Genomic DNA, 67,432 nt, shown 5'->3' with positions numbered 1-67,432 from the left:
TCCGGCTAGCTTTAACAGTTAGCTAATGTTCTTGTACATTAAGACCAGTATGGCGTAATTACCATAACATGCATAAAGCATAATATGCATTATAACTCATTTAGACGGGTTTGAAAATCACCACAGCTCTTTGAAAACACACAAGGGAATGGTTCTCGTCAACTCACCCACTGCAGTGCATGTTTACTGGGATCTAGTCAACGCTTGTGCATGAGTCCGCCGCTGGCTGCGGGCCCGGGTAACATTTCCAACTGTTTTGATTTTTTCCTCATGAACGGCGATACTTTTTCACCTACCAGAGCCACCTACACTCTACATACATCCGCCCGTAACGTGTCCAATCGCTTAATTCTTGCCGAGAAGTCAGGTAGCGACTGGTTTAGCGCACTGTTTTGATAGCAGTGGCTGACTGACACAACTGACAGAATGATGTTTCCCAGCAGCCATTGCTGCCCGACGCCCCGCCTCTTTCATGAGCATCTTTGCCTGTTCTCCCAGCGTTGCTTAGTTACGCAGTTGTCTCATGGACCATCAGGTACAAAGGTCCTTTGATGATCTGTCTCTAGTTCAGCCTTCTGCACCAAAGCTACTTAGAAGTTTGATAGTCTCATTCATTAGCACATCTAAAACCATAGTGCTTTAGAAGACACACACTACAGTAGGCCTACATGCACACAAAGATTGGCTACACACCAGACCCAGACTGGGGGGGGGGGGGGCTTTAAGCCTAATTTAGCTCAATCAGTCACAGATTAAGCATGTCAGATGTCACCTGGGAGAATATCCCAAAGTCTTGGTGCAATGATAGAAAAGACAATGGGATAGTCATAAGTAATTGTCAGTGCATTGCACTGATGGATGTGCAGTTCCACGTCATGCCGACATCCCAGTAAATAATTGGAGAAAGTGATGAAATGACATTCAGGGATGAGATGACAGGTTGATGGCAGTTGCTGCCTTACCTCAATTCAGGAATAGATCTGAGCAAGGACAGGGTCTTGAGCTTGTAGGCCTATAGACTACACGACTTCAACTGTCATTAGATCGCTACACTGTTAAAATTATACAACTTGCTGCCTTGTGATCAGGAGTTTTAATGTCATTGTGTGCATGCATGCTCATCACAGCTCGGCACAGGAATGGGTGACAGATATTTTGCTTATTAAGCCCTCTAGTGGTTTGTTATTGCAAGTACATGGAGAGGCACAGATGAACAATGGCACTGCACTTAACAAAATGAAACATAAGCCTACTCTTTGTGAAAGAGGGGGTTTGCGTAAAGTAGTTGAAAACAAACTTTTTACAAATCAGACGGTTTGGCAGTTTTGTGCTGGATAGATATGCACTTACGATGAACTATCTATATGCACTTACCACACGTTTCCTTTTCTTCCCTATTTAAACTTCCTTCTACCTCCTTCTACCTCTATCTCCTACTTAAACTTCTGCACTGTCATCCTCTGGTAGTAGTATTTATTGTAGTGGTATTTATTGTTACCTAACATCTCCTTTGCGATGTAGCTTGTAATTTAGCAGAGGCTTTTGTCCAAAGCGACTTACAAATATAACAATACTGTAGTTAAAATGAACAGTAAACAGTTATATAAAGTTGGTAAGGCTACATTAGGGATAGTAATGATAATAATAATGTCAATACAATATCAAAGATCAATAATGAACATAAACAAAACTATAAACCATAACTCATAAGAGCCACTTTTATCTGTATATTCTGATGAGATCTGGACAGACCAAACAAAAGCATGACGAAGTTAGTTCCCAAATGAGTCTTTTCCCTCCTAATTTGAAATGGCAAGGTGTGTATCCTATGGTAAATGCTGAAAATTCATTCCTAATCAAGCTAAATCCTTATCAACGGAGGAATGTTGCATAGCAAATACACAGAATCTTCAAAATATAAAATATACAATAATAATAATAAATTAAACATGATGAAATTAGTATCTACCTCACTTGGGACTGATATGCAGATCATTGTTCATCTGTACCCTCTTCAATGTTTAACTTTACACATTACACAGTGAATGTTGTTTTAATTGGAATAAACACAATGCAGGCAACCCTGTCTGAGACCGGAAACAATTTGTGGGCTCGTCTGGGTTTGACACAACGTTGTTAATGAGTTACTTTAAGAAGTAGGTCCATGCCATTTTGACATGTACATTCAATGGGGCCATTTTTTACATGTCAAAGCATGTAATTGTGTAATTGGTAGTTGGTATGGAAGAATTTGTGGTATGTGTTGATACCCACATCAAAGGCTTGCAGTTTGACCAGATATGTTGCTGATCGATCGTAAATGGTCACAGCAACAAAGAGGAATGACTGAAGAATTTTTATTTGTTGCCATTTGTGTGCCCGCGTCAAAGACTTGCAGTTTGTCTGTTTATGTTGCTGATCAGATTATAAATGGCCACAGTAAAGAGGAATGACAAAATAATTTCCTGGTACTTGTTGGTACAGTACTTGTTAGTGCCCTCATCAAGGGTTTGCGTTTTGTTTGCGTTTTGTTTGTTTGCTGGTCAAATTGTAAACAGCCTCATCAACAAAGGATTGACAGAAAAGTTTGTTGGTATTTTTGGGTGCCCACATCAAGGGCTTGTGGTTTGTCTGGTTATGTTGTTGATCTGATCATAAACGACATCTGGAGGTGTTGTGGGCCTAATTCAATGAAACACCGATAAAGGAAGGCATCCCCCCAACCCCCAGTCAAATGCTCTCCAAGGCTGCTCTGTTGGTGATCTTTTTTGCCCACAAAAGTTGTGAAAATTTCACTCTCATCATTTACTTCATGTCCTGACTCTACATCATCTTGCTGGGTTTAAACATGGTTGTAATTGCTCAAAGTGTGAATACTTTTTACACACTGAAAGAGTGTTGCTGCTCCAACCGCTGTGACATACTGCAATAATAAGGTGATTGGTAGATTTTTCCCACAAGAGGGCGATATTGTCTTTTTATTCTGCACACTGACTGAATATAAAGGAACTACCGACTTTAGATTGTGTTATGTACAGTGCTGTGTAGTGAAAACATGTGGTCATCAGTATTGCATGGTTATTGTGCACATGAAATTATGTTCTACACCTCCAAAGTATTTACATAATATTACAGGGCTGTTTTGTGAATGGGTGCTATATAGAGCTTCTGTTTTATAAAGCTTATATAAAGGTTTTGCTCTTTGCAAACAGACAAGGTTACATTTCCTTAAGTCTTACTGAGTATGTGCAGTATGTACTCCCCAGTCCTATGTGTTATGGCCTGCTAGCACAGACTTGTGCAGCTTTATTATTCACAATGAAGTTCGAAGAAATCTAAGAAAAAAGAAGGCCGGGGGCATGATATGAAGAGGTTGTTCTGCAATCATGCTCTGAGATTAAACCAGCGGGACCCAAAGCGTGGGTCTCCTTTGTCAAAGTTGATCCTGGATCATGCAAACTCTGGGAACCAGAGGGTTAAATGTAACCAATGTGACGAAAAAAAGAAAAAGAATGTTGTTGTTTTGAATGGTGTGTCCAATGTGTATGCACATATATGGGCTGGCACTCAGGTTCATCTGAAACTGTTACATGCTAAAAGGGTGTGTTTACAGTTCCTCTATCTGTTTCTGTGTCCTCTTAAAGTTAAACTTCAAGTTCCTCTTGTTCTCTTATCACCTTTTCAATTTCTAAATGATTGTATATAACTTCAAAGAAAGTTATATATTTTTTTCAATAAATATTTTGACACTTTCTCAGGACTGTGATACCAAATGCCTGAGCTTCATAGATGTGATGAGACTTTCTCACTGAGAAGAAACTGACCTCACAATACTCTTGATAATTCTAAAAAGACATGCATCACAACATGCATTAGCCTGCTGTTTTTTTTTTTAAATCCAGACTTCCTTATTTTTACCCATGTCCAATTCAAACAAGTTTCCGCTTTTCCACATGACTGCTTTGTTCCTCAGTACTTATACTTTAGTGGCACATTTAAAACAAAGGTAACTTCTCAACTACAGTATGTGCCACACACACCCCATCCAAATGCAAATGGTCAGTTCTACATATAGTATTAACTGATTGGTTCACTTACAAATACCCAAGTGAGTGACACAACCGTCACAACAGACTAGTGAATCTTTTTAAACTGACTTTAAAATTACCCAGAGCTGCTACAACTAGGTGCTGTCAACCACTTACTCAGTATTACTGCCTGTGTAGATCTCTGTTTTTAAATTGGAGCCTGTGAGTGTCCAAATATATGTGTTCATTAGCAAGATCAAATTAGCCTTTCCTGTGAAAGAAAGTCTTCACACTCTGCCCACATGATGTGAGGTATAGTACCACACAAAAATGGGTTGAATAATGCATGCATGTTTGGTCTCTGTCAAGCTGACTGCAGTCGGAAAAAAAATGCTTGTGAATGTTGTCATCAAGTCTTGTGATATGTTATGCTTAGTTGTCTGAACTCTGTCTATTTTTCCTGTTCAGCTGATATGTCTTGTTGGAAGTTTTTATAACATCCTCAAAGTCATTCTACAGTGACCTCAACCAATTCAACACAACGCAATGTATACCTCAGCCCAGCTTTGTGTGGGGAAGAACTTGATCTCTGAACATAGGTTGAGTGTGTAAGTGTTTTATTGAAGGTTGTGGGTTTAAGCAGAGTGTTAAGCATGTTGACATGTAATGTATTAATGGCAATGGTATGTGCATAGAATGTGAATGAAGAAATAGATACTGGGTTGACCTTAGAACTCATTCCCTTGAGTACCTAATCAGTTCATGTAGCCTTTATAGTGATATGATCAATGCAAAACCCTCAAGCTGGTAACATCATGCAAACACTTAATTGTATGTGGGAGCTCATGTGATCTTGACCTTTGACCCCATGAGCTTGAGAACCCAACCATTCCTTCTAGTCTATGTAGTGACTAACTGTGTAAGGGTTGATGAAGACCTCTCAAGCCACTTGCGAGATATCACACAAACATTGCATTAGATGTAGGACCCCCATGTGACCTTGACTTTTGACCCCATAACCTTAAGTATCTAGTCAGTCCATCTAGCTTTTGCAGTTATTAACTGTGCAGAGTTTCATGAACATCCTTCAACTCCCCTTGGGAGATATTAACAATGCTAGGACATACCAAACACACAGAAATCCATAAGGATGACTGGAGACCAGTGTGCCTGCCTTTCTTGTGCTGTCTAGAGATCAGTTGCTACAGTAATTTCCTGTGTATTAGACGCATTGTGAATAAACCGCAGGACAGTGTTTTATGCAAGTTAGAAAAAACAAAACCATATTAATGCCATATTAATTGACTCCATGTATTAACCTCATAGCTGAAGAATTTTAGCAAAATAAATAAGCCTCGGCTAAAAGTTAGAAAATTACAGTATAGGCACTGAGGGAGTGAGAAGCTAATTCACATAATGTCTTAGTGACACATATTGCACAACAGAGCCACTATGTGACACATAGTGTGACACAAGACACATTAGAACAACCATAAGTACAGACAATTTATTTAGACATGCTTAGCAAGTTTAACACAACCATGAATTTAAATTGCATTAGTAATTCAATTAGTAAATCAATTTTGATCAGTATAAGGAAAAAATATACAACGCAACACTGAACAGTGATGCATGTTAAACCGTGAGGGGCTATCAGTTGGCTATTAGACATTTCAATTTTAACACTCCCTCTTTAAATTTACTAAACCTATTTACTGTGACCTAAGACAGGGGGATATGTGAGAGGATTAATAACTTAAATATTAAGCATTTTAGTCAATTTTATTATTTACACTTTTATGTTCAAAAGAAACAATTCACATATTTGAATGTTTTAACCTATGTCAAAACCATAGGATCTAGGCCAACCAGGATTCACAGGAATGTAGAGAATGTTACTGGTTGCCATGTAAACACTGATCGGAGGCAATCATGTTTTAAATAACAATTTACCAGATATGCCTACATTTAACATGCATGCTCACATGCTGACTGTGAACGCAACAGTCACCACTCATACATGAAGGTACCACATTTTAAAATCGAAATTCATCTCTATAAAATAAAAACACATGACATTAGCTGGGCATAATCTAACACTCTTCTACAAGACATTAAAATTTTGCCTTGCACTGTACAAACAAAGCAAAACAAAACAGCAATGAATTTGATCTCAGTGTTAATGGAGGAAGTATAGAGGGCAGCTTTGAATGCTGCTATTCTGTCAGTGAATCACTGATTACACGAGGATTACTGTATTGCACAACAGAGCCAAACAAACGTTGCCTTTCACACATCACCCCTGTGCAAGTACATGTAATGCTGCAGGGTAAAGTGCTCAGGAAGTAGCAAGTTCCTGTGCACTAATTTTAAATCTTGTATGCTGGTGTGATGACAACCACAACATAGAGAGATGAGCATTGAGGGACATACCAAGGAAACCGAGGTAAACCTACAAGGTTTCTTCCCAAGTGCTGCCTCGCACAAGAGCAGAAAATAGAAGTATCTATTGAACAATATGCAGACATGGGCACTGTTTAAAAATGACATATGCCATGTAGTCTCCATCTCATGGAGTACAGAGAACAGATGTATAAGCAGAGAATAAGCTTTGAATTATGGGCAACATTATGTCAACAATAATTGGTCATTTACAATGTGTAAAAATGGGAAATGATCAAACTGTAATGTATATCCAAGAAACATATTTCGGGTACATTCCAGGTTTTACATGTAATCTCTACCTTCTGCGTTAGCAATCCACTATCCACTACTACTAGGAACAATTCTGCAACATCTCATCAGACTGTATCATTATAATTATAAAGTAAATTCAACTATCATTGCAAAGAGGTGCCTTATATGCTCTCAATTTTGCCAGTATTCAAATTCTCATTTCGTAGAGTTCAACTATTTATTTATGCGGACATTGTTAAGTGCTATTCTAATAGTGTAAGTGCCATTGGATAAAAGTCTCTGCCAAATACCACTGTTAGGGGCCCAGGGGACACACAGGAGAGATATTGTGTGGAATTACTGAGTGTGTGACTAATTTAGCTGCTGACGCAGTAGATTGAGATTATATTATCTAAACCTGAAATGTTCCTTCCTTCAAAGGTTTAACTGAAACTGTTGGACAGATAAGTAATTTGATATCAGTATATGTTACAAACATTAAATAATATAAAAGGTTTTGTTTTCAAGCCATTACCCTTAGTACAAAGATAGAAATACTAGCGTAGACTAGCGCATTTGTAGAAGAGATGGACTTAAAAATTGCACTTAATCACAAGCAAAAACTTGCATAAAATTCAACACTAAGCAAGAACAGCCACAAGCCGAACAGCAGTTAAGAAACATCACCAGCTCATTCTCTTGCTCTCTGAGGACTTTCTCTCTTTGAAACTCTTGGCCACACTTAAAATCTCTTCAGCTTTCCTGAGCTTCTCCATGGCTGTGGTTAGCAGCACCTCTGGTGTTAGTTCACCCTGATTCTCACCTTCTGCTCTCTGTGTATCTGATACTATATGCAGAAGATCTCCTGTGTTCTTAATCTCTAGAGTCATTTTACTCTCCAAATCCTTCATGTCACGCTCCGCAGATTTGGCAGATTCTTTGCGCTCTGCCTGTTGCTTTTGCTCAGGAGGCTCTGCCAGAAGGTCACCCACAGAAGCAGACCTCACCTTCGCATTGGGTTTAAGGGGTAGAAGAGGGCGTGGGGACAAAATTTGAGGCTTGCTTCGCACACTGGGAGGCAGGGTGGGAGAGTCACGTCCACAGGATTCCTTTTGAGGGACACTGGGATTCTCGGCACTGGTGGATGGACCTTGACTGGTGCTCTCTGACTGTGCGTTTGATGGCTCGGTCTCATCTGCCTCGCTGCTGTCCGCGTCGAGTTTCGCCTGACTGCCCAGCAGAGGAGCGGTGGACGTTGTGGTGGTGTCTCCGTTCTCCGACTCCTCCGCCGAGTGCTGACCACTATCTACAGACTTCTCTTCCTCCTGTTCAACCTTTCCAACAGATACATCACAAGGCTCAACCTTCTCCTCTGAAACACTCGCAGGCGGAACTACCTCACTCTCGGTCGAGGGCTCAGGGGATTTTGAGAGAGTATTCGTTTCAGACTGGGCCTCTGACAAAGTCTCTGCTGACTCAGAGATGAGCTCAGATGAAGAACCTTCTTCACCTTTGTCCTTCTTGGCGTCACTCGGCTGTTCGTTGTCTTCCGACTTGACAGGGCATTTAACAGGTTTCTTCTTAGGTGGGGCAGGTGGACCTGTGGTCTTTTTCAAAGGCTCCGGAGTGGACTGTGTTTCTTTAGACACGTCTGCCTGTTCTGACTCTGAGAATGTCTCCGTGAGAGGTGTGTCCCACATGACAACTGAGGGCTTCAGCACATTTTTCGGAGGGAGATAGTCCATATCTGTAGGCTTGTCCTGTTCGTTGTCTTGAGCAGCCTCGGTTGTTTCCTCGGTTTTCTCTTCAGTCTCCTCCTTATCTTTAACCTCCGATTCTGCCTCTGGGGTCTCTTTGGCCTCCTTCTCATCCGCCAGAGTGGGCTTCTTCTCTTTCGATGGAGGTTTCGGGGGTTTCGGGTCTTTGTCGACTGAGGATAAATCGGAGGACAAATCGTCCTGAGAGCTGCTGGGTTTGCTGGGAGTGGGTGGTGCACCTGTGTCGACCCCACTGTCCGAAGTTGTCTCGCCATGGGTGTCTTCTTCCGATACTGATACAGGTTTGTTCTGCTTGGATGGAGGCATTGGTGGCTTCAGAATCTTCTTCTGGGGGGTGGGCTCATCCTTAGGGCCGTCACTGGTGGTTGTTGTTACCCCGTCGGGTTGGGTGCCTTCCTCAGTGTTGACATGGTAAGTTCCGTTAGCCGTACTGTCAGTAACATCTAAATCCAGTCTCAGAATTCCATCAGATGATACATTAGCGACCTGTGTTAAATGGAGAATGCCACAGTAAGGTTACATAACACTTTTGCCATGGCAGAGGAACAATAACAAGAGAAAATATCGTAACACCCCCAATTATCACCACTTTTGTTCAGAAATTCTAAAACAACAATGTTTTTTAACACTTCAAAATAACATTTGCTAAACCTTACATTTTTCATTAGCCATAGGTGTGTAGATTTGAACAAAATCTGGTTTGTTTGTTAACGGGAGCATTTACTGCCTGAAATATCCGATTTTGTTTACCACGCTCGGAGTTATAGTGCTAGCCTGATGGGTCGCCTATTTACACCGTTTCAACGGCACATGAACGGTTAGACCGAGAATTCTCGTCGTGAAATTAAAATTCCACTGGAGCTCCAAGCGGTTGTGTACACGCAGCCTTACAACACTGTTTACAGCTCTTTGAGTCACGGTAAAATGTCATTTTTGGTACATAGCTAATTTAGATACACCTATGGTGTGGGTGGTTGCGTTTCTTTAGGAGTCCGCTGTCTTGGTTTGTATAGAAATGGATATTAAGTGACACATACACGCAAGACGGTGGAAATACGGGACCGACGGTAATAGGGGGAGTTCCGACTAGAAGATTATGTCATAAGGAAGGGAACATGGTTGCTTTTGTCCTGTATCACAAGATATTTTTTTTATCCATACTGTAAAGTCAAAATAGCCTGGTACTACCAGTTACACATTCATTGCATTTTACTGTGTTCAGTGACATCTGGAAATACATTCATAGGGATGCTTCCAGCAATGGCATTAGTAATAGGTATTTATCTGGATTAAAATATAAATATATACAGTATTTCAGCTTTTCACCAAGCCTCACTCCAGTGCTGCCCCTCCTGAAACTGCACTAATAAACACTTAGCTTCGCATTGCAATGATTGCAATTGCAATCATTTCAGGTTATGTTTGGATAAGGTTTCTCACATGTGTTTGTTGCATCTCAACATTCCTGGAGTACAAAAAGAAGATGTTTCTCAGAACTACTGTAAGCAATATTGTCAGAAGAGCCTTCTGTAAAGTATGGCAAGTAAAGGACTGTAACCCATTTGTTGAGAACTCTACATCTACTAACTTCTTTCATGTGTATCCTCGTTGGGGGTCTTCTCCCGCGGTTTCCTTTGGGTCGGGTGCGTGTCACGTGCTCTAAAGGATTTCCTTCATCAACCTTCACCTTTTTAAACATTAAAAAACACATTTCACAGTCAGTCAGTACATTTTAATTTAGTGTTAGTGGGTTATATGAAGCAGGTCTATGGGTAGAGTTTTACCTCATCAAAGATTTTATTTTTTGCTCGGTTGATGCCATCACTAAGGGCCTTGATCCAGGCCTCCTTGTCCTCCTGGCTTTGGGCCTGCAATTTCACATCATGGACCTGGGAACAAGGAAACGGTCAGTTGTGGAGAATGGTTCCTGCTGAGTATCACAAGGACGCTTTTAGTTGAATCTTGAAATTTAATTTTACAAAACTGCATTTATTTGATTGTTATGTACTGCATACACACCAAAGAAGTTGCGCTAAGACACTGCCTGACTCTATAATGTTGCCCAAATGATGCCGGCTAAGTGTTCTAGGGAAAGCGTGAATGGTGGGTTACAGCTCATGCACTCTGGCTTCTGACTGCAACGCTGTCTTTAGAAAAATAAACCAACACCATGGAGTGCTTTGCAATACAAAAACAAAACAAAAACTCAGGCCGGAAAATCCAGCACAAAAAATAATAAACGAGAACATCCTGTAATAGTTTATCCAAGATGCACGTATTTGGGTCCTGTCCAATAATGGCGCCGCATATTTAAGCAAAGAAATGGCCCATGTGATACTGATGATGTACAGAGAAAGTGTGTCCTGGAAGTGAATGGACCCAAATGAATGAACCCTTTCACCTCTATTATCCACTCCACCGCTCAGAGCCGTTCTGATTTCTTTATATATTTGGCACACATGACAGGACAGTGACAGGAAGCGAGTGAGAAAGAGATGGGGTGGGATCGGGCAATGACCCGGGCCGTACTCGACCCGCGGACACGAACATGGCACGAGCACTGTAACCAGTTGCGCCACATCACCCCCCCGCCCCATTCTATGATTTCTGACACCAATGCCAACAATGAGAAGATTATTATTCTGAAATACTACATGCATGTGGCACCATGTACTGTAACCCATTTTTCCAAAACAAAAAGAGAGTTTGGGAATTATGGCCCTTTCCAAAAAATAAAAAAATACTGTCGGCAGCGGAGTCTGACTCATTCTCCTGGCCGGTCACTGGATTAAGGAGAAGGGGAAAAAGTGACAGGCAGGGAGGAGCCTTTAACACACAGGCTCACTAACATCTGCTTGGGTCTGTGGACCGCGCCAGAGATATAATTTCATCATCTGTTCACAATACGCAATAGTTCACCACTTTGGCATCTCCCAGTTTTTGCTATTCTCAATAATCTTCTAGCACCCCCCCCACCCCGAATGTGAATCTGGCGGCCGTGTGCTTAGTTCTGTTATAATATTTTGAGATATTCCTTACATTACACACTTGTGTGTACTTGTGTGATTGAAAATCCAGCAATAAGCTAATCATGTAGTTTGAGATAACATTTATTTCAAACCATAAATTGCTCCAGAAATTCCTGTTTGTGTTAAATGTACAATTTCACAGATGGAAAATGTATGTTACTGCTGCTAGCGAGAGAGACGCTCCTTTCCCATAAAAGTGAGTGATACTGTTAAAGGATTTTGTCCATTCCAGTTCCCCTTTTTAGGGCCCTTTTGCAGAAACAATGTGTTTACAACGTTCCTCATTAAGTGGAAATACAAACCACCCCTTAACACAACGAACTTGGCATAGCAATAGAGAGCAAAAGTCACCGATAGTGATTTCCCTCCACTAAACATAAATGACTGCAGTTTGACAGGTCTTATCTCCCACAACAAAATGAAAGCTTAACCAAGATTTATATTTCACCACAGTGAAGGAAGTTAAGATAGAACCTTACCTTATTTACACATTTCGGGGCTTTGATCAATATCAGTCTGTTTTTCTTCTTGAATGCACCTCGTAACTCATGGCATTTTTCATAGTTTTCAAGGTCCAACCTCTCTAGACAATTCTTCAAATCCTGTATAAAAAAACACCATAGGTCAGGTGTTATAATGCATACTACTTTCTCAGATAATGCAAACTAGAAATATTTGCAAACACATTTATTTAACATGAATCTACTGATTTATTTCCAAGTGATAATTATTTGTGTTATTCATTATTTATTAACTGGCATTATTTCCTCAATTATCCTCAGTAGAAATATCACAATACTCTTGTTTATGCTTCCTCACCTCACTTTCGTACACTCCGATCTCTGTGTGTTCCAGCTGCAGGTATCGGTCTTTGTACGACCCAAAAAACCCCCCAGATGATTTCTTCAACCAGCCGGCTTTGCCTGTGAACTTGACCTCTTTAGGCTTGGCTGACCCTCCCTATACCGTGGAGAAACAGTGGGGAAAAAGGGAGAATAATCAATGTTACACCAGGGACAGATGCTTCATTTTAAGATAATGAGGGGGAGATGTTTTAATACTAATTCCATGATACAGTCTGAAGTTACTACACAAGTTCAACTCTTTCACTAGACTAGAGTGTTAAACTGTTGCAAGGCCTGTTGAGAGTTTCTGTGCTACCTACAAATCTAGTCTAAAAATACCCCAGACGCTTCAAACTCATGTTCTGGAAGTGTCACTTCACCTAAGCAACTTGGCCATGACTTCCTGTTAAAGTAGCTGTAAGAAATGTTGGTCTAAAGGTCACACTAGAAACCTTGCAAACACCAACAACAGCTATCACTAATAAGCTAATAAAACCATGCTAGCATGCTAACCGGTGTCTCTTGTCTATGTGTTTGGCAATCTTTTCCTCCATCCTACTTTGCTGAGGGGTGGTCTATCCTTGACCACGGAGCTATATAAGTGCATAGTCGGGGCGGATAGTGAGAACAGCTGTGTTTATGTCTCCTTCACATGGCTATACACCATCAAATGAATTGGAGAATACTGCCAAAACTGGTTGCCTATAAAAACATACCTCATGAAGTAGCAAATTACTAGACAGTGCTGCTTTAATAAATGTACTCTTTTTTACCTTGCTGTGGAGAATTATCTAAATAAATTGCAATATATCTTGTACAAGTTAGTTGATTGTGCAAGTTTGTTTACTAAATTAGCCTACACCTCTTTCATGAAAGCACGCTCATTTCAATCAATTAACATTTAAACTACTTCACTCACAGCTCGGAGCCTAACTCCATCAAAAAAAAAACTCTAAATGGTGAGGGGATGAGAGATGGTGGGTGGGACTGAGTGCAAACTCCTGTGAATGATGACCCTCAATGTTATCAGAGTTGATGATGGCATGTTTAGCCTTTTAAAAGATAAAAACCTACTGAAGTGTTCAGCTCCCTATAATAATGCTGAATCAGTATACACTTTGGGCAGCCGTGGCCTACTGGTTAGCGCTTCGGACTTGTAACCAGAGGGTTGCCGGTTTGAACCCCGACCAGTAGGCACGGCTCAAGTGCCCTTGAGCAAGGCACCTAACCCCTCACTGCTCCCCGAGCGCCGCTGTTGTTGCAGGCAGCTCACTGCGCCGGGATTAGTGTGTGCTTCACCTCACTGTGTGTTCACCGTGTGCTGAGTGTGTTTCACTAATTCACGGATTGGGATAAATGCAGAGACCAAATTTCCCTCACGGGATCAAAAGAGTATATATACTTATACTTACTTACTTATATACACTGCAGGATAGCTTTTTAAAGACCACTCTATCTAGTTTTTTTTTCTTTTTCACTTTGATGAGAGTTCGGAAACGGACTGGCACTTAGGCTGGAAGTGCTTGGACTGCAGAGGAGGCGACAGGAGAGGAAAGGCCGACAAAAACAGCACCGCTCTGCAGCCACAAAGGGCAGGTACTGTCCAGGAAACTGGTCCTGCACTCACAGCACCGCATTGTCTATGGCAGGAGAGGGAAGCTCTGATTGGCCTTTTGTTACTCCCATAATGACTAGCGAGAAGGGGGGGGAATCTGGAACAGAGCACATAAAACACTAGCTGCCGTGCCAGAAATGTAGGGTGGGGTGGAAAAGACTCTGTGTGTGTCACAGGACAACACAGGACAGATGATATAATCCACAACATTAAAGGCAATCGAAACGTAAAACATGTGTTTTGTCATTCTCGAGTCCCTTTCAGGAACGAGATTTTAGTATTCTAGGTGCAGAGTTGGACGCTGGAGTCCAACGTCTTTCAGCAGAGCAGCCTCTGTGAGAGGCAATACTGAGCTTTAGATGTTGCCCAGGCGTCTAATGGTAGACAGGCCAGACCGTGCTCCTATTATGTAAATAAAGCATTTAAACGGTGCAGTATGATGACAGTTCCTGATTGGATGTTGGGTGTTGGTTATCAAACTGTGTATCACACAGCATTAGGGATATGTAAAAAAAAAGTAAAAACTTTCACTATTTCATATATGAATTAACTTGCTCTTTAGGTATATGTTATGCATGTGTTATATGCATGTTGTATTGTAGAATGACCAGACTTTTGACAGCCTGCATGCTTGAATGTTAGTTATGAGAAATAGATAAGTAAGATGTAGCTCATCAGGGCTGAATCAACACCACACCGGAACACTTCGACATTCAAGTTATAAATGTGTAGGGTTCATAAGAGGCAGGTATATTTGGGGGATGGGTACAGCTCTATTATTAGAGACGACTGTGTGTGGTTTATAGGTTTATACCAATTTGCATAGAATCTGGCTTTTGAAGGGGAATTGATAGTTTCAATACACCTAACACTTGGTCTGATAATCACAAGTTGATTTCAGCATACTCTCTTAAGTAATTCCTGTTAAGACCATGAACCCTGACTACAAATGTCAAAATCCTAAAGATCTATTGTGCTTAGCACTTATTATCTGTGCTTGTGACTACAAAATGACAATGAATATATCTGTAAAAATAAATATCCTGACTCATTAGCAGTAACTGTTAAGGAACTGCTGAGCAAAAAGGTTTTGTGGTGCTTGTTTAGAACGCTAAACACCAACAGTCAGCACACACAGAAACCTCTACCACCCGTAAGCATGTGCTGCAGCCAACAACAACTATGCCGTTACTATCTTCATTTACACTCAACCTTAGTAGCATTTGGAGCATTTCTGGGTGAGGCACGGCTCATTTAAACATGTGTTCTGCATAATGTCTTTCGATCAGGAACTGACTGCATCTGGGATGTATTGAGGTCCATGGCGTTCTGGGGCTGACCTGTACGGCCTGAACTCTGCAAGGAGTTAAATTCAAATCATCTGCGCTCACATGATCTCGGCTCTATTACTCTTTCAGGCGGAGAGATGTTACAGACTCTTCACACTATAGTCCCACCCAGAGCTGGTCAAAAAGTATGCACCGGAGAGGAAAGAGAATCTCACAAAAGCGGGTGGAGCTTGGAGACTTGGGGAATAAATCTACAGGATTTAAGACACGCTCCCCCGAGCCACAAGGGAGAACAATACTGAGAGGGTGCGATTGTTTAACGCTGATATTTGCAAGTCACCCCCCCCCCCCCCCCAAATATGAAAGGGCCAGGCAGAGCATGAATGTGCGTACATCGTTGTCAGCATTGTGCTTCTCCCAGGGAAAAAAAAGGCTGTCCTATTCACAAACTGAAGGAAATTACCAAGTGGACGGTTCAGATGTCAAAGCGTACACACTCATTCTCACAAATGCCCTTTCTCTCTCCCTCTCTCTCTCTCTCACTCTCCCTGTCTCTCTTGCACACTCACAACAGCTAGGCAATGAGCCATTAAGTGGGTGCCCGAACTAAGTAAAATGCTTTCAGCAGTGTACTGTGGACAAACAAAACCCACCACCTAACCCACATGATGAACTAAGTGGGGCAAATGGATCTCAATATTATTTATTCATTAATTTCACCTATTGTGTATATGTCCACTAACAATACACACTGGATTTATTTTCACAACACATTTGTGATTCACTATATCACAAACCTAACCTGACACTTTACTGAGTTTCAGGAAGCTTTTAGCAAATACAGGAAGTAAAAAGCAGAAGATAGTAATTGATAGAGGATGATGTCAAAGTGTAGCCTATGTTAAACATGTTACAAACAAATAGCTAGTGGGACTCGCCTCGTTACTGTACGTTTATAGAAATTAATCAGAATATCCTGCACCATTCACAGTCAAAAGCATATGATATCAGAGGTTTTATGATAAAGGTGGAACGCTCAACAAAAAAATGTCATAGTCATTCACCATGCATTCCTTCAAAGCAAAAGCATGATGGAAAACCTGAATGATAACCTCAACCACTTTCGCACATAATGTTGAATGTTGAATAATCTGCTGCAACAAGTGTAGCCTTGGCTGCCCCACACAGAGGTAGCGTAGGCTACGAGCCTGCCCATTTCAGCACTTGAAGGATGCATATGCCTTCGGATGCACTGACCGTAGGCTACCTCCTTCATCAGTAGGGGAGACCTAAACGCAACTACATCCAGATGGTTGGGTTGACAGGTTTAAAACTTTGGAGCTGTTTCAAGATGCATTGACTGCAAAGGCTATAGGCCTGCATAGTATTCTAAGATAGCCGTAGATATATGTCGCCTTTTAAGATGAGGGCGATGACTAATAACTGAACGTGTATGCTTTTTTAATCCCTTCTACTTTTAGTCTACGTTTGCATAGAAATGCCTATGGGCGCAAGCCTAGTCAGATAACTTTTTACATTAAACTAACTCAGGCCTAACTACTCCGCGATTCTATAGTTATATAGCCTACAACGTCTTCTAAGTCTGTTTTGAAATGCTACTTTTTAAAAAGTTCTTTTTAAATTTAAATGCTTAAAAAAAGAGTAGTTCGTGACTCTGGAGTAAATCGATTCTGTGGCCAAAATGTAATACTGGCTGATTTGAATAGTTCATGAAAGGAGGATAATGAAGCTGCAATGACATCAACGAAGCTATACCAAGACATCACGCCCAGACCAAGAAGGAATAATACTCACATCTTCCATGATAAAAACTAAGATCCGTTATGTGTAGACAAAAACACTCGACGTCTACTTTATCTTGGGTGGAAAGTTCCTAATTCGCTTCCTTTCGGTAACCACCATCTATAATCCAACATGTCGTGTTGATTAAAAAATGAGGAACTGCTACACATAGATGTAGCTTAGTGCAGTTTCTTCTAAACTCTTTTTCCTCTTTCGGCTATGCTACGAACCAAGTTTGAAAAAAAAAGTTTGGTTTCCGGTAAGTCCCCGAAAGCCTCCGCGAGTGTCAGGAGACAACAGCATTTCAGCAGCAGAGAATCTTGCATGGGCTGGACCCATTTTTCAACTGGTGGAATTACTCTGTGTCCTTTAGGTTGCGTAAACACATAGGCAAATATGGAATGTAATTAGGATCATAGCAGTGTCTGTTGTTGATTCTGTTTTAATCCAGCAGAGGCTTTTAATCGTATTTTCTCATAATCTGTCATTTTGCCACATGAAAGCATAACAATGGGTGTCGCGTGCGTAATTCTGATCAACACTGGAAGTGGAATTGATCAGACTTCACCATTTCTGACAGGCCACAGATATTGTGTTAATATTCTGGAAGATGCAGCCTCTCCACATCCATGCCTGAGGCCAACACACCTAGGATTTTTGCACAGTAGCCTCTGATTTATTAGTAGCTATGTTATATGTTAGTAGTGAGACAATTTAACCCACCCAGTCCCCACCTCCCTACATGACATTACCCATTACACAAGCAACAATCGACTTAAAAAGATGCAATGATTGAATCCTTGATATGACCTAACTTAACTTAGCATACAAGGTGATCATAACTTATTATTATTAGTAGTAGTATAAGTAGGCTGTTATTATTATTAAGACTACATGACTTTACTTTTAACTGTTAATTTGGATGTCAATGTGATTGATGTTATTGTCTCTTTTGGACAACCGTAATCATAAATGGGATGTTTCAACATGTTTCCTGGTGGGTGTGGTGGTGAGAGAGTAGGTTATAAGGCTGAGCTATGAGAAGTGAGAGAAGGGTAGGCACTTCCTTTTGCATTATGACTGGTGATGCAAGGGGTTGATTTAATGTTTGAGTAAGTGAGAACGGCCAAGTTGAAAGTCAATAAGTATGGCCTAACACTGTGACTATGAATTGCAATCAAAAAGGCAAATAAAGTCAACTTCCATCTCTATAGGAAACGGAAATAGTTACATAATCATACATATGATCATAATACATTAATATATTAAAATGATGCATAATCATAGTGTCATGTTAGCTTATGCGGCAGTGACCTCATAGTGTTGCTGACAAAGAAAAATATTTTTTTAATCACTGACCAAGATGTACCGATAAATTAGATTAGATTAGATTCAACTTTATTGTCATTGTGCAAAGTAAAAGTACAGAGACAACGACATGCAGTTTGCGTCTAACCAGAAGTACAAAAAAGTAGAAAAGTGCAATGTGATATGCAAAGTATAGACAGATGTTATCTAACCAAACCAAAATAATGTGGTTGCTATGGTGGTTGCTATAGTAATCATGTTAGTTGCTATGGTGGTTGCTATGGTAATCATGTTGGTTGCTATGGTGGTTGCTAGGTTGACATTATAGAGGTGGTTGCTAGGTTGTTGCTAGGGTAATTAGCATGGTTGCTAGGTTGTTGCTGGGGTAATTAAGATGGTTGCTAGGGTGTTGCTAGGCTACATATGGTGGTTGCAATGCTAAATAACATGGTTGCTATGTTGGTTGCTAGAGTAAGAGTAATCATGTTGGTTGCTATGGTGGTTGCTAGGTTTTTTTTCTTTATTTATTTTTTATACATTTTTTCCATAGGTGTTATAGACTGACATAGTCATACTCAATTCTAGTCAGAATATGAGTCTGATACTGCTCCATTGGGACCTAATTATGGGCCGTGTTTCAACCAATACAGGGGGGGAATGCCTCTGCACTCAATTGGATAGACCTAACCAATCAGAGCAACGAAATAGCTTACCGTGAGGTGTAGGAAGAAAACACACAAACCATCCTTCTTCTCCACAAATGCCTTAACATTGTTTTCTGTCTTTTGTAAAAGTTAGTGCCGTCAATAACTCCTAGCCTACAACACTCATTAGTGAAATCTAAGAGATACGTAGGGTAGGCTATTAGGAAAAATCTGATAGCCTATATCCCCTCCGTTTTTAAAAATAATTCTGTTGAACACTGATATGCTACAAACATGTTAAACAGCTAGGAAAGGCTGTCGCAAATCCCTCGAACAGGTGGTCAATCAGAGATTTCAAACGAACGAGGGAACATGTCGCAATGCAACAGCGCTGTTTTCCCTTGATGAAAGTGAAACCAAGAGTTTTCCCACATCTCAACTTTGGCCAAAGTTTTCAGAAATAATCGTTTTCAGTGATAAAACCTCATTAAATAATATGCATTTTCCATATGGGGTCTTGAAAGCCATGTATCCTTCTAGCCACAGCGTTTTTGTTTCAAACATAAGCCTAATCTAAGCGTGCTCAGATGACGTGATAGACCAGGCGCTGTTGCTCACCTGTCGATCATCGTAAAGCCCGATTTGATTGGTCCGCCCGATCTAGGGCAAGCATACTTGTGCCACAATGGAGCAATGCCAGACCGAACTTCCCGACCTCAAATGTTGTGGGCGGGACTAAGTTCGGAATGGCACCCAGGCTATAGGTGTTATACAATATTAACAAAAACCCACAAACCTTACAAAACCCAACTAAGTGTAAAATACATGAAACATACATTATACAAAGACTTTTTGAAATTATAGACAGAGCTTGTGATCACAATCAGAGACAACATGAAACATATAAAGACAGCAGGGTTTCCCGTAGCACTTTGCAGTTAAGGCGGCCGCCTTAGCAACACACGCCTGCCGCCTTAACTAGCCTACGTCGTCTCAAAAAAAAAAAAATCATATATAGGCCTATATGAGCGATGTCTGCCGTGTTACTCTAGGTCTACTGTTTTCTCCCTTTCATTTCAAACCGTGACCACAGTCTCCCTTCTCTGCAGAACGCATACAAAATAATAATAAAAAAACATGCCATGAATTGTTTTTAAATGCCGTAAATCCTCAAATTATGACGGGTTCTATTATTTACTTAGGCTGCACAAAGCACAGCTTTATTTGGGGCAGGCTTAATCGAGGCAGGTCTTTATTTCTACGTTTTATTGTGAGGCATGCGTTTCGTTTGGAGCGGCATAGGCTACCAGCGGTAGGCTATCAAAAGCATACGATTTTCGGTTTGGTTTGGGATTTAATTTACTTTTTTGGACTGTTTGATTATATTGCTACATGTTGGGACAGATAAGCACTGAAATCTGGGGGGTATTTGATGGTTCACTATTTTAAGTTTCATGTAGGCTAGTTGAAAGATTGTCGGGAATTCCACCCGCTGTGTTTATTGCGAGACAGACAGTCGCTTTAATTAATTCATTGAAGGCTGCGCTGTGCTGTAATGGAAACCTTATTGCATATAGTCAAGTAGGCCTACGGTAGCCTAAATTGAATTATTTATTTAATTATGCATGATTTAGCCTACTTTTTTTATTTGATTAAATTCGTAGGATGGAATGCCTCACTGCAACAATTGTGTTTAAATGTAGTGGCTTCAGCCACTGGCAAGCTCAGAAGGCAAGCGACTAGCTTGAGAGCGACGTGTTGAGAACCATTAGGACAACTTTTCATTGGCAACAGTATTAAACCAACCATGCAACCAACAATATAAAATATTAAGAAGAGCTCTTTAATTTTATTGAGTTAAATCGAAACAATGTGTTTTAGTGCTCATGGATTGATAGCCATAGGCTACTGGCAATTATCATCCCGGCCATAATTTGAGGATTTACGGGTAAGATATGCCTCCGAATCGTGTATCCAGTATCCAGAACGTCGTCAAAAAAAAAAAAAATCATATATAGGCCTATATGAGCGATGTCTGCCGTGTTACTCTAGGTCTACTGTTTTCTCCCTTTCATTTCAAACCGTGACCACAGTCTCCCTTCTCTGCAGAACGCATACAAAATAATAATAAAAAAACATGCCATGAATTGTTTTTAAATGCCGTAAATCCTCAAATTATGACGGGTTCTATTATTTACTTAGGCTGCACAAAGCACAGCTTTATTTGGGGCAGGCTTAATCGAGGCAGGTCTTTATTTCTACGTTTTATTGTGAGGCATGCGTTTCGTTTGGAGCGGCATAGGCTACCAGCGGTAGGCTATCAAAAGCATACGATTTTCGGTTTGGTTTGGGATTTAATTTACTTTTTTGGACTGTTTGATTATATTGCTACATGTTGGGACAGATAAGCACTGAAATCTGGGGGGTATTTGATGGTTCACTATTTTAAGTTTCATGTAGGCTAGTTGAAAGATTGTCGGGAATTCCACCCGCTGTGTTTATTGCGAGACAGACAGTCGCTTTAATTAATTCATTGAAGGCTGCGCTGTGCTGTAATGGAAACCTTATTGCATATAGTCAAGTAGGCCTACGGTAGCCTAAATTGAATTATTTATTTAATTATGCATGATTTAGCCTACTTTTTTTATTTGATTAAATTCGTAGGATGGAATGCCTCACTGCAACAATTGTGTTTAAATGTAGTGGCTTCAGCCACTGGCAAGCTCAGAAGGCAAGCGACTAGCTTGAGAGCGACGTGTTGAGAACCATTAGGACAACTTTTCATTGGCAACAGTATTAAACCAACCATGCAACCAACAATATAAAATATTAAGAAGAGCTCTTTAATTTTATTGAGTTAAATCGAAACAATGTGTTTTAGTGCTCATGGATTGATAGCCATAGGCTACTGGCAATTATCATCCCGGCCATAATTTGAGGATTTACGGGTAAGATATGCCTCCGAATCGTGTGATGCGTCCAAACAGCAGCATCTGCTGGTTGAATGTCATCGCGCTGTCATCGTTCGCCAAACATTCTAATCAAAATTGTAAATCTTACACAAATGTATAAAATAATCTAAACTTCATTCACTCTCTGTGTATAGATCAAGACAGACTTGCGGAACAGGCTGCAGGACAACAGTCTGACAGTCTGCATGAAAATAAGCATAAATGGTCCGCACTTGTAAAAGAGTGCAAATGCCAAAGGGCCCTTGTTGTTTTGCACTTTCTTTTGCACTTCAGTGTTGTAGTCTGTATAGCCTATAGTTCGTTAAAATTGCACACATTAATTCACTGTTCTTGTTTCAGTTGTTATATTGTTTAGCACTTTTTAACACAGATATTTGTATAGTGCTGTATATTATATGGTGTTTGTTAAAATTGCACATTGCAACTGTTATTTTGATAAATAATTGTTATACGTAATTTTATAAATAATTGTTAAACCACCTTGACTAACACATTTTCTGCGGGAAACCCTGGACAGTATTTGACAAAACATTATGCTACAGGGGACAGATTACAATGGGGGTGGAGGAGATGCGTGTGTGTGTGTGTGCATGGCTCAGGCTCATCAGATTTTTTTCTCTGACTGCTCCAGCCCTCACCGCGGTTGAGGAGCAAGCTGACCCTAGGGGGGGCAGGGCTTCTGGGGGGGGGGGGGCAGAGGCACATGATGCTAGGACCACCCCACTGCCGCCCTCCCCTGCCCCTGACACCAGTTTTTATCCCACTGACGGACCAGCTCATCTACACACCCCACTAGGTGCTAGGTTGCTAGGTTGACATTATAGTGGTGGTTGCTAAGTTGTTGCTAGGGTAATTAGGATGGTTGCTAGGGTACATATGGTAGTTGCTATGCTAAATAACACGGTTGCTATGGTGGTTGCTAGGGTAATCATGTTGGTTGCTATTGTGGCTGCTAGGTTGACATTATAGTGGTGGTTGCTAGAGTGTTTTAGGGTCATTAAGATGGTTGCTAGGGTGTTACTAGGGTAATTAGGATTGTTGCTAGAATAATCATGTTGGTTGCTATGGTGTTTGCTAGGGTCACAGTATAGTGGTGGTTGCTAGGTTGTTGCTAGGGTAATCAAGATGGTTGCTAGGGTGTTGCTAGGGTAATTATGATGGTTGCTAGGGTGTTGCTAGGCTACACAGTGGTTGCTATGCTAAATAATGCAGTTGCTATGGTGGTTGCTAGGATAATCATGTTGGTTGCTATGGTGATTGGTAGGGTCACATTATAATGATGGTTGCTAGGTTGTTGCTAGGTCATTAATATGGTTGCTAGGGTGTAACTAGGGTACATATGGTGGTTGCTATGATAAATAATCCAGTTGCTATGTTGATTGCTAGGGTAATCATGTTGGTTGCTATGATGGTTGCTAGGTTGACATTATAGTGGTGGTTGCTAGGTTGTTGCTAGGGTAATTAAGATGGTTGCTAGGGTGTTGCTAGGGTACATATGGTGGTTGCTAATAACATGGTTGATATGGTTGTTGCTAAGGTTAAAGTCAAACCATGTGTATACAGGTCATGGTCTACTGTGGATCTACAAAGATCTGTTTGACATGGATTGGCTTTAAAAAAAAGATGGAACAGCGCTCTTTTTTACATGACTTTTACAACTGGTGCTGGCTAGATATACAGAAAATCTGGTTTAAAATAGAGATTTCACACTGTTAGAGTCACTAATTGATATTAATTGGCTATTTTAATTGTGGGTTTCCAATGGTATGGAACTCAGTTTCAGCAAAGGAAAGGAAAAAACGACAAGCGGTAGTCACACCATTTATACAAGCAGGACACACCGGTTCGGGCCTGAATCTTTAGAGTTGGAACCGTGTCGATAGCTCAAAAGCTCTAGGAGTAGTAGTCGCTACAAAAAGTGGGTGAAAAAGTGTGACAGACGGTTCTCAGCTGTCCAGAAATAGAGATCAGTACCTAATAGCTTGGTGTGTGCGTGTTGTGCAAATAAAAATGTTTCACAGACTAATGTGAACATACAGCTCATTCTGCATATAGACAGGCTGTGGTTTGAGGCTGATTAAAATAGTTGCTGCTGCATGAGCTGATGCTTGTTTGGTTTTTAGAGAGAGCTGCATCTTCATCACAAGTTCAACACTGAAGTCACAATGGTGACTCTCTTTGTGCAGGCATGCATGGAGACATGTCACAGCTGTTGATAAAGGATGCCATAATTGCAGTGCAGTCCAGCTAATGTTTTAAAAAGATTGTCTTTGTCACAGAAGCATAGAATGATATGTAGACAGGATCTGGCAACTTTCTGACCTGGTCGAACTAGCACAAGGGCGACACCCAGACAGAAGACTTCCCCCGGCACTCTGCCAGCAAATGTAAACTTTAGCACCACTCAGTGGTGATTTTACGTAAGTAGGTAAAAACAAATCTGCCCAGTATATCCATTTATAGTAAGTGTCAGGTCCTTTGTAATAATTCTTGCTAATGAAGATATCATCAAGGAATATATCCCATAAATGACGTGTTATGCTGACCGGTTTCAGTTTGACAGTCATTGGCATTTGTGTTTTAATGTAATGTTACAATAAGTGATTTTACTATCAAGATAAAAAGCAACATTTAACAATGAGTAGTTGACAAAAATTGCCTTAGAACATTCTGAGTTTGTTATGTGATTTTGTGAATGAAGTTTGCTTAAGTAGTTTGAAACAAAACAGTTATCACCATTCACACAATAGTGTGTAATAGCTAATAACAGAAGTTTAGTTACCTATTTATTTACTTGGTAACTGTACTTAAGCGATTATTAGAAATGCATACCGCAATCAAGTGCTGTGCCATAGAACAATCCTGACATTGGATTGTTCACATAAGGTGCCGTTTAATGAAATGAAATATTTCCTCCAATACTGGAATATACTGTAGATCTCCATTACGTCTTCAATGTGTTCTCCATTTAAGTTCACTTTTGCATCATTTCCGTTTCTATCACTCTATTACCCTAAATGGTTTATTGTCGATTGGACAGTGCAGATATCATTTAATGTAAAATGTCCCGAGTTGCATGTATTCATTCATTGTATCAATTCCATCTCCTGTTCACCACAGCTGAAAAGTTTGAAACAAACCCCTCGTTTCAATCACCATTTGTTTCCCGTGTAAGTTTCCAATCAATTTATCCATCAGAACTTTGCTCTCATCTATCCTACAATACACTCACACATGTCACACTTTTTGACCAGCATTGTTCCCAACATTCTTCTTTTCTGCTGCTTATCACCAAATCAGAGGCGGGCGCCATTGAGATGCTCAGAGCGGCTCTCCCTGGCAGGCTCTATAATTGCACTGTCATACAGCTGATGGGATATGTGGGCTGGAGAATCAATCAAATGAGCGAATTAAACAGGAGTCACTGAGCTCCTCTGGCACGCCTGACAACCTGATCTCAACTAATACTTGGACTGGAACACAGTCTGTGTGTATAATGTGTATGTGTGTGCGCATGTAGTTGTGTACAAGCATAACTGATGGAAGCATGGCTGCATTTAGATATGTATGTATGTAAGTGTTCAAGATCCAAGCCAGAAAATGTGCTTTGCAGCAAGCAGAATACCACTCAGAATGGAATGAGATGGAAGAGTTGGGAACATCTCCAACATTTTAAAGCAACTCTCCCCATGCACAAGACACATAACAGCAGTATTTAACACAAGCTGTTTTAGGCACAAAGATAGTTGACTAAAAATCATATTGCAGCATGAAATATTGTTTTCCTGACATCCCTCTTTAGATTTCCATGGTATAGGCAGCCTGTATATAAGCAAGTATTCTAATAAACTGCACAGATAAAAACAGAAACATAACTGCTTGTAACACCCTGCATTTCTAAATGTAGATGGTGAAGTCTTACTATTTCTTAATATTATTTTCTGTTGATTACCATGCATTTCCCTACTTCCCTGCGCTGCCCCCCTCTTCCTCTACCACTTTCTCCTTCCACTACATTTTGACTGGTGCTAATACCCTCTGCACTCCCATCATATAGCATTAGTATTGACTGATGGAGTATTAATTCCTGCCTAAAGTCTCCTCTGCTTCATTGTCCTCAAAGGTTATTCCTCATTTTTGTAAGTCACTTTGAATAGAAGAGACTGCTAAATGAATACATAAAATGAATTCGTTGTTTTAATGTGGCAGCTCCTGGGCAGAAAAAAGGGTTGGAAATATATGTATGAGAATATGTATACTATGTGTATGGTTCAACACTAAATCTATCTTTTAGATTTTACATTTGTCTTGGGCCACTGAGTTCTCTTCTGATTAAAAGTGACTAAAATGAGGCCTATTAGCGCTGCGTTTCGTGATGTAGGTATCTCAGGCTGACAGGCTGACGAGTCCCATTTTGAATCTCCATTACAAAAATAGATAGACTTATGCAAATAAGACAGCAGACAAGTGTAGGTGTCAGGGGAGAGCATGATTTTTGAGCTCTCGGAGACACACTCCTTTCAGCTGCCTGCTCAAAGCTGATGCGTTTTGTGTCTACGATGCGCAACTTGTGTCACGCCAGCCTGGGGTATCCTTGAGGACTCAAAGGGAAATCTAATCTCATATTTTGTGATGGTGGTGTCATGCGCTCCTACTTCATGCTGAAGCCTTTTGACATAAAACAATCTGAAGTCTGTGACTGCAGAAATTGTGCTGTGCACTGATATCACTTTTTTTTCTTTCGCTCCCTTGAGAAAACATGTCCCTCGTGGCTGCTGAATTAAAATAGCTGTGGTGTAAATCAAGCAGTCGCACTCAGACAGCTTCAGGCCTTCTGTGTGCCCCCCAACCCCCACCCACCTCTCAGCCCGGGTTCCTATGGCGACCTCTAAGCAACCCCTTCTGAGCCTCTTTCAAGCCAACAGATTTTATCCACATTTAGGTCTCTCAAAAGCCTCTCTGTTTCCTGCTGCCTGTTTGTGTCACTGCCTAGACTGGCCACAAGCAAGCAAAGAGAGGGCCTTGAGAGAAATGTAATCTTGAGAACGCTGGGCCATCCTGGCTGTGAGGCTCTTTCCTCACACCCTCAGTATGGCAGTGCACTTACTTACTGCATTCCACCACCTTTCAGCGCAAACGCAAATTAAGTTAGAGTGGCCAACGGGGAATCTGCGATTGGTTCATCTCAGGACAACTGGCAATTTGACAGAAAGGACTCTTTTATTTTCAAATGTTGGTCAATTACAATTATTGATTGACCTTGCACATTGCTTGCTTATTGATTTCTCTTCCAGTGCGGGAGAGTTAATTAACTTGTAGAGAGGTCTCCAGTGCCTCTGTGGATCCCATGGTTGCTGTGGCTTCAAAGCGCACTAATCTTTATGGCGTGGACTGGACTGGCCAGTGTCAAAGGAGCCTCTGTCTTCATTTGCCGTCTCTCAATGGGAACAAGTCACTGCAACTGATGGTGCGTGCTTAAATAAACCTCGAGTTCAGCTGATGTAGTCTGGATCTGAAATAAAAAGGACACTCCTCAGCACTTTCCATCAGAAGGTCAAAGTGATATCAAGTAGGCTGAAGTAAAGAAAGCAAATGTGCCAAGCAGGGTGACAAACAAACGCTGTAATTAAAGCAGATCTCTTAAAATGAAAAACAACAGCAAGCCCCATGTCTCATTAAGTAAAGTGAGATGCATATTGCCATGTTCAGTATATGACCAGCAGGTGGCAGCACTACCTTATAATTTTGAACCTCTCATGTATAAATCTTTGTTCAGCTGACTGACAGGGGATGCTACATCATAATCTTCAACCTTGATGTTCCAATATGCTTCTGGGGAGAAAACATTCCAACAAAAAGCACCATGTCCCAAGGTGGGTAAATATAATATTAACATCATGCTCAAGTGAATGTAATTATATTTCTCATGATCGCCTATTTAAGTACCCTGGATCAAAGACCAACAATTTGTTAATTTGGTTTTGCAAGTATCAGAATTACAGTCTGAAAATGTTTCCTCTAAAATATTACCTATAACACATAGCAAGAACCATCCTCTTCTACACAAAAGTTTGCTAGGACTATCTGCTGAGCACCTCTGAGTGTTTCTGCTAATTGGGGTTTTTCTTGGCAACATTTAGGAAGTGACACATGGTTTTCCCCCAATTTTTGAGCATCATCAAATTTCCCTGATATCTGATCTTACCTTAGTGTTTTTCTCAAGAAAATCTGGATGGGGGGGGGGGGGTTGTGGCAGGTTGCAACATTGAATATACTTGCCCAAACCTAGCCACTCCTTGTACTTCCTGTAAGACGGCTTGCAACTTGTTAGACAAGCAAGTCATTTTCGGTTAGTGTATGGCAGTTCATTCAGTGGAAGCAGGAGAGGATATAGGGAAATGCACTAAGCTGTGTTCAGGATCCACAATATAGTCATGCTCTCTCGCTCTCTCTCTCTCTCTCTCTCTCTCGCTCTCTCTCACTCACACACACACACACACACACACACACACACACACAGAGAGAGAGAGATAGATAGATCGGAGAGGATATGACATGACAGATTCGGGCACTCACATACATGCATTTGAAGGGAGGCCAAAGGGGAAATCATAGGCTATGTCATGGCTATATATGAATGTTTATAGCATCACAAAAGGGTGTTATATATTGAAAACATATCAACCCTTAAGACATGACATAAACCAATCACCAGAGATATCTTTCGTCATTTGTACTCTGCAATCGTGAATAGGACAAGATAAAAAAAAAAGTACAAGGCAAATGTTAGGATCTAGGAAGGCAAACAAAAGTGTTACTCAATCATGTCCTTCAGTGCAATCAAGAGGTTCTGTTTGGAAATGTATTGAAGAGGTTGTTGATGTCAGTTGAACTAATCTGATTGAGCTCTTCAGTTCAATGCTTTCCAAGCCACGCCATACCTTTAAAATAAACATTAATTTGGGTTGTATGAATGCTACAGAAGATTTTTGACAAGATAATCACAAAATGCAGTAGCCTAATCTCTCTCTCTCTCTCTCTCTCTCTCTCCCTCTCTCTCTGTAGCCTATGTGTGTGTGTGTGTGTGTGTGTGTGTGAGTGTGTGAGATGTGTGAGTGTGTGAGAGAGAGAGAGAGAGAGAGACTATATTGTAGATCCTGAACACAGTGCGTTGTGTTTTCTCTACCACTGTCAGTCAGCCAAATATCTGCTGTCTAGAAATTGTCTCGCACGGATCTGTTCGTCAGTAGCACTCATGTTACCGTAACCGTGCCCGCCGGCCCGTCAGAAGATGCACTGTACGTCGCTACGTCAAGTCTGGTATCAGTCTCTTTGATGTCCGGATTATCCTCAATTGCCAGCCGCAGATACCTTCACTTTGAACTGCCACTTTCCGAATCAACATGCGATCTGCCATTGCCAACGAAGAAGACACGTTGAAGAACTGTGGAACAGATAATCACTTGTTTTAACTTTTTAATAATTCGATGCTCATCATTTTATGAAGTGGATGAATGTGAGGATTTTTTTTGGAAAATATAAAGACAGATGGATCTCGTTCTGACAACATGTGTTCCTGGATATTTTGCGTAGAGTGAATATTGGCGACCGTCTGCAATTCGCCGATCTCATACGATTTCGAGCTTTTATTAATTTAAGCGAATTTGTACTTAAATGCAATTGTCTCCGCGAAACGTCAGGACAAGACCATAGACTCAATCAACAATATGTTTTTGTTTTTTACTTGTGTGTTGTCAACTTTTGTTGTCAGTCAAACATCGCCCTCTCGGAGCTTGTACACAAATCATTGGGCTGTGCGGATTACAGGGGGACACGAAGAGGCAGATAAACTTGCTTCAAAATATGGCTACAGCAATTTGGGGCAGGTAAGTTAGAAATGACTGGCGTTTGTCATATTTATGTTTTTATTGATAGGCTAATCAAAACCTGTGGAATTGAACAAGATCTATGCCATATTTTAGCACAGATTGTTCATGTCACGTGTCATCCTCTCGTTACAAGAAAGCTTTGTGAATGATTGCGAGTGGCCACATTGCTGCTGAGAGTAATGATCAGAGGTTGGCTACATCTGTGTTGGGGCATGAGGCACTCAAGGAGTAGCCTAGTATAGGCTATTAATTAGTCGTGGGAGTTTTCCGAGAGTCCCCCGTTTTGACATCGCACGTTTACTCCAATGAGACGGTTCATGAGTTTGATTAGGATGCAATCTTTTGGTTTTGGAACTCTGATAACTAAACGTCTGATGAATGTCAGTCCTACTTTGTTGAAAATATTTGTATGCATAACCACGAGGTTGTGGAGGTCATTTGGTCATTCTGAAGTTCGAGTTACCAAGGCAGTAATTGGCTTTCTAATGTCACTCCCATGGTACTTATGTTAATGATCTTTTTGCTGAGATGCAGCTGATAATGATGCCAGCCTTGTACCCATTTGTGGTCTCACTTGCCAGAAGGCCTTCATGGTTTTACTGTATAACTGCCCTCACAAGCTGAAAGGCTTTGAAAGGCTCTGTTCTTTCATCATTTATTTTTCAGACTACACCAATAGAAATAATAAACTACATCTACAACAGCTTGCTTTCTTTTTGTTCCTGTTGTATGCATGTTTGCAATGCTTGTTCACAAATGGTAAAATAATGTCTGTTTGTCATTAGCATTATTTCAATCAAAGCTCTGAAGCAAACCAATGTTATCACGCCATTATAGGTGCAGGGTAACTGGAGTGAAATTATTTAGCTTTGTGAATGCTGATGGAAAGCTTGGAAACACAACATGCACATGCACATTTTTGTTTCTTTGAGTGTTTTTAAGTGTACTTCCAGGATGACATTGATATGTTTACTCTAAATGGAGGCCTTCAGATATATTTTTGCTATGGTAGATTTGTCTTTCGTTGGTGTTAGGTTAAATCTTGTCTTGTGTTGCGTAGATTGGAGGCCTGGAAAATCATTATCATTTTCACCACGGTAGAGTGGTACGAAGATCCACTTTTGCCACTAAAGGAACACACCGTTTCATCCACATGGACCCTAAGGTAAGGACTCACGCCAGGGGGGAGCAAGTCTCGGGTTGCCTCTCTCCAATACCTCAATACTGCTCCTGTCCTCATGTAATGCTCACACCACTGTTTATTATCGTGACACGCTGATTTTCTATAGAAGCCTCATTTGACAGAGCATCCAAGCATTCAGAGTCAGGCTGTGTCCTCAGCCTGAAAAACTTGGCCTCCGTACTCAGATTATCTCTCTCATACAGACAGGGTCTCGGAAGTAATAAAAAGTAGGAGCTGGGGGTCTACAGTAAGTCTTGCATGGAGGCACCCTGATCATATCATGCCCCCAGCCATGTTTACAATTGGTATAGTGCAACAAACAAGCAGCAGGCCGTTTTATCAGTGTCAAGGCAGCACACGTTCACTGAACCTGGCTTAAAGCAATGGCAAGGCTCACAGGAGTAAGGCAGCCTAATGTTTAATGCTTTAATGTGCACATCCAGATATTAGTTGCTGTATAGTCTTGGGAACAGAAAAGGCTGTTTCAGTGACGCTTTGTGATAATCAAAAGTGTCCCATTATAAGCTGTAAACTGTACATTTTCACAATGCCAAATGGTTTTGCTGGGGTGGTACTGAAAATACAAAATTTCATCAAAGACAGTCAAAATCCAGAAATATGGGACACAATTATATTTTGGTCAACAGGCATCACAGTTCAGTAAGCTGAACAGAGCCACTGTGGTGAGGGTGATGAGACGAAACCTTTTTTTTTTTTTTTTTTATTTCTTGTCCCACCAAGGTGACCTCCCCTGATGACAGTGATTTGTGCTCTTTCAGGTCGAGTGGGCGCAACAGCAGGTGGTCAAGTCACGAGTGAAACGATACATCAGGAATGACCCCAACTTTGTCCATTTCAATGACCCGAAGTGGTCTAACATGTGGTACATCGTAAGTGTTCACTGTTCCACCGTTCTTCATTCTACCTAATCACTAATAATATGTCCCTGTGTTTGTCAACTGTCCTGTCCAGTCTCGTCTTGTCAGTTCTGATATCGTCCCGTCTCACTTCCCTCTGTTGTCTGTCTGTCACCTTGTCGTATTATATGTGTTATGTGTTACATTCTGCATGCTATAATCTCCCCTCCCCTTATATGGATCCAGGGTCTCACTAAAACAGGGTGAATGGTTATGGTAGGACACAGTAACTGAATGCACTAAATGTAAATCTAAATTATATTGTGTATGTGTATTAAAAATATAGTGCTTTATTAAAAAACAAAGTTGTCCTCCGAAGAGGGGGGTGGTGGTGGGCCACAAATGTTAATGTTTTATGTTTATGTTTATGGTATTTAGCAGATTAATTTGTCCAAAGTGACTTTATAGTGACATTTAACATTATAAACAATACATTAACATTCCAGTTACCCGTTTAGTAAAATCAAATAGCCCAAAAATACCAAAATTATGAATAGACTAAAGAGAATTTAACAGAATAAAAACAATAACCAGTCTATTTAGTCATGTCCCCCTTGTTGTCAGTGCAGTGTAGTAATCCTATTGCCTTAGGATTGCTGCATGCGCCACACAGGCATCTGTGTAAATTTAGTTGTTAAGAAGACAGATGGCTCAGTGGAAATCGATACCAGAAAAAAGAACTAACAGATATTAATTCAAAATTGTTTTTAAATTATATATTCTATTCTGTTTGCATTGCATCACCCCCCCCCCCCCCTTACTCAAGTAGCTGGGCCACAGTAATTGTGAAAGATGGTTGACATGCAAATTAACATGAATTGTGCTGACAAAGATTAACAATTAAATTAGATTAAGATGAGATGATTTTGTGTGTACTTATGTGTGAAATTGTCCTGTCTGTGGCTGTTTGAAGATGAGCTTTAAAACTCACTGTGAACCATGATGGATTAAAGCTCTTATCAAGGGGAAGTGATGATCAAGAAATTAGTCGCCTTTGAAATAAGTAAAAAACATTTGCTAATATTAGTGCTTTGTTGTGTAGAGAGACTGTGTTTTAGTATAAACTCATGAGAAGTGCTCTCGCAAAGTTTTAGAAAGTTAATTTGGAAATGTGATTGACATTTACTACTCACAGAATTATCCCTTCTGTGCATGAGTTCAACATTTGCTTGTATTTCATAGTTGTACCAAGGATTCCAAGCACATAGGAATGTTAAATCATTTAGAATGATTACCTTCACCCTGATCAACTTCTCTCTACTCACGAATGAGAGATATGACATCATTGGCAGAGATGCAGGTTTTCATCAAGGCCTGAAGCTGTACATTGTGGGCAAAGACAGTTGGTGCATTTAAATGATATGTTAGGGTCAATACATGTTAGGATCAACACTTATTAAGGAATTTACACTAGAAGTTATTGCTGCTCTAAGGCTTTTATCACAGTACAATTGTGTATTTCAGTTGCCCTGTCAAAACATCAGAAGCATGTGAGACTAGTGAATTTCATAACATAAATATTTCATATTTTCATAACCTAAACCTTGGTATCAAAGGCATGTGTTTTGGAACTGATCCAGACCATCATTGAGGGCTTGAGTTTTTTCGTGTATTGGAGATGTCTGATATGGCTGCCAAGCCTCCCCCATCACTTTCCCCCTTTTGTAAAGGATGAGTAAGACCCATATGCATATTTCACAAGTGATTTTGTCGATTGCAAATTGTGTGTAGGCGCTCAGAAAAACTAGGTGGTATAGCATGTGTGACATTTTTACAGCACTGAATTGTACACATCCGTTCTCAGTCTCATCTTCCTATAAACTGGAGTGATGGTTTTATACCCTGGATTTACTTTCTCCTCACTCTCAAACTAACAAGTCCGTAGGAGTCAAAGCAAGAACTCCAAAGTGTTCTCAGAACAGTTTCTCTTTTAATAGCCCCGCTAATTCTTGTCTTAATTTGGTCAATACTGTACTTTTAAGTGTGTGAGTTCACAATGAGGATGTTTCTTTTAATGCTTTCCTCACAGAGCCTGTTAAAATGGTGTGGAAAAAACTTTTGATCAAGCATCACTGATCAGTGCATTCAGATGGATTAGGCTCTTGCGCAAAAACATGACTCTTCCTCTGAAATGCATCCTCCCACTGAAAATGAGGCAGAAGTCAAGGGCACGCACACACATACACGCACACACACACATACACACACAGAAAGTATTATCCCCCCCCCCATTTTAATTCACAGGTTTATACACTCTGACTGAGTGACAAGCTGATTGTTCTGGAAGGTCACCGAGCAAGGCTTGGGGGACTGAATGAGAAAGTATCCTCTATTCTTCTCTCTCTCTCTCTCTCTCTCTCTCTCTCTCTCTCTCTCTCTCTGTCGCTCGCTGTCTTGCTAAAGCTGACATTGATGCAGTCCTTCTCATCCATCAGCACTGCACCGAAAAAAGCAGCCGCTGCCGCTCGGAGATGAACATCCTGTCCGCCTGGCGGAGGGGCTACACGGGTAAGAACGTCGTCGTCACCATCCTGGATGATGGGATTGAGAAGAACCACCCGGACTTGGCCCAAAACTATGTGAGTCGGCCAACTCTGTAAGCCTCTTTTGGTCTCACTGTACACCACATGCCCACATGAAGGCTATGAAACAAAGCCATCCTAGTGCGCTTTCCTGTTAAGCCGGGTCTTGTAGGACATAACCTCGCTGTAAATAAATGTCATTCCTCTGCCTGACATCTGGGATTACAGTGTGTTATGGCTGGTGTAGCTCCAATTTATCACACCTTGTAATGGAACCAAAGATGCAAGATGGCAGGAGTGTGAAAGGATAGCGTGGCAGCATACAAATGTCTTCGTCTTGTCTTCCCTTAGGACCAGCTGGCAAGTTATGATGTCAATGGGAACGACCATGACCCCACCCCTCGCTATGATTCCACTAATGAAAACAAGTAAGTGTATTTTTCACAGAATTTATTTCAGAGCTAGTCATTAACATTGCAGACAGCTTGATACATGAGGTATATATGATTAAGACACTAGCTTAATTAGAAGTGCAAAAACGATGAATGTCTGACTGGTGCTGATTTAGTAAATTGCCCAGACTTGTTTTCAGAATATTTAGATTCAGGAAGAGGATCCAGTGCAAGATGAGTAACTTGTACTCCCTCTCACACCAACGTCAAGAACATTTACATCCAATCAGAACACATGGAACACATGGTTATGTGGTTGCCCTGCAACACTGGTCAAAAGTTGGCCCATGTATCATCTAAAGCAACACAATGAAAAATTGCATGTAATGTATGCCCCTTGGCGTCAATATAACACCATTTAGTGCTTACACGGTACCCAGTTAGTTAAAAACCAACTAAAAGGGTCATGATCCTTCCTGATCAAAAGCATTACACAGTGCAATATCAAGCAATATGGGTATGCATTGACAATGTGAGAGACTTGTCTCTTTGTAGCACTTTGTACCAAGTTCAGTTGAATGCATTTTCAGTGCATCTCTGGTACAATATTTACGCTATGAGATGTAACAGGCAGTTCAGCATAGTTGATCTGTTTAGCAGGTTCATGGCATGTCTCATAGGCTGAGAAAAGCTGTTGCTCTCAAACATTGTCCACTTAATCAAGAGTCAGTGTAGTGATGAAGAAATAGATTAAATAGACAGGTATGGAAGGTTTGCAATGTGATTTCATGCTCTCTTTTCACCTTATTTTTAGTATTAAAAAAGTATTTTATTTTGTTGTTTATTTTGATACACTTAAAATTATGGTATTTGATATTTTATTTGAAAATACATTTTGATGTATTTTTGCCCATCCCTACTACAAGTTCCATATTGGAAATATCACATCTGGTGTAATGTATGTTTTGCTTTCAGAACCTTTTAACTGAAGCTTTCAAGACTTTTACCTAGTGAGGTGGGCTTTGAATTCTGATGAAAGCCCAGGAATGTTTATTGAAAACCTTTGTTTCATGTTCAAATTATGCAAAGTGTGTTTACTCCAAATAACATTTGATTTCTTTTTCTGTCACCAAACTAATATTAGATTTGTGTACGATGCAAATTCTATTGATTCTCATATCTGCTTTAATGTGCTTCCAGTTTGTGTTTTTTTAATGATTTGTCTTCAGAAAAGCAGAATGGGAATGAACCTCAAAAAAACAAACAGTTTGTTATTCACAGGCTTGACAGGAGAATCCGAACAACAACCATATGCGAGAGAGAAAAAAATACAATTAATTTCTCTTTCAAAAAAGTCTTGCATCCGGTGCCGATGGTTATCGCTATAGTTTAATGAGGCAAGAAAGTCAGTGAGACTAAATCCCCATCCTCTGAGATGAGCTCCTGCTCAGGTAGGGTGTGTGTGTGTGTGTGTGTGTGTGTGTGTGTGTGTGTGTGTGTGTGTGTGTGTGTGTGTGTGTGTGTGTGTGTGTGTGTGTGTGTGTGTGTGTGTGTGTGTGTGTGTGTGTGTGTGTGTGTGTGTGTGTGTGTGTGTGTGTGTGTGTGTGTGTGTGTGTGTGTGTGTGTGTGCGTGCGCGCTCAGGTACTCTGGCCTGGGGTGGGTCTGGCCATTTGATATTCTCTTCCAACCTCCATTCAGTCTCCGCACATTAGCATACAGCTAATAGAAACCAGTGGGAGGCCAGTGTTTTTTTACACTGCTGTAGGGGCTGCCTCGGACCACACATTATTCTGTAGGTAACTAGCCAGTAGCACAGTAGGGTGGCTGGACACCCTTAGCTGGGTTGAAATGGATGCCTGTGGCGATGGGCTTTACAGTCATTTATTATCTTATGTTCTGTATCCTGATTGAGGCCCATAGGCTACTATCTCCTTAGATTAGACCAGTTATGGGTGAATAATGTATATATTTAAAAAGTTTGATGAGGACTGTAGGAACAGTGTTGTAAAGTTGTAACTTTGGAGCGGGTGATTTTGTTTGTTTCTATTTGTTAAGGGGTAGACTAGCATGTTTTTTATTCTGCTCTCACTGCGTGACACCCTGGATGGGGTTGCTTTGCATGTTGTGATAAGCTGGACCATGAGGAGGGCCCTCTGCATATTCATCGTCATGTGGCACCTTTGAGGAGTGGGGCAGATATCTCCATGGGCAGCTGTCATATCAGGGGCAGAAATGAACTTCCCTGGGTATTGCGTTTCAGGAGACTTTTAATGTTCAGGAAGCCTTTTTTTAATGGAATGTCTCTGTAGTCATTGCAGCACTGGACATAATGTATTTATTTACATTTACACTTACATTTGCATTTATTCATTTAGAAGACGCTTTTATCTAAAGCGACTTACAGAAAGAGAATAAAATTCAAGCTACAGTGCTGAGGAGACTTTTGCTAGGAATTACTACTGCATCTGCTAATACTATTACAAAGTATAAGAGTGCCAACATTATAAGTGCTAGTCAAAGTGTGATCGGAGGAGAGAAAGTGGTAGACGAAGGAGGTAGAGGAGAGAAGAGAGGAAGGAAGAGTGTGTTAGGTTGTTACAAGTCTTAGGAGAAGAGGTAAATTCACATACTCATTGTAAGTGATCTAATTCAGTTGATTCAATTTAGGTCCTTGAATTGATTGCCAGCTCTGGTTTCCATAATCAAAAATCCAAATGTTCAAATATGGAAATAATACAGTGCTCCATGCTCATTATGTTTAGCAGACATAACAGAGTTCATCTCAGAAATCTGGGAAGACTCCATCAAAGAAATTCAACTCATGATACAAATAAAAAGATGAATTCAACAACAACAAAAAACATCTTACATCAAAGTGCATCTGCGTTTTTGTTATATGTATTATAAACATTGCCTCAAATTTAGTCTATAGATACAGTATCGCAGTATTTTAGTATAGATAGTGATCTAAGCTCTATTCTTACAAGAGACCTTGTTTTGCACATTCCCAAGTGTGAAACAACGCAAACAACTCAATTTGTGTTTTTATTTTTCTGATTTGAGTTCAGTCCCACACTGGCAGACACACACATGGCAATTAGACACACATTTTAAACATGTATAAGTGACAGGCTAATGAAAACCTCTATATTGTATTCTGGTGATTTATCAGTCAGTCAAGCATCAGGGAAACATATTTAATCCTATTAGGAGTCTGCAGTGATTGCAGACATGTGTAGTGGTATTTCACAAACATTGCCTAGTGAAGCTGCTGCTAAAGCAAGCTATTTCTGTAAACTTCTAAATCAATCATCTCATTACTCCCCCCAACTGTGGACCCACTCTGCCGCCCCACCTCCCACCCCCCTTCCTCTCCCCTTACAGACACGGGACGCGATGCGCTGGCGAAGTGGCAGCTGTGGCCAACAACTCCCACTGCATCGTTGGCATCGCCTACAACGCACGCATAGGAGGTGGGCATGCGCTTTACACACACGCACGCACACAGCAGCATCGCTTCTGCTGGATTAACCTTGAGACGCGCGTTGCTCGAGGAGAAGGCATTGCTCATTAATCTAGCACTGTCTATGAGCACGTTGACATTCATGCGTTCATAAGCTGTTAATTCCCCCCCTCAAAAAGTCTCAGAGAGACAGAGGGGGCCTATGGAGAGCCGTGTCGTCAGTCATCGTGAGATTTCGTGCGCGGTCTCTCAGTCGTATTGTCCTCATCTGCAGCTGTTCTCAGAATAAAGACTGTCCATGCACCGGTGGTTGCCAGGAATGACCTAAGTGGACATGGCTTTGCTTGAAGTGGCTCGTAGACTGAGGCGTCCCTTCCAGTTTTGCGCATTGGTTAAATATGCAGTCTGTTTCGTCTGTTTTGTTGGAACTTCAAGTAACTTGATATGCGTGACCTCAAACCAGACAGAATGAACAGGTCAATGTTTGACCACTTCTGTAATGCGCCTTTACAGCCATAATCTCCCAAAATCACTGATTATTTTTTATTTGATCAGATATTTTGTTCTCAGGAAGTGTAATTGGTGTTTAGAGGCATTTTATCACCACTTTTAGTAAGCTAAGGCCGAAGAACCTGATGCCTGTGTTCAGGTTTACACAATGAAACAATCTCTCTTGTGGATCCAGTTCCAGTTACTTCAGTAGGCAAACGTAGCCTTAAAATTCAAAACGTTCCTCAAGGCATAAATTCAATTATTTCCTACCAGTCTGTTCAAATGAATTGTGACTTCTGTGAGAGGGGTAATTGATTATCCCAAGCTGTTTGGAGTGGTGCACTCAAATTGTTTGTTGTTTGCTTCGGGGAGCAAAGTTGTGCCTGTTTGAATTTCCCTAGGTTGATTAATGCTCAGATGAAATATAGGTCCAGTCGGTCACCACTAACACAATCATGTTCTTTGAACGATTTTGTTGGAAGGCTGTTGTAGGTGTATTTGAAAAATATCTGAAACAGCTGCAAAGTAAAACTAATACAAGTAGAACTAATATTTTCTTCTGTAAACTGTTGATGGTACTGAAACATCGGACCAGTGACATCGTTTTTTCTCTCCTAATACTTGTTTTAAAGGAAATTATAGAACACACCACAGTAATGATTTCTTTTTTTCACTTAATTTCAACCAGAAGCTGTTTCTCTGTGACGCTTTGAGAATCTCGGCACCTCATTAGAATGATGACAGATGTTCTGCAGGCGTGTGGGTTTGAAGTCGTAGACTGACGGTGAACTGCAACAGGGCCAGAGTCAATGTTATTGAAACCAATTCCCTGAGCGGCTTCATTACGCGAGGGCAGCGCTGCCTATTTCAACAAGCCCACTTCTCCTCCGTTCTCCAGAGCTACGCGACTGCCTGCCATAATTAGCTATATACACATGATTCACTGGGCCCTTCTGAAGCCACCGCCTGGAAAAAAAAGTTGTTTGTGCTGCGCTATTTTGGAACCTGCGAAATAAAATCAATTTGCAGTGAAAACCCAGCTTTTTAACGTCGGGAAAGCATGATAAAGAGACACAGATCCTTTTTTTTCTTCGTTTCCTTAGTTTGCACTGTTTAAAACATAAAATGGAAAGAAGAAAGCCAAAAAGAAAAACATAAACTGTGGCACGCCAAATGATTTTTGTAGCATCAGCACTCAAACGTGGACACAGACGCAACACAAAGTGTGCGCAAGCCGTGTGTCAGAGATAGCGCATGAGAACCTGGAGTCATTGAGCAGAACTGCTAGCTGGTTCAGAGGGCTGTATGGCTGCAGGTGTATATTTCAGTCGTTCTCTGTTATCTCTCATTAGCACATTTTCTCTCCAGCTTTAGGAGATTAAATAAACTGCTAACAGCTGCTGCCAAAAATAGATGGGGGGGGGGGGGCTATGCACCTGCAGGGCCCAAAGTAACTAATCAAATTCATTCTAAAAGATTTGCAAGTCTGTAATTGATGGAAATTGTTCTGCCAAACACACAGCCAGACTTTGTGTGCCATGAGTTGTAATTAGTTTTGTGTTTAGAAGTTCGAAAATCTCCTCTGCCTCCCTGCTAACCCCTCCCTCTCTCTCTCAATCTCCCCCACCCATTCCTCTGCCTCCGTCTCTCAATCTCTCTCTCTCTCTCTCTCTCACACTCACTCCTCATCTCTCTCTCGCCCTCTCTCACACTTACTCCTCATCTCTCTCTCTCTTTTTCTCTCTGAGAACATGCTCATTAATTGGGAAATGAGAAGGGCAGTAGGGACAGAAGGAAGTGGGGAGACGGAGGGAGCCGGTCTCCTCAGGGCAGTGGGTTGCTCGGACGCATCCCAAACCCAGTCCTCTGGTGAGATCAGCTCTCGATGCATATCGCTCCAAAACAAAATCTCTATTCAGCGTCTTTCATAAGTAGCATCTTCTTTACGGCCAAAACTTGGAGAGACAAAGACGGAAAAATGAAAAGAACACGAAGAAGAAAAGGAAGCTGTGAAACTGGCGGATCCTCATTAAAACGCTCAACACGGCTGCTTTTGTTTTAGGCTCTCGTGGTACTCTGCGTCCTCACAGCAAGTAGCTCCTCCACAAAAGCCGTTGATTGCAATTATGCAGTGTTTATGAATGTGATGGTGAGTTTGTTAGTATGTATGTGTGTGTGTGTTTGTGGTTATGTGTGTGTGAGCAAGAGAGTGTATATTTTTGTGTGTGTGTGCGTGTGCGTGTGTGTGTGTGTGTGTGTGTGTGCATGTGTGTGGTAACGCTTGTGATGTGTTTGCTCTCTCAGGCATTCGGATGCTGGATGGAGATGTAACAGATGTCGTGGAGGCGAAGTCTCTCGGCATCCGCCCCGATTACATTGACATTTACAGTGCCAGCTGGGGCCCCGATGACGACGGGAAGACGGTGGATGGTCCAGGCCCTCTGGCCAGACAGGCCTTTGAAGTGGGCATTAAAAAGGTCTGGCAAATCCCTGCTTTGTGCAGGTAACCTGTCATTACAGCCAACCAAGGGAAGGCTGCAGTCATTTGAACATAAGACGGTTCATTTTGGGGTCGCCGTCGCATCAAAGCCTTGTGCGGCCGAAATGAGGGCATGGGTTTAGCTTACCTCTCAGGGCTTCCCGATTGTGCTCATCTTAAAGCCTCCTGTTGCCAAGGGCAATACACACAAAGAATTGAACATGGCCTCCGCCAGTATTAAATCGGTTCCACCCGTAGGCTTGGCCAGTCCTGGGAAAAGTGGACATTATGAGTTGTCCTTCAGGTACTGATTTGTCTGTCTTCTCCGTCCCCATACAGGGCCGGAAAGGCCTAGGCTCCATCTTTGTGTGGGCCTCGGGGAATGGCGGCCGGCAGGGTGACCACTGCTCGTGTGACGGCTACACCAACAGCATCTACACCATCTCCATCAGCAGCACCACGGAGAACGGCAACAAGCCCTGGTACCTGGAGGTGTGCTCCTCCACCCTGGCCACCACCTACAGCAGCGGGGAGTTCTACGACCGCAAAATAGTTAAGACAACGTTTTTGATAAGTTTGAAATGTTTGGCTTGTTTGGGTCATTAAACACAGAAGAGCACAGTATGAATAAGCAAAGCTTCCTCCCTGACTCAAACACGTCTCTTTGTTAGTGATTATCCCTTGATTCTGCTGTTTACAAAGACAATAGCACCACTCCATTTCCCTTCATTGGAACAAGTTTTTCTTGTAGCAGCACTAAAGTACCAAACATCAAAAGTACCAAACTTTGGTAAATTATGAGACCACTTGCAAATTCAGTCTAGCATTGTGGCTAGCAGTGGCTAGCATCCTTCTCCCGTGGTCACTGCTAAACATACAGTAGCCATGCTATTCAATTTAATGCATAAAGTATAAAAGTATAAAGTATATACTGTATATACTAAAGTATAGTAATAATATTTTTTCATTTATCACTATGGAGGGGATAATTTCTTTGGAACTATTTTAAACCATAAACCACATTTTAAACTACCACAATTCCTGGTAGTTCAGGGGATTGTCAGTTCCTGGTAGTTAAGGGGATTGTACCAGGGCTACCACATTGAAGGTTTGGTTCACTTTTGGGGCAGCCATGGCCTACTGGTTAGTGCTTCGGACTTGTAACAGGAGGGTTGCCGGTTCGAACCCCGACCAGTAGGAACGGCTGAAGTGCCCTTGAGCAAGGCAACTAACCCCTCACTGCTGCCGCTGTAGCAGGCAGCTCACTGCGTCGGGATTAGTGTGTGCTTCACCTCACTGTGTGTTCACTATGTGTTGAGTGTGTTTCACTAATTCACGGATTGGGATAAATGCAGAGAGATGGAAATTCAGGGCCAAATGTCCAAATTTTAAGTATATATACTTATATACTATATACTATACTTATACATGACCATCCAGCATATTTGACTTCTGTTAGTGCAACTCCTTTCTCAGCAGCCTGGATTTGATTTCAGCGAGCCAGTCTGTCCTCTTCCCCACCCCCCCCCCCCCCACCCCCAAAAAAAAACATGCCTGACAATAAACGTATCCGCCATCATTGAATGCCTTCGTCCACTTGTGCTTACATGCAAGTAGGATGTTCCCTGTTCCAAGTAACATAATCACACAAATACACAAGATAAGTGGGAGAGGAGACAAACAAGCCTCTGTCTCTGTTCTGTTCTTTGTCTGTTCTTACACTCACAAACAATCACACACACACACACAGAGTTCATGCAGGCAGTCTTTATGTCTGGCACCATCCATCCATGTCATTTTGTTTTTAATGACTTTTGGCACAGGCTGGACCCAGACATTATCTAGCAAGCTTAGGCAGTTCACTTTATGTCACAAACTGATAGCCTTGCTCTACTGGAATCATGACAGCATAAATATCAGTGATATAGTTCAGATGTTCCAGTTGTTTTGTTTCTATTAATAAATATCCACTGGTGTGGGACGGCATATAAAAAGTGGCGTTCTACAACAATATTTTGCTTGGCTCGCATTTGAATGTAGAGCTTCTGGGAATAGTTGGGGAATATACTCACGCCGTTGCGGGTGGTGTGTGATTTTTTGTAGCCCAAAGTCACACATGATCCGTCAGGCATTTTCATTGTGATACAGGACTCCCTGCTGGCTCCTCTGTTGTCCAGTCAGTGAGCGTAGGTAGCCCTGTGAGGTGACCGGTGCTTGTTGGTGACATAGCTGACGTTCACTCGACGGGCTCGTTTCTAAACGAGTTGAGAGCAGCACAGATCATTCAGGTTGCCTGGCAGAGGTACATCGGTGTAGGCAGTATTTTCTCCAACATTACGGACCTGTGCATCTGCAATGGGCCATGGCAGGCACCTCACCACCCACACAAACATGCTACACACACACACACACACACACACACACACACACACACACACACACACACACACACACACACACAGACATGCTAAACACACACACACAACACACACATGCTGCACACACACACAGACATGCTACACACACACACACGCCACACACATGCTGCACACACACACAGACATGCTACACACACACACACGCAACACACACATGCTGCACACACACACACACACACATGCTACACACGGTACACACCCACACACACACACACACACATGCTACACACACACACACGCTTCACTACACATGCTACACACACACATGCGTGTGCGCTACACACACATACACACACACTGCTTTCTGTGGGCGGGTGTCATCAGTCACAGGTTCCGCTCTGACATTCACTGCTTGCAGTTGCGCTCCATCTCTCTGGGTGTTCTGGTTTAGCCGCGAAGGGCAAAAAGGAAAATATTTACGTTCAAGTCACTGAACACTGCCGATTTACAGGGACCAAGCTAGCGACCCACCCACCCTGCCTGACTCTCTTTCATACACACACACACACACACACATACACATCTACCCACACACATATACACCCCTCCCACACACACACACACACACACGTGCGTGCACCCATATAGTTTATCTAGTCACGGACTAACATTCCTGCATAACCAGTGCATAATCAGCTGCATGACTTCAGGGCTTATATTTTGTTGTAATGTACTGTGTGTGTGTGTGTGTGTGTGTGTGTGCGCATGTGTATGTGTGCATGTGTATGTGTGTGTGTGTGTGTGTGTGTATATATATCTGTGTGTGTGTGTGTGTGTGTGTGTGTGTGCGTGTGTGTGTATATATATCTGTGTGTGTGTGTGTGTGTGTGTGTGTGTGTGGTGATGTCCTCTCCACCTCCACTGGCACAGGTGACCACGGACCTTCGGCAGCGCTGCACCGATGGACACACTGGCACCTCTGTCTCCGCTCCTATGGTGGCCGGGGTCATCGCTCTCGCCCTGGAGGCCAAGTCAGTAGACGTCCGTTTTCCTCCTCACAGACACACACAACAGCCAGCACCACTGCTCTTAATCTGTCTTCTCTCCATCGATAGAGATGCTCTGCTGATATCCCCCCCCCCCCCACACACACACACACACCCACCCTTCTCCGGCCTCCTTGGCTCCCCTAACTGCCCACTAATTCTCCTCACTTCTTGACATAGCAAAGAGTCGATTATGGGAAGCTGACCAGGCTGCTGTTTTTCTCTCCATTTGTACCGGAGAGCTGTTTGGGATGAGTGTTTTTAAGGACAGCACAGTTTAGTTTCGTTTAGTTTGGTTTGTCAGTATGTGTTTTTCCTTCCCCACGCAGGTTCTTGATGCAAAATCAGCATGATGAGACAGAATAGACCCTTTTCGCATTCTGACTTTTTCTATGTGAAGATTTTTTATGGCTCGGATTTTTCAAGTGAGAAAGTTGAATGGACCATCAAATGTGTAAAATTACATCAGTTTACTGGCATGTCATTGGCTCCTCTGTGGTACATACTGTTTAATAGCCATTTTGTTCTATCTGTTTACAGTTTCAATGCGATGCCATATATCCTATGGTGTAACATCTGTGTAGCAATTTAATGGGGCTAAATTGGCTGTGCATTCATGCCCTGAAATTGTGAGGTCTAGCTCACAAAGTTGTGCAATAACATTGTTTTATTTTGTTGACAGGTTTTGTCGCCAATATACTGTGGCACAGTCTGTCCTTGTTCTCGTAGTTTTCATACAGAGTTGTGTGTAAATTAGCACTGGTGGTTAATAGGGACATTGCACAACAACATTCTCTGAACAGATGAATCCAGACTGCTTTGTAGGCAGCGCACTCTTGTTCTTTCTTTCTTTCCCTCTCGCTCGCTAAAGCGTTCTTCTGTTTTTCCTATTCTCCCTTCTGTTTCCCATTTTATTGCTCATTGTGTTTTTTTCTTATTCCCTCCACTTGTTGGCTGTGGGATAATGGGAGTTTTCATTTTACACTCAAGGATAAGTAATTACAGTGCTTGTGAAATCATTAGCATTAACACTGCTCCTGTGGGGGTCTCTGGTGCTAACTGCTACATCTTTTTTAAATACCACACAACAGTGCTTTGCATTCGCAACCAAACCAAACTTTCTGCGTAGGCCTCCTGCTAATATATGGCCAGTGAAACCTGCTTTGGTAGATGGAGATTATCAGTTTCTGATTTAATGACCTTAAATGGTAATTTTTGCAATCAGTGTGTTGTAGTGTTTATTATTGTTCCTTGGGTTAACATAATTTATGTAACACTGGTTAAAAAAAGTTGCATCACCATATAAAGTACTTTTTATAGCATATTTATAGAAAATGTGTTGGAGTGGAGTGGAGCCTACATTTCAAATACCCACCTTTTCCATCAACATTAGGATATTTCTGTGCTTTTTTCAGCATCACAAATTGCAACATATTTACATACACACAAAGGATGTAATATATTTCTGCCCACGGTAAAACTGAATTATTACATGAAGTGATGTAATTTTAATATGAAACATCAATTTGAGAATGGAAATGGCTGAAAGATGTGTTTTGTGCCAAGAAATTATATTTTTGCACCTCTTTTTCCAAGTGCCTAGGTCTAGTCAAGTCAAGTCATTAATAACGGCATACAGTTACCTAACATAATCACATGCAGTATTTTGAGGTTCATAGATATTTATGTGGTTATATGGCAAGTGCTTACCCTGATGGTGAAACTACCCAAATGCAATGTCATGGAGTGTTTGGAGTTTTACCTTTCAGTCCTCTCATCACCTGGCGTGACGTGCAGCACCTCCTAGTGAAGACCTCCAGACCGGTCCATCTGAAAGCCAAAGACTGGAAGACCAATGCAGCTGGACACAGAGGTGGGCTTCTGCATCTGGCCCACTCCTAGCGGTGGTAGCATAGTGGCAAAGGAACTGGGCTAGCAAGCAGTAACCAGAAAAGATGGGGGTTCAATTCCCGGCAGCCACAGTTGTGTCCTTGAACAAGGCACATAAAATGTCAAAATGTCATTAAAAGTTCTGTGCAACATGAACAGGGCTCTTACGTGACAAAACAATGTGTTTTCAACTTAGTACAAACTTTGAATTCAAATGGTTTCTTCACAATTAATGTCACCTCAGTTACCATCAGTCACCTCAGTTTCCATCAGTCGCTTCCAGGAAAGCCCCAAAAAAGTCTGTTGTCGACCTCATGCCGGCTTCGTAACGAAAACTTAAAGTTTAGATGTATTTCCCCTCAAAAATAGATTGAGCGCTGTAATGGTTATGACCATATAATGACTATGTACATGGAAATGGTTTGCATGTTACTAAAAGCTAGCTCTATTGAATAGGAATTCAGTTGTTGCAGGACAAGGCAAACAGAGTAGTGTGCAGATGTGACAGTACAAACTTTGAATTTAGACGCTTTCTTCACAGCTAAAGAAAATGCATCGTTTTGTCACATAAGGACTCATATAGTACAGACCTTTTTAATGACATTTTGAGTCATTTAAGAGGCAAAAAAGGCACGTTTAGATGATGCCCCCAAAACCTAGCATTGTAGCTGACTGGGAGTACTGGCCATTAGCTGCAGCTACTCTAGTTTGGTAGCACCGATTTTGGTCGTCTTTTTTCCCTATCGACAGTACTCGGCGACGTCTAGTGATCAAGATCCATGTAAAAATCGTCCGGATTTCTCCTTTAAGGCAATATTGACTCAGTCAGTCAAACCTCATGATGAAACAGAAAGCAATGTGTTATGACAGTTCAGACTATCTTTAGTCACCCAATGCAGAAATTTGAAGATACACAAATTATGGGTGGTGTTAATAATTCACTGAAGATGTGGAGATGGCAGCAGGCTATGCTACCATCGGTGTCAATAAAGAAGATGACCAAGTGATGACCCATTTGTTTACCCTCTTTCTCTCCCCAGTCAGCCACCTGTATGGCTTTGGCTTAGTGGACGCAGACGCAATGGTGGTGGAGGCCAAGAAGTGGAGAAGTGTTCCACCTCAGCATTCGTGCACCAAAATATCAGATCGTAGGACCAGGTGAGAGATCTTGCTCCTCTTCTCACTCTCCTTCCCTGCTTCTCTGAGTCTCATTGTGCCATTTCATCTCATCACTCTCCCACCTGCTTATTAATACTCTCTCTGAAATGATGAAACATGGACTTTGATTAGAGCTCTTTGATCTGTTGGTTTGAATTGTACACAACACTGTTCCTTCAAGTTTGTGTTGTGATGGTCATTGTAATGTGGATTAGGTGACACCACCCCCCCAGAACTTCACTTACGCTATCAATGAGAGAGTCTCCAAATAGGCAAATGTGTTTCCCAGAGGTCCTTTCTCATTTTCATTTAATATACAGTATTTATACAAATATGACTGACTGGATTCTAATGTATTTGTAATGAAGACGAGCGTAATATTTGAAGACTGTATCTGATGATAATGCTCTGTAATTAGACCCATTTGTTTTCATCAAGAGGCCATTGTGAATAATTGGAGCATGTCTAAGCATTATGAGCTCATTGCTTTTACAACAAAGTAGTTCAGGCTTCAAAGGATCGGGGGCGTACCATTTGTCTTTAATAAGCATATAGATATGCGCCTCTGATGGGATGAAAAAAACGATGTGCCCAAGCCCCGAGAAATAATCTGCTGTTCAATGAGAAATAATGAGAGGTGTTGCATCCGCTCCCTCCGCATTGAGACCGATTGAATAGGATCTGGCACTTGCATGGACTAGTCTAATAAATCATAAGATGTAGCAGGACATCACAAAATCTTTCATCATGCTGAAAAAAAGGAGAGCTGTGTTGCCTAAACATGTCTTGAATCATGATGGTTTTATTGGTGATAAAAATCTGTGATGCCATCAGAAAGTAAAAAGGGCTTCAAAGAGTTCAGTCCAATGTCACTTTGCTCTGCTTGACTCCCTGTGCTGTCTCACCACTCTGGTCTCGTTCTCTTTTGTGGTCATTATCTGTGGAGAACGGTCGCAGAACGCTATCGGAGAGTGGAATGTTTATGCAACACTGTTGCCGTGTCATCACACGAGCTCCCGGTGAGACCTCGCTGTAAACAAAAGCTTGAATGTGTTGGTCATGGATGAGGCGGCAAATCCAGGCTGCATTTTATGTCTGGCTTGATTTCACGGGCCGTTGCTCCCCGCTATAAAATGGCGAGAGACGGCGTTGGACTGCCGAAGACCCATGAGAAGGCTCTCGAGTGCTCGGGGAGGGCAGGGTTGAGCGGTCGACTCCCACCGAGTGTCAAGTGCTTTGGTCTTTTACATATCAGGCGTTTGCAACGGGTCCTCCACAATGCTGGCAGTGACTGAAGTGGGCAGTGACGAGCCTGGGCCTGGTCAGACAAGGGACTTCCCGAGCAAACCCCAGTGCAGCCCCAGGGTGACCGTGGCCGCTGTCTCGTGAAATGAGCAGAGCTGATGTCGGATCAGTGATTTACTGAGGGCGGAGAGGGGAGGGGGGAAAGCTTTGGTGATTATTTTAGGTCTGTGGTTGTTACAAGCAGTAGCAGGCCACAACAAGGAAAGAGACTTTACTGGAGTGGGGCCTTATCTCAAAGCTGCATTGGAACTTTAAAAGCATAGCAGCTGTGGAGTTGGGAGGTAATTCGTACCAGTGCCTCTGCTGCTGCTGAAGTTGTGGGCATACACATGTAATCGATTGTCAAAACAGTGTTTTGGTATGGATTTACTTCCCCCTCTCTGGGGCACTGTCTGGGCTAATCACTAATGTAATGGCCTGAGAGATCCGTGTGATTTGTAACCTTTGGCAGCTGATTTCGTGCCTGTCTACACCAGTGTTTTGGAGTGGGCTGTCGAGATTGAGCTGCTGCATTTTCTCCTCAATAAAGCATGACCTTCACCAGCTTCACCAGCTACAGTGGTAGAGCATGGTCACACGTTGTTCTGTTCCGACCAAGCTGGGTCAATATGACCCATAGAAAAACAGTGCCATCCATCCACCACACATCCCTCATTAGGTTGATTTGCTTGAGTATATTTTACATAAAGTAAAGACTTTCACACCAAATTGTATTCTCAATTATTTCCAGTGATGGACACACACTTCCCTATTTGTAGACCCCCCCCCCCCCTTTTTCATAATATGACTCTGTGGACTCCAGGCTCAATCTATATTTTTGGACATAGAACCCTTTATAATTGTTTTTTTTTTCTTGCTGATTGCTGGAAGAGTTGTGGTGCCGAGTGCGTCATTCTGTCCCTTGATGCCGTGCCGATTGCGATTGGCTGGCTGAAGCATTTGGCCAAGCGCGGTCCTCGGCCTCCCTTATTGATCCGTGATTGACTTTTATTTATATATGCTCTGAAGAGCCGCTGCCGCTGCCTGAGCGGAATCAGAGGGACAAGTTTGTGACAGACATGCCACATTTTTAATCTCATTAGTGTGGATCGAGCACTGATCGATTTTCAATGTCCCATGCTGGCAGCTGTGGAAAATGTCACGACTGAATGTCAAGACGAGAGAGAGAGATGAGGTTGAGAGGGGGGGGGTGCGGTGTGTGTTGTGTGCCTTCATCAAATCTGGGGACCTATGTTTAGCAAACTCTCAGCTGAATTGCATCATGGAGGACTGAGGATAGACTGCAAACACTGATTAAACAGAGAAGCACTGTGTGGGACTCATCCGCTCGTATTAGCATGAAGGACAAGACGGTCGGTTTTTGATTCTCTTGCTATCTCTTGGTCAGTAAAACGAGGGGAAAGCATCGCACTTGGGCTAATCAGCGAGCCCACCCACTTTGAGTTGGACGGTGCCTGTTTTGAATGCATCATAAATACTGATTTTGGCCCGTGGAGTTTGAGTCATTCACTAGCCATCTGTACACCCTTGTTCCCTGGCATGGTCGTAAACGCAGACATTTCATCTTGACTCACAAAGCCCTCACAATGCAGAGCCATGCACGGTGTAAACAAGGACTTAGTTAGTGTGTCTAATGCACTAATGTGTGTGGCCCTGTGTCTTGCTGTTTACTCTGTTGACCCATTTCTCCATCTTCATGCTGTCAGTCTGTTTTTCTGTTTGTCCCTTCTGCTTTTCTCTGTTTAAACTAGGCTGTTGACATCTCTTTCACAGCCTCTCTCTCTCCCTTTCTCTCTCTCTCTCTCTCTCTCTCTCTCTCTCTCTCTCTCTCTCTCTCTCTCTCTTTCTCTCTCTCTGTGAGTGTTTAGTGTCCTAAGATTCTTGATTAACTCCGCTTCAACCCTCGCTGGTCCTACTGTGAGCTGAGCCTTGTGTTTGTCTTTGCAGGTACATCCGTGCGGAGCAGAAGCTGAACGCCACCGTCACCAGCACCGGCTGCAGCGGTCAGCCCGACCAGCACGTGGCCTACCTGGAGCACGTTGTGGTGCGTGTGCTGATCGTGCACCCGCGCCGCGGAGACCTGGAGATCAACCTCGTCTCCCCCTCCGGCACCCGCTCCCAACTGCTCGCCAAGAGGTAGCGCTGGACCGCATGTCCACTGGCACCGCCACACTCTGCCCACGCGCTCTGGCGTACCATCGTCACATTTGTACGAGCAAAAAAAAAAAAAACCTGTAGGCAGACTTCTGATGCTGCAGTAGCAGTGCAGGATAGGGGGCAGCCGTGGCCTACTGGTTAGCGCTTTGGACTTGTAATCGGAGGGTTGCCGGTTCGAACCCCGACAAATAGGCAAGTTGAGCAAGGCACCTAACCCCTCACTGCTCCTGAGCGCCGCTGTTGTTGCAGGCAGCTCACTGCGCCGGGATTAGTGTGTGCCTCACCTCACTGTGTGTTCACTGTGTGCTGAGTGTGTTTCACTAATTCACGGATTGGGATAAACGCAGAGACCAAATTTGCCTCACGGGATCAAAAGAGTATATACACATACTACACAATGCAATACAATACCACCTTCATTTGGGATTTATCTGCAGACACACCTGAATGAGAATAAACACACTGCGATATGAATAGTGGCGTTTTAATTTGCGCCGAACAACAGTGTAAGAGAGGAATAAATGATGCCGTCCCCGATGCCCGACACTTCCTGTCTGTTCCGCGGGTATTAAAACCGGCATTAAAAGGTAGCTTATGTGTATCTAGAGGCTCCCGGCTTGATCCTCAGAATTCTGTCAAGCATGAAGCACACACTGCTGTCACTCACGGAAAGTTTGATGCCTTTGGTCTCTTGGCATCTCCTGTGCTCCTCTGCACCACAACTCCCCCTCCCGCCACCCCCCACCCCCCTCCTACCTCCTACCCCCCGGTGGCGGCTCTTCACCGGGTTTGGTATTCTCTGTGCACCGTGCGCGCACCGCTGTTATGGGAACTGAGGGCTTCTGATTGTTCTCGGAGCCTCATGAATAAAACAGAGGGGCGATTTGGAGTTCCAGATAGATCTCCTGGTTTATTTTTGTGTCGGGGGAAATCTGCAGTCGACATCAAATGTAAGTGGCGGAAAAAATGGAGTGCCACCGCCTTTGTGTTTCAGGGCCACTTTAATGACTTTAGTCGGATTGAAATCACCGTGTCATTATCCATGGATGCGCCTCTGTCCTCTGTGTGGTTTTTGTATATCGCTCCCTCCCTACAGAGTCAGTGCTTATGGTATTAGTGTATATAGTATTAGAGAAGGAGCCTCTCCAGTTACACGTACAGAAAGTTGTAGCTGAAGAAGTAGGAGAAAAAGTAGCAGCAGATAAGGTACTCGCCACGTATGGCTCCTCCCAAGACTTTATGAGGGGAACGATGATTTACTGATCATCTTGGCGCAATGCACTGGTTTGTCTTTCTCCTCTTAAAAATGCTATCCATGTTCACCAGACAGAGCCAACAACGGATTCCCCTCAAATGTGCTGGAAGGCTGTCCAGGACAACATTTGCGTTGAATTAGTGCGGAGAGCTTGTCGTTTGGAGCCCTAGTGGTAGCGTTAAAGTCACTTACCCATGATGCCGCAGAGTGATGGTCAAGGTTTACCACTTCATTTTCTCCCAGTGTGCCTGGGATGGTCCAGAGGTGACTGCAGAGAGAAGGAGACGTGGTGGGGCACACAGATTGTGTATACTCTGATACATACACAAGGAGTCATTGGGAGGGTCCAGAGCTCATTTTGTGCTCGGGCAGCAAGCCAAATCTGCGATGTTGGCCATGGCGTTGATTATCTTTCCTGACAGCAGGGGAGAGAAGTTTTTCTCTAATCTAACTGAAAGGAGTTCAAAGGACAGCCTCACACCGGTGGAACACAAAAGAGCTGCGGAGCTCATCTACATTCACCCAGCATGGGGTGGAAGAATAGATGAACATGAAGCCTTGGAAGTCCAAGCCAGTTCATCAGTTACACAGGTAGTGAGAGTAAAAAAGTGTGTGTGTGGGTGGGTGGGTGGGAGGGGGGAGGAGAAGAATTAACCGAATGCCCCTGAACAATCAAACACAAATGCCATCAATGCAAATGCCGCTTCCAGACACCGGGCACTACCTGCATTTGTTTCGATTTCGGATATTTATCATGTTGAGGCTTGTCCTTTTTAATTTGCTCTCTGCCCAGGCCTGTTTGGCGTTGACGCAGACAGATGCAAGACTTTGTTAGAGTTGACTTTGTGAGCAGGAAGGTAATTTTGCCGAGGCACTCCAATATCTGCGTTTATTTCTTTTTTTCCTACCTTTTGTGCTTACACAGAACATAGATGAGGATTGCGGAATACAAATGACGGCCACTGTTTTCAAAAATGAAGATTGCAATCTGAAAGATTATTAACCTGAGACTCCAATGAGGATCCAATTTCCCTACATTCTCCCTTACAATTCTGAAGTAGAGAAATATAATGCCATTAAACTTTTTTTTCCTCACTTTTTTTCGAGACTACAAAGCTGGCTCATTTCTTCAGAGTACTGAATTAAAAATTTAGTTACTGGCACAGTGCAGGGGTGTTTGACACAAGCTGGAAACCATCCCGGTACATTAAATTAAGCTTCTCGAAAGCATTCCTCTCTCTTATGCAAAGTCTCTCCTCATTTTTCTGTCCCTTTCTCTACCCTCTCGACTCTCGACGTCCTGCCGTTCCCAGGCTGTTCGACAACTCCAACGAGGGCTTCAGGAACTGGGAGTTCATGACGGTGCACTGCTGGGGGGAGCGAGCCGAGGGCCAGTGGACCCTGGAGATCTCCGACTCGCCCTCGCAGCTCCGCAGCCCCGAGGTCATGGGTGAGCACTAATCATCCTCCTCTCCCCTCTGTGTGTGTGCGGTGCTTGCCTTGCGCTCGGCCTCGAGGTCAGTGGAGAGACAAAGTTGTCCTCATCATTAGCTACGGTGTTGTTTTACCCAAGAGGCCGTGAGGAGAGAGGAAATTCTGATGTGTATGGAAGCACTGAATTCCCATTTGTCTTCTGACTTCATTATTGGAAGTGTAGCCTTATTACTCTGTGGTGTGCTGTCCCCTCAGTACATACAATCATCATCACGTATTGGAAATGTAGTCATTTATGACCTATTCTCACTGCTCTGGGTTGGCAAGCAAATTGTCGATGAAATGAGTTCTAAAAGCGCCCTTTCAGAGTCAGAGAATTTCAGCACCCTGTCAGAGAATTTCAGCACTCGTTTATTAAATGCACTTAAACAAAAACATTTTATTGGCTGCCCTTCCTCCTATTAATACACCCGTCACTTACACAACACACAAAACCAGGGCTGCCAGGATAAAGAAAGTCTGCTCACCTGAAAAACACAGCAAGTCATTTCATCTGACAAGCTGACCATTTTGTTGACCAGGTAAACTGAAAGAATGGACCCTGGTCCTGTACGGCACTGCCGAAAACCCGTACCACTCTCACGGCTCCCACCATTCCCGCTCTCGAATGCTGGAAATTCAGAGCCCCGGCCAAGAGCTGCCGAGCCCCGCGCCGTCACAGGTGACCCCAGAGCAGGAAGAGGAGGAGGAGGAGGAAGAGGAGTACAATGGTACGATTCATCCCACCTGCCCCGGCTGTGGCTTTCATCATGCTGGCTCAGAGCTACTGTTGGCCGTCCAAGAGCCTCATCCATTGTCTCTCTCTTTCCTCCTCTCCACTCTCTCTCCTCTCCCTCTCCTCTCCCTCCTCTCCTCTCACTCTCCTCTCCCCACCTCTCCTCTTCTCTCTCCCTCCTTTCCTTTATCTCTCTCTCTCTGCTCCTCACCTCTCCTCTTCCCACCTCTCCTCTTCTCTCTCCCTCCTTTTCTTTCTCTCTCTCTCCTTTCTTCTCTCCTCTCCCTCTCCTCTTCTCTCTCCTCTTCTCTCTCCCTCCTCTCCTCTTTCCTTCCTCTCCTCACCTCTGTCTCCTCTCATCAACTCTCTTCTTCTCTCCTCTCCTTTCCTCATCTCTATCTACTCTCCTTACCTCTCCTCTTCTCTCCTATCCTCTCTTCTCTCTCCTCTCTTCTCCTCTACCTTTCCTCTCCTCACCTCTCCTCTTCTCTCACCTTCCTCTCCTCACCTCTCTCTCCTCTCCTCTCCTCTTCTCTCTCCTCTCATCTCCTCTCCTCCCGCAGGCTCCTGCCACAGTGAATGTGGAGATCAGGGTTGTGATGGGCCAGACGCGGATCACTGTCTGAACTGCATCCACTTCAGCCTGGGCAACCTCAAGACAGGAAGGTAAAGTAGAGACTCCTGCTCCATCTCTTTTCAAACTATATATATGTCATCCAGACAGCAGTCGACTCCCCTTACTCCTCTATGCTCCATCGACTCTCTTCCTGTTCAAATCCCCCCACATTTCATCAGAAACTGTGTCCAATGACCGAGATGAAGGCCGTATTTGTGTTTGATGTGAGTGAATAAATTTGTAGTGTTTTAAAAATCTACCATCATCCAAAGACAGCTCATGTGTTTGTCCCCTCGGCGTGCCGTAGGACCTGTGTGAGCCACTGTCCACTGGGTTTCTTCGAGGACAGCGGCGCTCGGAGGTGCCGGCGCTGCCACCGCGCCTGCGAAACGTGCACGGGCCGCGCGCCCGTCGAGTGCCTCTCCTGCCGCAGAGGCCTCTTCCTCTACACCCACGACAACACCTGCGTGGACTCATGCCCCGCAGGCTTCTATGCCGATGACGGTGAGTACACACTCACAGAAACACACAGGCGCAAAGGCACGAAGGCTAACACCCATCCTGAAAGAACACATTCTCATGCGGTGTTGCATCAGCTGTAGCTATAGACTCTCCCCCCCACGGATTGTTTGCTCATGTGTTTGTTTACAGGCATTGTGTATTCATCAGCCAGACAGACAGCAGTAAACGCCAGCATTTTAAATTCCTACCATCTGTAGCAAATGTAACGGGCCAGAGAGGCATAATGTCCCCTCCTCAGACACATCTGGTAACCGCTTATTTAGTGCAGGAATTTTGCATATGAATGTGCAAAATGACAAGAGCAGGGGAGAAGACTATTTTGCAAAAGTTTCTCAGACAGATGTTTGGCCAAGAGGCTAGCAGCAGTAGATCTTTTTAGATCGGTCTTTTCACTGCTCATTATTCACAGACGCTGCTGAAATCCATATGTAAACCTTTAACCAGTGTCTCTCCTCCAATCCAATATTCTTGGCTTTTCTTTCTCTCTCTCTCTCTCTCTCTCTCTCTCTCTGTTTGATATAGTCCAGAGGCAGTGTCTGAGGTGCCATGAAAACTGCATGAAATGCCTGCGCGATGCCGATAGGTGCACAGCCTGCACCGAAGGCTTCAGGTAAACAGAACAGGTGATCATTAGTCTGCCGTGTTGATTCAGACTCTGCGACAGGCATGCTAAGCACGAGTGTGAGCGAGCAGGATGGGGGATGGGGGGGGGGGGGTCGGGGGGGATCGGGGGGGGGGGGGTTTGGGGGATAATCTGACAGCCTGTCACCGAGTTGGCGAAGCCAGACCATGGCTTCACAGTCATACCTGCCGCTGAGTTGATCTGACTTTGAAGGGAGGCGGGCATTTTCCCACAAAGGTAAAAGTCTGGGGAAGCATTTTTACAAGATAAGGTATCTAAAGCAGGAATGCACACGAGGACGCCGGACGTTTAATGTGTGAAAGTGTAAATAAAGTAATGAATCGCGTCCTGTTTTTGCCTGCGGTACCCTTCTCTTGTCATTGCTTTTACCTTAACACACTACGGAGAGCCGCTGAATTCGACCCATCTAGTTATAGGGCAGAAGGAACTCCATTGTGAATGGCTTCCCTCCCCTGTATCTCCAGTTGAGAGCAAGAGTGAGGCAGCAAAGCTGTGGTCAGAATGCTCTGGTCAGAACTCACATCTGGTGATCTTTATGCATGGTTTTGTGTGCTTTTCTCTCCCTGTCTGGCAGTCTCTCAAACCTGAAAGCTGTTTGTCGTTATCTGTTCTTAGAAAACACACAGAGGGTCCATTTGGTTTTGACGTTTCTAGACTTCTAAATGCCTTTTTAAATCATTAAGAGTGGGCACAGGTCAAGCTGACAGTACTCAGCACAGTTGTTGTTGTGTTTTAAGATCAAGTGTACAAAGTATTTGCTGTTTTAGGTTTTTGTTTTTACAAGTCACTCTAGTTGAGTGGTTGAGTGATTATTGCTTCACTTTGTCAGCGTTGCGCAGAGTAGACCTCTGCCTGTCGAAGTTTGTTTATGTCATGCCATGTTTGTCTTTCTCCTTAGCTTGGCAGGGATGACCTGCGTTCCAGAGTGTGCCAACGGAACATTCTTTCACCTGGAGGAAATGAAATGCAGTCCCTGCCACCTCTCCTGTTCCACCTGCACCGGTCAGTGTTGCCCAGGGCTTCCCGGAGGACCTTGCTCTCCCATGTGTATCTCATTGTGCATAACAGAGACAGCAGCAGTCTGTCTAGCAATCTTGTCTGTCTGGTAGACTTCCTGAGTCATGGCGACCATGTGGCTGCCACTACAAAAACTGTGTCAGAGGTCCCGGACAGAGCATCTGAAAAACCCACCAGTCAATACTCTGCTCTCCATCTGACAATCACTAGGTCCTAGTTGGACCTGGTTCTTTATGCCTGTATGAGATAAGCTTTTCAGCTGTGTGTTTTCATACTCCCTCTCAGAGCAGTGTTTGTCATGGATGACGGTGTCTTTAGTCAGCCGTAGTGTAATAAACCTGCCGAAGGCTGCCCCCTTGTAAACTCATCAAATCTAATCTTTTTTTTTTTGCCAAAAAATGCAGCAGGTTGCTATTTGTTGCCAGTGCATTTGCGTCAAAGCTGAGTGGATTCTATTGAATGGGATAGGTCAACAAATTAAAGGCCAATCCTTGGCTTGGCATAATGTGCGTGCATGGACAGCGGCAAAACCTCCAGAGATGGATGCAGCGCGCTGCGCTGCTTAATTAGTCCATCTATTCAGCTGCCTCTGCACCTGCAATAGCAGTGCAGACAGGAGGGTGTGTGTGTGTGTGTGGGGGGGGGGGGGTGTGCTGGAGGCTGAGGGGACAGAACTGTCACAGGGGCGTGGGTGGTACTGAGTCTTTTTTATGCTCACAGGGCCAGGGAAAGAAGAATGCATCCGGTGCGCCACAGATTTCCTACAGCAGGACTGGATGTGTGTCCCAGAATGCAGTCCTGGCTACTACGAGCCTGAGGCCGGAGGTTTCCATCACAAGATGTGCCGCAAGTAAGTCGCAATACCCATCAAGCCTGTGGACTTGCTGAAAGATTGTATTCTGTGTCTGAACTCAATACAGTGGCATGTGAAAGTCTTTCTATCAGTAGCATGAAAGAAAAAAAACCCTTCTGTATTCAAACATGGTATTTGAGGGTAAAACTCAATTTTACCGACGCCATGAAAAGAGTCATGTCCTTGTAATGGATTTGATTGAGCGGATGCTTGCAGTACAAAAGTCATGCAATCTAAAGGCCAATGCCCACACGCGTCAATTGATGGCAAAGTTTATAACTCCGTTACTTTTAACAGAGCAAAACCCATTGGCAGTGTCTGACGCATGTCGACGCCAAAGTTTTGAAAATCTCTTGAGCGTCAAATCCATAGATTTGAATGTCGCCGCCAGTGGGCCTTGGCCTTTACACCATGCATACCTGAGAGACAAATGCATTATATCTATATTATACTTCAGTGGACAGATAGTGTTGTTGGAGATGACAGTCTCTCCACATTTGGCCTCTGCAGGGGATGAGAGAACTGAAGTAATAGCAAACAGCTCAGCTACAGCCGGGTGATGCTGTTAAGAATATATACAAGTTGCGAGACCATTTGAGGTGTGTGCCTCCCACAGTGATTGGATCAAGGGTTTTTTCACTGATCTACTGGAGTAGCAGACACTCTTATCAAATAACCAGGCTACCAGGCCAAGAACTATTCCCTCAGTTGTAATGGAGAAAATTGGAAATTAAGTGTCTAGATGCTCATAACCAGGTATCTTGTTCAATGCGTCTCGATATTCAAATATCATGTGGCCCTATTCTCTCAAGATGATGTATACATTGTCTTTTTTTTATTTGTTTGTTCGGTTTGGTTTTCCCTCTTTCTTTCATTTCCATAATTGTCTATAAATCAGTCCCCTGGGGCAATAAGAGAGGACCAACAGAAGTGACAGTGGTATAAATCTCTCACCTGCGCCAACACCCAAAAATTTATGGTCCCATCAGAGCACTTCAGATCACAGTAATGGCTGAGAATAAGGCCAGCACAACACAGGCGGCTGACACGTGCTCTTTTTTCTAAATCTAACCCTTGCTTTATGAGAGCCGTCAGAAGCAAATAGAAGCTTTTAAAGAAGGTCATGCTCTGCGATTGCACACCAGCCGGTGGTGCCTCTCTCCAGGAAATTAATGTGCCCCCCCCCCCCCCCCGGGTCACTCAGCAGAGCACAATAATAAAAGACGACGACTATAAACTATCTGTTCGAGCAGTAACCCAGCGATCTGGGAGTCGACATCGACAAACAGTCCCTTAACGCAGCATACCACATGATGACAGAGGGACGAACTCTGCATGAGAATTTACAGAGATTACTTTAAAAAAAATGGTTAACCCAATAAAAAAGGATGTGCCAAAGCCAACAGTCTGTTTTTGAGATAAACATCCCAAAGGCCCACCCGTGCTCTTTTTCTAAGAATGGGAAGAACACACAGAGCACTGTTCATCAGCAGAAGACAATCATCTATTGTTGTTGTTGTTGTAGCTGTTCTTCTGTTTCTTTTAATCACACAATGTGTTTTATTCAGCACTTTAGACTATATAATGCTTTCAAAGCGGTTTGATCTGCTGTGGGGACAGCTTTTGAGAGTTATATTTAAAAAGTCACAGAGAATGCATAATAGGCTGTACAAAGAGAGCACTCGGCGTCATGCTAGGCATCATCCTCATCTTTGGCTGTCCTGAAAAATGAATTTTAACAGAGGTGCTCTGGGAATACTTTAATCACACTGAATATCCTTTTCCCTTGCTTTCCCATCCCCACTGATGGAGAATGATATCTCTCCACATGCTGGGATGTGTCACCCTGCTGAATGACCCCAATGCTCCTCGCCACTCCCTCCTCAGATGGGCATCCCTGATAAATATTAATGGCATGATGCTCCAGTGTTTGTTTGAGTCAGTTCACCACCACAGGGAGAAATAAAAAAAAAAGGAAAAAAGAGTTCCACTCTGCAACGTCATTTTTTTTCTCCAATTCTCATCCCCAGGGAGCCTGGCTTGTGTGACATCCAAAGGTTTTTTTTTTTCTGCCACAGTTCCAATCCCGCCAGCCGTCTCACTCATACCTGCTACCTGTTGTTTGTCCAGGTGTGAAGAGAATTGCTTGAGTTGCGAGGGCCCAGGGCTGACGTGCACCAAGTGCAAAGACGGCTACAACCTCATCAGCAGGACCTGCATCGTCAACGCCACCTGTAGCAATGGTGAGTGCAGGAGTGTGTGTGTGTGTGTGTGTGTGTGTGTGTGTGTGTGTGGAGAGGTGTTGGATGTGAGGCATGGCTGAACAGGAGCAAGCTCAGCAGCTTGGGAAATAAAAGGCTCTGAGCGCGTTGCGGCCGAGCAGATTGCGGGGCGGCTGTAACAATGTCACGGCAGTGATTCACGTCACGCTTAATATTCCTCAAGCTTGGCGAAGGAAACCGTCGCAGCTGGGGGAGTCTTAATTGGCATCGGGGAGAGTTTTTTGGGGCTCCGAGGTGCCTGGTGGGGGTAATATGGTGTCAACGTGTTTAAGTGAGTGCCGGGGCGGGAGGAGTGTGTGTTAAAAACCCTGCTCCCCAGTCTCCCATCATCCCCTGTGACTAAATAGAGGTCTGTTAATTACGCTTCTAAGTGCATGTCAGATGGAGACAAAAGGCAGTCGAAAAGGAGTTGCTCTCAGCTCTTTTCGGCATTTGTCCCTCTGCGTGAAGCCTCTGAGGTTTCGATCCACCCGACCTTGCAAAAGTTAGTTGCACAACTCCTCTCGTCTCCTCTCCTTAGCCGGAGCCTCTCGAGGCGCTCGGGTTTCCGCGGACGCTTGTCACCGGGCCCACCAGAGGGAGGGAGAGGCGATGTGAGCTGCGTTTGAAAGAGCCGCATGCCGCAGCTGTGGTGTGCCAGCGGGGAGGCCAGATTGGCAGGCCAACAACAATGTTGCTATGAGTAAACAGAGCTCTGGGCAGTGCACCCTCGCATGGGCAGGGGCGCGTCACGTTACATAACACCACAGCCCACAGACCTAGCTACCAGGACACTGCCCAGCTGGGCCTCTAGAGATGGCCACTTCTATTCCACCAGATGAGAGAGAGAGAGAGAAGCCTGGACTGGGCAGCGCTGGGCTAGACTGGACGGGACGGGCGAGCGGGTGGGCAAGAGGTCACACAGAGGTCAAGGGGTAGGCGCTGGGCTGGGGCAGGAGAGTGGGAAAGAGTGTGCATTTTGTTGGGGGAACAGGGAGCAGCTGGAGGAAAGGGGTGGGATGACATGAAGCACCAAATGGATCTGAGGGAGATGCCTGCACTGACTGCCTGATTTCGTTTGTCTCTGCCCCATGTAGCGGACGAACTGTTCTGTGAGATGGTCAAGTCCAACCGCCTGTGTGAGAAGAAGCTCTTCCGCCAGTTCTGCTGCAGGACCTGTCTGATGACGGGTTGAGTGAGTAAGTGAGAGAAAGTGAAAGGGTGCCCTGAGAAAATGGAAAGTCAGCCTACCCAACTCGCAAAACATGTGATTCGATGTACATTTTAGTTAGTTCATGTCTGTGATTTTATTGAAAATAATCATCATTTTAATTAATCCCTTCAAGGGGCATATATATATTTTTAAATCTGTTTTATAAACTTCATACAGTATGCAACATGTACAAATTGTTTATTTTCTAATTAAAGGCTGCATCACTAAGATCTGAAAAGTCTGTACAACTGTAAATTGAAGTAAATATCTATGAACCACTGTCATCAGAATTTCATTTTCAACAATTTGCAAATTTAAAGTGAGGACTTGAACAAGGATTTTGAATAAAAACCATGTGAAATGTTATGCTACAAAAAGATTTTGCATTTTTAGATGAACATGCTAGTAGATGAAGTGTTCTAAGTAAGCTGTGTAACGCAGTTGTAAATTTTAGAAAATGTTTTTGATGTCACAACTGTGTTTCAAGATGTTATGATGGCAAAATAAATCTGAAAGAGGTTGGAAACCGTCTCGCATTCAATATACCCTTTCATATGGTTGTGTGTGTATGTGTGTGCACGTGTGTGTGCGTGTGCATACACGGCATGTGTGTGTGAGTATGTCTCCTACTCCATGAAGAAAATCAGTGACCTTTTGTCCTGATCACATATTCTCCATGGTAAATACGCATCATTTGGCTCTGATCTCACTGCCATTGCCAAACACTGAGGACTTGAACTTTACTGGAGGTGTTTACATTTCTTATCAGAACACTACTTAGCCAGGGTGACTTGAGTGCATATCAACCGAGCTGCTCTATAGCCAAACGCCTCTTAAAGCTGATGGGTCATTATTTCAGAATGCAAGTATTTAAATGTATAATCTATTTTCATTGATGTGACAAACAGATGGTCTTTCCTTAGTGTTTTTACATATGAGCTCCATTTGAGAGATGGCCACATTGTTGCTGTTTGTACATTCGGTTTTTACAGGAGAGGAGTATTGTCTCTACTGAAGATGAGCTTTCTAAAGCCTATCATATCCAGGGAAATAACAGATATAAGATCACACAGTTTTTAGGGGAAACGCTGGGGTCCCTAATATGGAGGTCCCCATATTTTGTTGTATTCTTTCTTGTCACATTTAATTGCTGGTGACTATGGACTTCTTGTCAAAGTCTGCCACCCCTTGGATAATAATGTAACTGCATGATGCATGCTTACACTGATTTTTCCAATCCAAGTTAGATAAGTTAACCAAATAGATGCTGTGTTTACTTACCTATTTTAAGAGATATAGCCTGCACCACTTCTAAAATATCATATTCAGTAGCACCTGTAAATATTATGTTGCTGAGCAAAGAATCTAGATGACAAGTTGAATGGAAGCATGTAAAAATGAGTTTACTCCTAAATGGGTTTTTTTCAGCCACAAAAAAGATAATTTTGTTATTGTTTGATGCTGCTAAAGTTGTCTGGTCTCTCTTTCAAGTGTTATCTGTGAGACCAGCAGTGGGACTGCCTATAGCAGCCAAAATGATCATTTTGATTTAAAAAGATTGGCCTATTTAATTCCCAAGAGCCATGATATTTATACATTCAATGGAAAAGCCATGGTTTTGTTTGGCCATTGTTTGCACCTTCTTTGTAGGCTAATGAATATTAGAGTAGGCTAATTAAATAAGCCATTTCATGAAGATTTGTCTTTTTGTTTTAAAGGGACACCAGGCAAGCCTGATGCTTTTTCTCTACGAAACTCCCCCTCGCTCGGTCTGAAGCTCTTTTCCTTTTCATTGCATCTTCCGTCAAGGGTTTTCGCTGCTTCTTCACCGGCTCTGCCATTATAAACACGTTTGCAACAATCGCTAGCGTTTCGTTAGCCTCCCTCTGTGCTGTGCATGCAGGATGGAAACTGAAACTGCTTCGGTCGCCGGGTACGATACACTGAACTTGCAAGCGGGATATTCTTCCTACAGTAGCCTATAGGGGCGGGCGAGAGAGTCTTCATTTGCCCCTTTAATGAGTAATTTAACCATATACCGACTTACGAAGATGAGTAATTAACACGAAAACGTTGCCTGGTGTCCCTTTAATCCCCACATGAGCCTAACCTGGAAGATGTATTGTGTTCAGACTCTAATTATACAGTCAATACTTTAGACTCGACAAATTACAGCCTAGTTAGCGTATTAGACTTATGGCGGCCTTACATTGTACGATTTTGGCCTGTTTTCACAGTCGGCGACTAAATTTCCCAAGTCGGACAGAAATCATGGGTGTTGTACTGGAATCGCGGCGCGCTCCCGTCAACTAGATCATTAAGTGTAAGGTGCCAATCTTAGCGGTTTTAAGTCAGTCGGAGTCAGTCCTTTTCTAGTTTTGCCGTTACGACAATATCAAACATGTTTGATATTATCGCAAGTCTTTCTAGTCGTGGCTCATGCAAATAGTGACGTGAACTATAAAAACCAATAGTGACCTCTCTCCAACACCAAACAGGAAGGGGCAAAGTATAGGCGACAGTCATATAGGGATTGTCAAAGTTTTTTTTTTTTTGTCATCTACTTCCTGAATTTTTGGTCAACTATACCCAGGACACCGAACCACCGGGGCACATGAAATTTGGTGGGTATGTAGCCCCACTAGACTTTTACGGAAAATTTTCGTTTCGTCCCCGGGGGCCACTCCCCCCCCCCCCCCCGTGCTGGGCCCCCGAACCGCAAAAAAAGCACCTAAATAACTACCTGAACCGTGGCACTGAGGATGAAGAATCTTTTATGGTATGTTGGTCTCAAGGGCCCACATCAACCTGGCCCATAATCACTCATTTGTGATTTGCACCCCCCCGGTAAAAAATTAAAATGCAATATTATTCTGCTTTAATCGCCCCTATCTTCAGTTAAGATGTTCAGAACTGCACCAAATTTTATGTGTATGATTAACCTGGCATTCTCTGGGGGTATGATGGCGGTGCACACATATACACATGCACACACACACAGGCACCCACATACTATCGGTATTAGAACGGCCGATACATAATTACAAATTCAGTAGGATTAAAAGAAAGCCAAAATAAATATTCATCATCATCATCATGGCTGCATTTCCAGTATTGGCGATAAGTAGTCGTTTGTCCACTAGATGGCGAATCGTTGCAGTGAGACGTAATTTTGTTGGAAGTTAAAAGTGGGTTGGAAAAACAATGGACGCTTACTACAAGGACTTAGTTTACCGCAGAGAACGTCTAATAAGGATAGGACGATGTTCACATGAAATGTAATTCCCATTTCTTATTGAAGCGGAAATAAATCTGAGGATGTTTATCGGACATGCTTGGTTTTTACTGCAGGTACGTTAATCTTATAATATCAATAAGGACCTAGGTAATGTTACCGTTAGCGTTGGTTGAGTGCTGGAGGCCAATTTGATTGATTGCATTTGTAGAAAACTATGCGGTTATACCAAGCAAATTGATAGCAGCACTGTAATTGTATCTTTCGACTGTCATTTGTTGCACGTGCTACAAAAATCATTCTGTGCAATGGAAGATTTACCAACGTTACACCGGTCTGATACAGTTTTGCCTATACATGCGTGAGACTGAGACGCCTGTTTATTTTGTTTTAAGTGCGTGCAGGGTGTGAGAGGGGAATCGATGTGCTTTGATTCCAGTTTGGTAGTTGTAGTCTGTGAAATTAAAAAGCATGTGTGTGTGAAGTATCCAAACAATGACATCTTAATTTAATTATGGCTGCTTTAGCAACACACTTTAAGCTACTGTGTAGTGGGTACCATTTAGAAGTGGCTACTTCATTCGCACTTTCCTTGACTCATGGAGCTGCGTGAATTTTATTAAAACTTTTCGCCACGATATGGCAGTTTAAGTCCGCTTGATACTGTAAGGCGTAAGCCATTGGTTTCCAAAGGAGATTTTATTTGTGTCGCCAGCATAGCCTATTGACAATTTATGTTGTAAATAGGCCTACCTTATAAGCCTACCTGTAGCTTAGGGAAGCTAACAGCTTTCTATTAGGATTTAGTTTGTTAGTTACAGTTTTGTCATAACTCCCTGATGCATTTTTGCATTTAGAATAGCCAGAGCGTGGATATCTCAATCGGAAAATTAAACAATATCGGGTGAACCCAGCCTGATCGGCCCGCTATTTTTTTTTTTTTGATTTCTTAAAAGATTGAGCTTGGTCTGGTGAAAGCCAGACTAGCCATGGACCTCAGTTACACAATGCAAGGGAACATGAATCAGCCTATATTTGCACGAACAATAACGGACAACAGCTCTTCAACTTTGGCCCGTTAAAATGTGTATGAACAGTCTAGCGACGCATATTTCATCAAGGCCCATTTGGACATGTCAGTTATTTGCACCACTGGTTAGATGTAAAACAGCATTTCGTTTCAGACTACTGTTACTTAATTTGTGCATTAACAATAACGTTTCAGACTACTGTTACTTAATTTGTGCATTGACAATAAAGTATTACATGAACTAAAGATGACTAAAATCTTATGTAGAAGAAGAAACATTCACAAAAAATCCATCCATCCAAAAATGACCTTTGTTTTTGATAGCTGTTGAAAACGGCATGGAACTGACAGAGATGTTTTTGTTTATAAATAAATAAATAAATAAATAAATAACATTATGCTGATACCTTTTACTTTTCCCAAATACAATGTAGCATACAGGTGTAAGTGACCTTTCATCAGAACTGTGATGAACTGCCCTACTTGTGATTGTTTAGAGAGTTTAAAGGTTTAATAACAATGCTACATCTTCTTTGGCTATTCTACAATCTATTCACCTTTTCAGCACCAGTAGGCTACTTTCTCAGACACACTCAGGCATGCCAAACAAGCATACACAAAAGTTTCAAGAGTGGGGGATGGAGTAAAATATGGAGACAAATTGAAGTGTGATTCATTTTCGCGGAACGGATGTACAGGACTGAGCGGCGGTCATATTTTGTACCGCTATGCGGTACATCTAGTTCTTACAATATTTGTCATTTCTTATACATATTTAGTCGGCTCTTCCACGTGACAGAACAACACTATATCGGTTATGGATGTCACGCATGAAACAATGCTGCAGAAACATGAAAATTAGGGGTTTGCACGGCGTGTCATCAGATCTGGACGTCGCCATATTGGAGATACTCGCCTCTTTAGAAAGCATTAGGCACTGAAGTAAATCCCAAACATCGTCAAGGAAAATGGATAATTATTGCCGTGTTTTAGGTTGTACCAATAGGTCCGACTGAGAAAAACATCTGGTGTAGGTATCGACTTCCAAAAGTTATTAAAAAACCAGGGAGAAAGGAGAATAATGTCAGAAGTTATCAGCTGAAGGGGGCGCTTGTGGTTGAACTTGGTACTTCGTCTCCCTCACCCAACTCATATGGATCTGCGCTGCCAATAAACCGTAATTTCTCGAAATATCGCGCATTGTCTTGTGGTCCAAGTCCTGCCCTATATGCCTTTGCATCTTAGACGCATTTTGATGAGCTTTTCTGTTGTTTAGACACGGCTACAATCACGTAAGATATCCAAAGTGCATAATACTC

At 42.7% G+C, this 67,432-nt stretch overlaps 3 protein-coding genes across 4 annotated transcripts in view; 1 reads left to right on the top strand and 2 right to left on the bottom strand.

Annotated features, from left to right (window-relative positions):
* klhl3 (kelch-like family member 3) overlaps positions 1–430 on the bottom strand; it is a 23,535-nt gene extending 23,105 nt beyond the window's left edge. Inside the window, exon 1 of one of the 2 annotated variants that reach the window (XM_076287386.1) lies at positions 168–430. In XM_076287386.1, coding sequence (XP_076143501.1) covers positions 168–181 — 14 coding nt within the window. In that variant the 5' untranslated portion in view covers positions 182–430. The other variant, XM_076287385.1, reaches the window with a different exon arrangement.
* A 5,091-nt stretch (positions 431–5,521) lies between these two features.
* plekho2 (pleckstrin homology domain containing, family O member 2) lies at positions 5,522–17,289 on the bottom strand. The gene is made up of 6 exons (XM_076287384.1): positions 17,076–17,289; positions 12,331–12,471; positions 11,991–12,113; positions 10,267–10,371; positions 10,071–10,169; positions 5,522–8,968 (listed from the first exon to the last, which is right to left on the bottom strand). The coding sequence occupies exons 1-6, from the start codon at positions 17,082–17,084 to the stop codon at positions 7,388–7,390; spliced, it is 2,058 nt and encodes a 685-aa protein (XP_076143499.1). The 5' UTR covers positions 17,085–17,289; the 3' UTR covers positions 5,522–7,387.
* An 11,827-nt stretch (positions 17,290–29,116) lies between these two features.
* Positions 29,117–62,374, top strand: pcsk6 (proprotein convertase subtilisin/kexin type 6). The gene is made up of 21 exons (XM_076287383.1): positions 29,117–29,873; positions 30,937–31,041; positions 31,839–31,949; positions 34,412–34,555; positions 34,850–34,926; positions 38,276–38,364; positions 41,151–41,323; positions 41,665–41,877; positions 44,634–44,734; positions 46,519–46,622; positions 47,680–47,797; positions 51,050–51,238; positions 53,828–53,964; positions 54,530–54,718; positions 55,287–55,389; positions 55,647–55,843; positions 56,384–56,471; positions 57,403–57,506; positions 58,242–58,371; positions 60,505–60,617; positions 61,733–62,374. Exons 1-21 carry the CDS (start codon positions 29,715–29,717, stop codon positions 61,828–61,830), a joined length of 2,742 nt encoding a protein of 913 aa, XP_076143498.1. The 5' UTR covers positions 29,117–29,714; the 3' UTR covers positions 61,831–62,374.
* Positions 62,375–67,432: the final 5,058 nt, after the last annotated feature.

Source organism: Alosa pseudoharengus, unplaced genomic scaffold (genome assembly GCF_046254945.1).
Source record: "Alosa pseudoharengus isolate Yale_2024_CS ecotype anadromous, Long Island Sound unplaced genomic scaffold, YU_APseudo_1.1 YU_APseudo_1.1_scf_16, whole genome shotgun sequence".
Lineage (NCBI taxonomy): Eukaryota > Metazoa > Chordata > Actinopteri > Clupeiformes > Clupeidae > Alosa > Alosa pseudoharengus.
This window is presented reverse-complemented; position numbering and strand designations above follow the sequence as displayed.

What these genes read in the sequence shown, in the direction of transcription:
- plekho2 (XM_076287384.1), bottom strand. An exon ending in TCGGAGTGTACGAAAGTGAG is followed by an intron (nt 12,114 to 12,330) that starts GTGAGGAAGCAT and finishes TTTTTTATACAG; the next exon opens with GATTTGAAGAATTGTCTAGA. An exon ending in AAAATAAAATCTTTGATGAG is followed by an intron (nt 10,170 to 10,266) that starts GTAAAACTCTAC and finishes ATGTTTAAAAAG; the next exon opens with GTGAAGGTTGATGAAGGAAA.
- pcsk6 (XM_076287383.1), top strand. Translation starts at nt 29,715, where the DNA reads ATGTTTTTGTTTTTTACTTGTGTGTTGTCAACTTTTGTTGTCAGTCAA. An exon ending in GATTCCACTAATGAAAACAA is followed by an intron (nt 34,927 to 38,275) that starts GTAAGTGTATTT and finishes CTCCCCTTACAG; the next exon opens with ACACGGGACGCGATGCGCTG. An exon ending in CAATGCAGCTGGACACAGAG is followed by an intron (nt 46,623 to 47,679) that starts GTGGGCTTCTGC and finishes TTCTCTCCCCAG; the next exon opens with TCAGCCACCTGTATGGCTTT.